The following is a 55,281-nucleotide window of genomic DNA, read 5'->3' on the forward strand; positions in this document are numbered from 1 at the left end:
TCGTGTAATTTTTCGCCTTGGTTCCATTGGTTCCACTTTCACATGTAGTCCTTCGGTAGGAGTTACAGTTTCAGAGCTAGTGCCTTCTCCTTTTTCTTCCTTTCGCTGTTGTCTACGGATCTTCTCTTCATCACAAAATCTCTTCCAGCATTTCATATGATGGTACCATTCTCAGTTAATGCTGTCAGGGTTCTTCTCCATGTATGATTTGACAGATCCGTCATCGATGTTTTCGTAAGATTTCTTAGCTATTTCAGCTTGTTGACATTTAAGTTTGGCCCATTTTGGACCTACACTCAAGAAATTTCTTAAGCCTTTGGCGTGTAACTTTGCAAAGTTGCTCCGTAACGCCATCAAAATGAATAAAACATGAGGATATTCGAGTGTTATAAATATCTTCAGCCATGATTATTTTGCATAACTCGAAGCATGTGCGTGCTTATGCGCGTGCGCAGTGCGAGTTTGGCTGACAAGCGCATGCGCATTTGCTACTAAAACAATGGCGATTTGAATATTTCGAAGCGCGAATATAGCAAACTTTGGAGGGATTGTTTTCCCAATTGTGCACCTGTTTCGCTTGGGGAGCGACGGATTCTGATAAAGTAAGTTTTTATCTATTGATTCATGTGAAAATTATGTAGTTTCACGAGGGGTGCAACGGAATCCGTTTTCTAAGCATCTTTTGGATGCTCATCCTACGGCCTATTTAGGTGTTTCATGATCAGTTGCGCAAAAGAGAAATTAAAGCCGGGGAAAATTGATCCCTTAATTAAACAGTGCAAACAAAATTTTACTCACTTTCAACTATAGTGACATACTCCTATACTTACTCTTTTAACTTTTTTAACTATTTATGTATTCAATGTTATCTCATATTATTCTTTAATTATTCCATCATCGCCCCACCCCTTTTCAGAACATATTTTTTCCATTCGACCTTTTACTATACGGGGTGTAGTATTTTGATTAAAGACATTGTTGAAACGTTTAAACTCACATTGTATTAAATCAGGCATTACTCCGTTGATGCGTACAAAACAAGCACATTTCTAGAAAGCCAAGATGGAGGCAGACCCTGTGGCCTACGATAAGCTGTCCATATCACAAGTTGAAGTGGGAGAGGAATTTATTCGCCATTTGAACCTTTCCAAGGGAGACAAAGTCCTTGATATGGGCTGTGGAACAGGCAAGCTCACTAAATACATCGCTGATATCGTTGGTCCTGATAGCGAGGTGGTTGGGGTTGATCCTGATGCTGCGAGAATTAAAATCGCAGTTGAAAAATATAAAGAATGCAGTAATCTACATTTTCATGTCGGTGATAGTGTTGCTGGGTTTCCACACGATGATCAACCGTATTACGACACTCATGTTAGTACTCATGTATTTCATTGGATTCCAAATGACGGGAAAGTGATTTACATTCAAACAGCATATAAATGTTTAAAGTCTGGAGGAAAGCTTGCTATCTGTTGTTCTGAGAAGATGTTAAATGATAATGAAAATGATATCCAGGGTTACAATGCTTTAACCCCACAGGGCTATCGTGATTTGTTTCAAGCGGTTGGTTTATTCAACAATGTTGTGATGAAGCGAATTGTCACACCATTTCGTTTTGAATCATTTGAATACTTCAAGCAATGGTACAGAGTTTCTGCGCATCAGAACCCAGAAGATTTAGATTCAGCATATTTTGAGAGATTCATCACGACAGAAGACGACGGACGAATGACATGGAACATGCCAATTATAAACATCACAACCTTTAAAGATTGATTACTTTCCTCCTATAACGCTTTGTTAAATAAATATCCGGCATTATGTCTTATGACCGCTGTGAAGAACAATATATTAGTTATGGAATTTAAATTCACTTATGAGTGTGGCAAGCACTACGAAACAAATTTGTAGTGAATAAAATCATATGAAGTAAACCAAGTTTGTATTTTATATCGTCTTTATATCGTCTATATATATATATATATATATATATATATATATATATATATATATATATATATATATATATATATATATAATTATATAGGCTTCAACAAGCAACTTAATGGTGGAATGCAACACTGTTTCATCAACCGAGAGCAATAAATGGCATATAAACTTATACTAATCGAATTTCGCGAGAAAAAAATGTGAAACAAGAAACCCTTAAATAATAAACGGTAACTCGAACAGCACATTACCTAAAACACAATGTTTCTGATGTTTCTAATTATTTCAAAATCATTCTCGAGAGCTTAATATATATTTTATACGCTTGACCTTTGAATAAATTGTCTGTCGCAAGTTTGACAGCTGTATCAATATTGCATATTATTACGGAAATCAGTAGAGTGTCTTTTCCGGAAGTCGAAAAGATACTCAGAAGCCAGTAGAAACCTTTATGATTTATGACGTCACAGTAAAGGAATGCAGCGTGGAAAGTTTGTTTACTCATGTATAAATATTTTTAAATATACAATACAATTTGCATCCAAATGGCGCGCCAGGAGAAGCACAAGGTGTTGAATAAAGGGAGATCTTTTGTTTGTGGGATGGCAATAGGTGAGGAAATGCGATGTGCCATAGTTGATTATATTCTAAATCTCGGAGGGGACATGGCAACTGGGTTTTTTCCTAGTAGTTTATTGAGGTGGTGAATCGTTTTCAAATATGGCCTGAAACGGCAAGAAAGGTGTGGAAATTAGTTTGCTCTGAAGACCTGCTAAACCAGGTCCGCATACAACAGGAAATCCTACTCATATACATCCCTAAGATGTCGAGCTTGTGGAATTTCTAAAGAAAGAACGGCCAAGCATTAGCTACTCGACATTGAAGGAGAGATTAGAAGTCTTCGGCAATATCGAAGGATGAACTTCTGTTAGTGCAATTGGAAGAACTGTTCGCATTCGTATTTCGGACGGACCGTGGTCTTGGAAGAAACTTACGAAACAGCTTATGGACCAATTTACAAATGACAATACAGCCTATGCACAACAGTTCTTGGAATTCCTTCATGGTTTGGATCCTGCTAAAGTTAAATTTTTTGGCGATGCAGGCATAAATGTAGCTACAGGACATAGGTCTTACGGACATTCGCTGAAAGGAACCAATGCTGTTGAGATATTAAATGGACAATCGAAAGGCGCCAACTATACTCTCAATGTTTTATGTGGATTAGAAGGCGTATTGTACGCGAATACTGTTTTTGGAGGAGCTGATACTTATGACTTTTTAAATTTTTGGAGTGAGGCAGTTGAGTATACAACTCCCAGTGGACTGCCAGTACTCGATAACGGAGATGTCATTGTTTATGATAATGCTGCTATTCATCGCTTTCAAGGTGGAAAAGCAAGTGCTAGCTGGCTAAACGATATCGGTATAGCTGTCATTTACACGCCAATTCGTTCACCTGAATTTAATGCAGTAGAATGAGTTTTTAATAAGATAAAGACAATGTTGAAACGCGATGAATATTCAAAACGTCTTCATGTTAATGTTCCATAGTAGTAGTAGTATTCCTACATAGTTTCTTGAAGAACTCCATCATACACAATAACACAAACAAAACCTTTTTTACAAAAAATTTTATTTCAAACACACCACATGGTTGGCGATTGTCCAAAAAATTCCCAACTACCCCATCTGGTTATTTTTATTTCTATTTCTACGCCCCTTAATTCGCAATTAACTATTCAACAAACTACTTATTATGTTCCCCTTTTGCTCACATATACATAACGTCCTAATTTTTTTCTCTAGTTTGTTTAATTCAGACAATTCTTACAAATTAACTTATAACTATATAAGAACTACAATATGGTTCCAATTACCTATGTCAAAATACAAAATAAAGGGTATATATGAATAATTACATGTAAACATTGGTTCTTCAAATACTGATCACATCATTAAAAATTTGACCGAAAATGTTCATTGTGAATTTAATTCAATTGTTTTAGTATTTTCTACAGCTTTTTGATGCAATGTCAAACCTAACAAATTAAGTCGGATAAAAGTCAAAATATTTGGAAATAAAGTCATACTACCATTTGCAGGATAGAGTTAACCGTGAAAACTTGTTTGTTTATATGCGGTTTTAAACAGGTATATTTGCCGTTACAGCTAGTAACCAGACAAACGTAAAAATGGAAGCAGAGAACCTATCAATTTTAGAACTGCAAACATATGCATTTTTGAAACGTGAACAGACGTGGCTTACAAATTGTGGTATGTTGAAATCATATATATTTTTGTTCAAATGCAACCGATCAGTTAACAAATACAGCACAATGAAAACATGCACTTGAATGCATGGGAATGCATTAGCTATATATTTGACAAAACATGCATTAAATAGTCTTCATGATTAACAACGAAGAAAACTATAACTATACATATAAAACTCAAAAAAGTTTCCATAAATAAGATTTGACCATTTAAAACCTACTTATAGTGGATAATCACCCCGTTTGTTAAAATTATATAATAAAAAAACGCTGTGTGTGTGAATTGCATTTTTGAGTTTGACTTTGACCTTTCGTTTTTTAGTTTCATCGGAATCGGATTGTTCGGGACTGCTAAAAATAATTTCAAGTAGCATCTGTCCTGTCTTCTTGTCATCATCGTTATCAGAAATTTCGTTTGTTTCGATTGGCATGGCTGGTGTTACGGGGGGTGCAGATTGCGTCTCTGCTTCATGCTCGATACTCATCTGTTATTTAAAGTGAAGGCTCTCTCTTAATTCCGTTAGTAATTGTTCGTTTTCTTCAGATTTGTTTGCTGGAGAAAAAGATTTGGACGAAGTGGAACTACAACTTTTTCACATCGACTTTCCCCCACACAAAACGACTCTGTCGAAGACCCTGTATGGCCATGTTATGCCCTTTATTTTCCACAATTCTTTGACCTGACCATGATGTTTAGACTCCGGAATTTTGCGAATGCGTATACCTTCAAGAACCTCTTGTAAATCTATATCATCATCTGGAACTTTTCCTTTGAAATGCTGGTCTAATAAATTAAGATCCATGTTGATAACTCTTCAGTTTTCCCTGCCATTCGATAAGCATTTTGCTTAGTTACTTGCGACAAGCCGCTTTCGCATTTTTGCGTTGAACGAATTAAGTGTCTTTGTCTGCGACTCTTTTTTACACTTCAGTTGCAATTCGAGTTTATTTAGTTTCTTTTTCTCTGTATTCAATTTTCGTTGAAAGGGCGTAAGTTCATCTTTTTTATCTTTTTGTGTTTTTCAAGTTCGCCACATGTAAAAACGGATTCAAATTGGTTTGGCTTGTAAGGGCAACTCACGCGATTATGTTTCTCTCTTCTATGGCATGACCCACATGACGAAGATATTTTCGCGACGACTGGAATCGCTTATTTAAATCGATTGACTCTATCTTCAGCTTCGTGTACCTTAGCAGCTTGTTTTGATACTTGTGCTTCAGCATTCGCGAGATACCTTTCAAGTGGTGAATGATTGTTAGGCATTTTTTGTGAATTTTTTGTTGTTGATGATGGCATTCGAGGTTCAAAATTCATTTATTTTCTCGCAGGACGAGAAGAGGATGAACTTGATGTTGAACTTGAAACGTATGCAGTACTTATCGTAAGAGAGGGAATCGAATAGGCTGAGTAATCGCATTATATTTGAGGATATTGTTTAATTTGTGTAAAATCAACTATTGCTATCATAACGGGATAATATAGGAGGACGAAGTGGTGTGTTTTGAAATATGACCCTCGCTAGCTCTGCATGTGATTTACCTTTTAGCTAATTTACTTATTTCATGTCACCGTGCAAACGTACAAGAATATTATTGCACCTTGTTGAAGCCTATATAATTATAACAAGTTGCTTGAAACTCGATAACAACTATGTTTGTGTAGTCAAGAAAACCATGTAGTCGTTTTACAATCCTTTTATTGGTTTTATCTTTCTAGTCTTGCGCTGTATATAAACTCTGTGACCATAACCACAGTTAATAGAAATGGGCCATAACTAAATGGCGTATAAACGTAGTACACGAATTTCGTGAGAAAAATATATGAAACAGGAAATCTTAAATAACAAGGCGTTAACTCCGGCGTGCAGGCGGTGCCGCGCACGTGCCAGTCTTCAGTATAAAGCTTCTGAACATAAATAATACAGTTCATACCTATTAGATGCCTTGCAACATTCAGAAGCACGTCGTACTTTAAAAAGTATAGAAGTTTAATTGTTAAAAAATGTAAATATTACACATGATACGTTTGTCGTGCATTTTGGAATTCGCGCTTATATTAAATTTTCAATCCTGAGGGGCGGATCTAGTGGTTGTCAGATTAGTCACGCGACTAAGTCAAAAAATACACGAGTCCAGGTCGAAATATTTAAACTTCAGTCAGCAAAAATAGTCATTCGATAAATTAATAGTCCAGTTAAAAATTATTAAGCTTCATGCAGTTGCTGGTCACTGACTTTTGAGCCCTCGGCAAATGAGTCATAATAGTGGATGCCCGACTTCTGGTTCTAGGCATTTGATTGGCTTTGAATGAGTTTGACTCATCTTTGCGGGGGTCTGACTCATCTGCGCAATTTAAGCGCTTCCGATTGGCTGGTGGAGGGCTAATATTGGTTCTTCATTGCCTTGCCTTATCTTTGCGGGGGTCTGACTCATTCGCCAAATTTAAGCTTTCCGATTGGCCATCCGTTTCGCCAGAATTCTCCTAGTATATTGTCTAAAAGATTGGTCGCAGGCGGCAGTCTTTATAGTAGGCAGGTTACTAACCCGACCAATCTGCCTACGAAACATGGCTGCTTATAGAAAGTGCGTCATAACATTTTAATGCACATGTAAACATTGATTCATTTTTAGTAACACGTGCGTTCATTGATATTTTAAATGCATTTTTAAAACTTTTCAATAAGATTTAGAGATCATTAAGCTGTACACAAACATTACCCTTTAAAATATTACTGTGCTTTATCCCCCTGTTCAATATGTCTGCGATAGCATCGTATAACTATTACGATTTTTATAATTTTTGCAACAATTTGTAATCTTTTTATCGATGAATAAATTCTCTTCGCCCCCGTTCTCTTGAATTTGTGCGAGCTTTAAAACGCGCGTGGCTAAATTGCGAATAAAGTATTTCATACACCTATCTGATAACCAATTGTAAAAAGATTTAACTCAGTCTTACTCGATCGTTTTTTTACTGAAAACCAAAAGGCAACTTTGCTTGCTTATTTCAACAATGTATGGTTGGCGTAGGAAGGAATTTCTTTGGCCAAATTTCTGCCGCTTCTGCCGAGACTGGTTTAAGTGAAAAGCAAGTAAAGGTCAGTCAAAATTGTGATCGCCTAAAAAAGACATTAGAAACACATGAAAATATAGATTTAATAAATTGGAATGATAGCTGTATATTTAAAATAAATTTATATAACTATATATGCATTACCTACTCCAACAAGATCACAACTATACATGTAAGTAGTCAGGGTCTGCTTGGGAGAACTCAAAAGGTTCCAGCACATGTTCCTACAAAATAAACAATTGCACTATGATTAGTATGATAAGTACACAATACTGTAAAAAAATGTATAATTGAAATACACAATCTACACATTATTCAAAACATATGTGATAATTCAATATGCCTGCAGCGATAAAACACGGCTAGTTTAGAGGGGTGGGTTCAAGTCAATCTAATTGCAATTATTAATTTTATAAAAAATATACCTTTGGTGGAAAAATGCAAGTGATTTGGGGACATTTTTAAAATTCTTCGTAATTGAACTTTTCAGGAAATTGTGTTTAGCCTCGAATCTCATGTTCCAGATATTTCTGGGTGGCCCAAACTTACAGCGCAAACAGATTGTTAATTATAATTATCAATCATTTAATAGGACGATGTTCTCTACACTCAACAATAATTTGGAAGTAATATTTTACTTACATCAATAGTATTTTTAACTAACAATCTCATCAGGTATATGTATAAGATAATGCATTTTTAGAATTATGGATGCTTTAAATCCATATATTTGAAAATTTTGTGATGATCACTAATCATAACTTTCAATATAGGCAGCATCTTTTGTGATTGCTGCCTGAAGACGTAGAGTATAAAACATTATACTGATAAAACTTAATAACTATTAAGATATCGAGTGATAATCAAATATTAACAAACCTAAATAAATACACTATTTTTGAAAGTACAAAATGAGTTCGTAATATTTAGAAATTTAAACTACTATTATATCTATTAATTGCATATACAAGTGGATCGTTTTACCAAACGGTGTAATCGCTAACACTATGTTGCAAGAACCTGGTGTTCTACCTGTTTTACGACAAGTTGCTTTTCATAATAACGAGCCATTATGTATATAATTATGGTGACCCAGGATATCCTTTGTGTGTTCACCTTCAAAAAGATTTGCCAACAGTTGTGTTTGTTGTTGGTGTTGTTGCATGGTAGCCAGCATCTGTTGTTGCAGCATGGCGAACTGTTGTTGTTGCTGCTGTTGTTGTTGTTGTTGCTGTTGTTGCATCAATTTCTGAAGCTGGGAATTGTTGCTTTCTTGTAGCATCCTCATCTGTTCTGCAAACATCGTTCTCTTACCTTTTTGATATTCCCTCTTCTTTCTTTTTTCTTTCAAATCCTTTTCTCTCAGACTCTTTTCCATTGCAGCCTTTTCCTTTAACCACCCAAATATAGCGTGCTCTGATTTTCTTCTCTTTTTTCTGGGTTTTCATTCTCCTTTTCATTCCTGTTTCTAGCTCCCCAATAAGTTCCATTCTCTGCCGGATCTTTATAGCGCGCGCGCGCGCCTTCTCCCTTTCAACAGCAACTCTTCTTGACTCATTTTCTTCTTCAATTCTCCTTTCGGTATCTTCACCAATATCAATCAACTCTTTTAGCAATCCCCCAGCTTCTGTTAAATCTTCGCCTGTCTGAAGGTTCATGGTTTGATTTTTTTCCAAGATGCAGTAATAACTACTCAAATGAAGCAAAAGTAATTTGAGATGAGTTTAAGCAGCACTTCAATAATGAACGTGCTGCGTCATGGCAATGGGTGCAATGTGGTTAGGCCTGAGAGTCTGAAACCCTAGCAGAGTAGCAGGTTTCTGATGTGTACGGTATAAACAAGTTTGTGGCATTTATTTTATTCAAATGCAGCATAAAACAACTGATACAACTCAACATGATAATTATATTTATACTTGCACAACAATCTGAAATTATTTAACATGATATATTATTAACTTCTTATTAACCGAACACGAGGTCTTTATCGAGAAATATCGGACCGAGGTTTTTGTACAGACCGAGCTCGAAAAGCGAGGTTTGTGCAAAAAGATCGAGGTCCGATATTTCTCGGTTGAGAAGGCTGAGGAAGGCTGAGCAAGCGAGGTTAATAAAAAGTTTATTATATGGCATAAGTCATGTATTTTCACTTAAAACAAACAAGAAATGCATGAATTCGTATTAGTAGCCTGGTATGCATTTGATAAAAACAAAAACTCGAAAAGCGAGGTTTGTGCAAAAAGATCGAGGTCCGATATTTCTCGGTTGAGAAGGCTGAGGAAGGCTGAGCAAGCGAGGTTAATAAAAAGTTTATTATATGGCAAAAGTCATGTATTTTCACTTAAAACAAACAAGAAATGCATGAATTCGTATTAGTAGCCTGGTATGCATTTGATAAAAACAAAAACAAAATATTGAATTATTTAGCATACCTAAACTGTCTGGAGACGTCTTATTAATTTCAAAATCATTTAAATTTTCTCTTGAGCATTTACTTGTGTCTTTTTCATTCCAAATTTCTCTGTTTTTCATCTCGTAATGGATCCTAACGCCGGTCCATTACGGGGAAGTAATGCTGTAATGGACCGTTTAAAATTCTTCTCAGCCAATCACTGAGCTTCATTTCATCGGAAATGTATAATTCCTTAATTTAATAGTACAAAATACATAATATAATTTATAACAAAATTTCTCAAGCATGAGAAACGTATTGCCCATTTAATCCAGGCGATTAAATTCAGTTCGTTATGCCTACTTAATTCGCTCTATACTAAGAGACTATTAAGCACTCTTTTGACTTTTCGAACAACATGATTATTATATATATATATATATATATATATATATATATATATATATATATATATATATATATATATATATATATATATATATATATATATATATTTGTACGTTTTTGCTCTCAATTGAGCCATGTGTTCACTTGTGGATATTTATGTAAAAAATCACAGTCGTTCCCAACTTGGCCTTGTAGCTCAGACGGTAGAGCATCGTTCTAGAAATGCGAAGGTCGCGGGTTCGATTCCCACCGCGGTCAAGTAGAATTTTCTGCTTGCCCGGTTGGTCATACTTGTGCAGAAGAACAAATACACCTTATATATATATTTATATATATATATATATATAATTATATATATATATATATATATATATATATATTATTATTACTTGTATGGAGTGGACAAATAAAACTATTACAAACTCCCAACTTATGTTAAGTCATCCTGCCAATATGTCATGGAGAGGCAAATACCCTTCAAAGTCACAAATATATATCAATTATTTACTATTATAGTTTCATTTACTTATCATTTATAATCATAAATGTACATATGACTGCAGTATAATTATTGTATTAAATAAATCTTTACTCGAGTCAATGACAAAGCCTTATATCACTTATATTATCAATAGAGCAACTGACTGATAATTTCTATACACCAGCTTTTCTACCTAAGATCCTTGAATATCATTTGGCTAATTTATAATATAATATACCGGTACCTCAATTTTATCTCCAATCTGCACAGTATACTGCTCAGTTATTTGATTTTGACAATCTTATACCAAATAGTGCATATATATAAGACCTAAGGCAAGCCGGGGCATGTATTGATAAGTGCCTAAAAATAATTGCACTGAAATATGGTCCTGACTTGTCACATCAATGTTTAATTCTACAGAAAAAAAAGAATGAGTAACATTAATCAGTGCCAAGAAATCGTATGTTATTTGCAGTTAATAATTATCAACATGCACTGTGTAGATTCCCAGTGAAAGATTATGAATTGGCCCAAAATTGGGAAGACGTTATCGGACGGGAAAACTGGAAAGTAAAATCACATAGTTATGTGTATAGCAACCATTTCCAGCCAAGTGATTATTGTTATCAAATCCCGGCTAATGTTATTAGGATGCGTTTAAAGAAGAATTCTGTGCCATCAGTTATTGAGCGCAGTCACAATGAGGTAACAATCCAAAGTGGAAGTGCCCTGAAGAATTAAGTTTTTCTCCAACTAAGTTGAAGGCAGTTGCCTTGGAATTCCACAACTATGCTCAACCATACACTGACGAGTCACTTATAGCTGCTCCTGAAGATTCAATGGTTGAAGACGAAATCGTTACAAATTCCAATGAAGCTACAGATAACAACTACAGCGAGCACATTGCTCCAAATGGGGATTACATGCAGTTTCAGATGAAGATAATCTATAATGCACAGGCTGGTTTACATCATGCTTTAGTATTCGCAATAATTCATATTTTTCAGGTAAAGGGTCTGCAGCACAAGTTCGTACTCTTAAAAAGCTGAAAGTGAAGGTCAAGGTCTTGCAACAGAAGATAAGAAGAAGAAATACAAAGATTCGTAGCATCAGCCACTTGATCAACACCTTACAGAAAAAATGTTTATTGCAAAGCAGGAGGCTGATATATTACATGCCAATTTTGATAGCATGCAGCTAGCCCTGTTTAAGAATGTGCTAAAAAATTCGAAGAGAAGATCAAAAGGAAGAAGATACTCAGATGAAGTCAAACGCCTGTATTCTAAAAGCTGACTCACACTCAAACTCATTGAGTGGGAGATCCTAATCTTCTCATAACGTTTCCATGGCGGTATTTCAAGCCGAAAAGGGGCTAAATTTTCAGTGATTCACCTTATATCTTTCCATCTATTGAAAGAAAACTTTCTCATTGACCAGCATTAACAAAATTTATATGCCACACTCGATGAGTGTGAGTGTGAGTGAGCTTTTTGAATACAGGCGAAAGAATTTGCTGTCACCCTTCAGCATTACTCAACCAAGGCATACAACTATGTAAGATCCATCCTTCCACTGCCTCATCCTTCCCTCATCCAGAAATGGTCACGTTCAATCAACTGTGAGCCAGGATTTTTCACTGAAGCGTTTGAAACACTAAAGAATGAGTGCAAAGGCAATAATGAGAAGAGGGATTGTTGCCTGGTGATCAATGCAATGGCGATACGTAAACAAGCATTATGGAATGAAGCCAAGAAGAAATTTAGTGGCTTTGTAGATTATGGAAATGGCATTCAAATGGAGCCAAGTGAGACACTGGCTTCAGAGGCACTCACATTTGCACTAGTTGGATTAAGAAGTCACTGGAAAATGCCTATTGGATATTTTCTAATTGACAAGACAACGGCATCTGTCCAAGCATCTCTTGTGAAAACATCTCTAACAATGGCCCATCAGAATGGCTTGAAAGTCTGGTGTCTCACTTGTGATGGTACAACAACAAATCTAGCAATGTTTGAGCTACTTGGTTGCAGTTTTGGCACCACATATGAATCAATAATTACACAGTGTTTCCCCATCCATCAACTGGTAATGATGTCTTTGCAATCCTGGATGCTTGCCACATGATCAAGCTTGCTCGAGCATTTCTCGGTACCATTCGTGGTGAATTCGGAGAGAAAATGGAGTGGAAATACCTTTGCGCATTGCATCAACTTCAGCAACCGGAGGGAATAAAGATGTCAAATAAACTGACAACGAACACATTGAATTCCAAAAAAACAAGATGAATGTAAGTTTGGCAGCACAAACCCTAAGCTCATCAGTTGCAGATGCCATTGATTTCTTAAACAACATCCTCAAGCAATTCCAGTTCCAAGGAAGTAAAGGGACAGTGAAGTTTATAAGGATTTTATACAGGCTTTTTGATATGCTTAACTCCAGAAATCCTCGTGGAAAAAAGTTTAAGCAACCGTTGAAGAAGGAAGGTATTCCTCACTGGGAAGATGGTCTGAATACATCAGCAAGATATTTGTTGAAGCTAAAGTCAAGGTTGAGGTTAACTGTAAAATATCATGAACACATTCAAATTTTTAATTTTTTTTTCATGCCATTATTTACTTCGTTATTTATCATATTTTAAATTTCTGAATGATCTAGCCCAGTATTTTACTTGCTTTTGCCATAATATTCGTTTTTTGAAGGCATTTAATTTGCATAATTATGTTTTTTTTGATGGTATTGATTTTGCATTTTTTGTCCCAAACCCCTCCGAAATAACAAAGGATCGTCCCCCCCATATTTGTTTCTCGTCCCAAGTACCTTAAAACAAAGCTAGGCGCATGCATGTTGTTTTTGTCGCGATTGCTATTGTGAGTCACAGAAGCGTATTGAATTTGAAAAAAGAATCTCTTTCAATCAAGTGTTTTCCCGGGTGGTTTTGAGTTATTTTTTGTATTAGAAATGGAGAAGAAGGATGGAAGAAAGTTTAGAACAACTAAGAGAAGGAAAAGACGTGGCTTTTTCGGTAAAAGGCCACAAGATTTGCCGAGAAAGATGGCTGATACTTCGGGCAATGGCGCTTCGTCTAGCGGTGGTTTTGCTGCCGTTACGGATAATCTTGTCGCTAGCTCTGGAAAAGAATGTGAGAGTATTTCGGCCAAGAAACTACTGAACACTTCTTTCACAAAATTGGAAAGCGAAAAAGGTATCTTGACCCGCCGAAAAGCGAAAGAAGTCGGGATGTCGAAGTGTGATGTTGAAATGGCTACCGGATTTAAGTTGCAGGATGCATCGCTCTTGAGTGAGTGCATATCGTCAGCCGCTGTATGTAGTTCCTGCCGTCAAGCGAAGTCAAAGCTTCAGCTGTTTCAAAAAAATCGAGAAAGAGAAGGATTAGGGGAGTCTTTGTTCCTAAAATGCTCCATCTGCAAGGTGGAAACTCCATTGGCAACGAGCAAGCGTTTAGGTGGGAAAGGTGGTGGGTCCCAAGAAGTAAATCGCAGATCGGTGCTAGCGGCTCACCACATTGGTCATGCGGGACTTGCACAGTTTTGTGGTGGAATGAATTTGCCCCCTCCAGTTACTAAAAAAGCATACAATGAACACTTGATTCAAATTGAACAGACTGCTGGAAGCCATGCTGAACAAGTGATGCAAGATGCGGCACAAAGGTTGCGAGAAAAGATTTTGTTCGAACAACCAGACAATATCGAGAATGGTGATGGTGAGACAGACATTGCCCATGTTGCTGTAACTGTCGATGGTACTTGGCAAAAAAGAGGACATTCTTCTAAAATTGGTGTATTTTTTGTCATCTCAGTGGACACTGGGGAAATACTAGATTATGAAGTGAAGTCTCTTTTCTATCATGAGTGCAAGGCACATAGCGCAGAGGATAAGGAAAGTGAGAAATATAAACAGTGGAAAGAGGGACATAAACAAAAGTGTCAAATCAACCATCAGGGCTCTTCAGAAGAAACGGAGGCTGTTGCAGCTGTGGAGATCTTCGGCAGAAGCGTTGAAACAAGGCGACTAAGGTATACAACCTTTGTCGGTGATGGCGACAGCAGCAGCTTCGGGCGGGTAAAGGAAGCGTTGGCGACGAATTATGAAGTAAGGAAGGAGGAGTGTGTGGGACATGTGCAGAAGAGACTAGGAACAGCATTGAGGAAGTACAAGAATGATCACAAAGGAAAGAAATTAACAGATGGCAAGAGTGTTGGAGGAAAGGGACGGCTAACGGACAAGACAATTGACAAGATGCAAAATTATTACGGGAAAGCTATTAGGGAGAACAAAGGTAATTTACAAGGAATGAAGAGGAGCATAAAGGCGATTCAACACCATATCATTAGGGATGACTCCAAACCCCTACAAGAGCAACATCATTACTGTCCAAGATCTGGTGATACATGGTGTAAATACTGGAAAGACATAAATGAGGGAACATCTACGTATAGTGAGGATAATCGGCTACCTCCAGTTTTTATGGAAGAGTTGGAGCCCACCTTTACAAGATTATCCAACCATGATCTCTTGCTTAGATGTTTGAAGGGCATGACTCAAAATCAAAATGAATCTGCCAATGGAATGCTATGGTCAAAATGTCCAAAAACCAAGTTTTGTGGAGCACGGCGAGTTCGTATTGCTGCTTGTGAAACAGTGGCAGTTTTCAACACTGGTGCTGCTAGCAAGGCAATGTTTATGGTTTTATGTGGAGTTACTCCTGGAGAGAATTCAATGAGAGCTCTTAGACTTCAGGACAGAGTTCGACTTCAAACAGCTGCCAAGAAGGTCACCGAGAAATACAAGAACCAGAGAAGGAAACTTCGTGCTATGCGGAAATCTAAGGGTGATAAGGAGTCATACCAACCAGGAGGCTTCAGTTTGAGCTCCCAGCCTGACCTTCAAGAGAAGAAAAAGAAAAAGAATCCTTGACAGTGCTCTTCACTTTGACACTGTCTAGCATGGAAATTGCTGTGCCAACAACAGATGTCGCTAGTAAGAAAAAGCGGACTTGAATCACTTGATGCTACTGACTGTTGTTGGTATGTACATATATATATATATATAATATCTAAACAAATATAGTATATAATGTTATATAGTACAGATTTATTTCTCTGAACACTTTGGAACCCAAATAAATATAATTAGTGCAATTCTGTGCTTTTCCTAAGCTGTAAATTAGTTTAAAATTGCTTGTTCATCTTTAACGTACGTTTTCTCAAAACGACAACATTGTATAGTACGAAACTCATGGAAGCTCTAACTAAAAGAGGTTTTGATGGATTACCTCAAATCAGTGGCGAAAATTTACAGATCGTGTGAAAAAAGGAAGTGGAAAGGCACCGATTGACAAACGAGAGTGATTAATCATCATTAACCCTATATTTTCTGATACCATGGAAGCTATGGATGTTGCTTCATGTAGTTTGTGGTGATGTACTTGTATCTCGCGAATCAGAGAGTTCATTGTCAGATACAGACAAGGAAAGTGATACAGTTGATAGACCAAATACACCTTTAAGTAACACCAGCAGCCTTAGCCTTGGAATGACTGATAATGGTAGTGATGATTGTTATGTTTGTCCATTTGTACGTGTAACATTTATTATAATATAACATACCAACATGAGTACAGCACTTTTATATAGCTAAATCTATGCATAAATTAACATATTAAACAATAATACAACATCCCTCTTCTTAAATGAATAAAAGTATACTATACTAAACTATAAACGTATAAGTTTTTTTTCTATTGTTCTAAAGTAATTTAATTGATTTAAAGTTTAATTAATTGTCAATTAACTATTATCCAATGTTCATAACCAATAGTCCTTAAACCTATTTGTTCATAACTCATAGTCCTTAAACCTATTCGGTTTCCTAATTATTCTTCCACTTCTAGTCTTTAGTGGAGATGGACTAAGTTGTTTATCAAGTGTTACCGGTAATTGTTCCTCTGGTGTTTCTTCTAGAGATACTGCATTATCACCATCACTTGCTGGTTCTGTACCAACTGCATCCTTTTCATTGCTTTGACTAGTGTGATCATTGCTTTGACTAGTGTCATCACAATCTTCGATTCCAAATGACTGCGAGTTTCCTTCTTTCGTCTTGAGAATGTGTCTCCTATTTCTCCTATAAGTGCTTCCATCTGGACTTTGCACGATGTATGACCTTGGTGTATGTGCTTTACTAATTACCACAGCTGGATTCCATACTTTTCCTTGTCTCATGCGCACTTGCTCGCCTTGTGATATTGTAGGAAGTTCTTTAGAGCCTTGGTCGTGATACAGTTTCTGAAGGGTTTTCTTAGTTATCAAATTCGAACTCGCTAGATCTTCTTCAATGACCTTGGGTTGTAGCAAAGACTTCGTTGTGGGGACGACAGATCTTAATCTTCTGCTCATCAGTAATTGCGCTGGTGAACCAATCTGATCAATGGGTGTATTTCGATATTCTAAAATACTAACGTAAGGATCTTTTCCATCTCTGTTTGCTTTGTTTAATAAGTTTTTGACAGTCTGCACCGATCTTTCAGCCAGACCATTAGCTTGTGGATGGTATGGACTGGTTGTCGTATGTTGAAAATTCCACTCTTTCGAAAACTTTCCAAATTCTTGTGATATGTACTGCGGACCATTATCACTCTTTACTTCTCTTGGAATCCCGTGTCTAGCGAATATAGATTTCATGTAAGTAACTATTGTGCTGCTCTTAATATCTGGTAACTTCGCAATCTCAAAATAACGTGAGAAGTAGTCCACGACTAATAGATAGTTAGAATTGTTCCAGTAAAACAAATCAGTGGCGACAGTATCCCATGGAATCGTGAGAGTTGGTGGAACAATCATGGGCTCTTTCTGGTTTGATGGTCGATATTCGAGACAGGTCGAACATTTCAAAACCATTTCTTCTATCTGCGAATTCATCCCTGGCCAATACAGAACATCCCGTGCCCGCTTCTTGCATTTTTCGGTGCCCATGTTTCCAGCATGAATCTTTTCCAACATTTCTGGTCGGAGGGAATTTGGGATGATGATCTTTTCATTCTTCAAAAGAATCCCATCAATCTCTGAGATCTCCTCTATAAAATGCCAATACTCCCTAATTTTGACTGGTGTTTCTCGTTTCGAATCTGGCCATCCGTTCAAAACAGTCTTCTTCAACTGCTGTAACGATTCATCTTCTTCTGTGGCAATCCTGAGTCTCGCCATCATGTCATCTGTTGCCGGAAGATTTGACATCACCTTGTGAACATAGCACGATATTTCTTTCTCTAACTCTGAATCTGTAGTGGGAAGTGGTGCCCGTGATAGAGTGTCCGCTACCACCAGATCCTTGCCCGGTCTATGCTGGTAGGTGAAGTTATGTTTCTGTAATCTTAACAACATCCTTTGCAATCTCAGAGGCGCATCATGTAAGGATTTCTTTAAAATGATCTCAAGTGGTTTATGGTCATTTTCAACAAGAACTTTCACGCCATAGGTGTACGCATTGAATCTTTCAAAAGCAAATAGAACAGAGAAAAGTTCCTGGATCAGAACTGCACCAAGTCCATTCCGCGAGGCATCACAACGCACTATAACCGGTTTAGTTGGATCAAAAAACTTGAGAACTGGTTTCCGAGTAAGAATTTCTTTAATCTCATCAAAAGCTTTCGTCTGCTCGTGGGACCAACAGAACTCGATATCTTTCTTTAGCAGTTCTCTGATTGGAGCTGTGATCGTTGCGAGGTTAGGTACAAATTTTGCTAAATAATTAACAGTTCCAAGTAATCTTTCAATCTCCTTCTTCGACGAAGGTGTCGGCATCTCTTGAATAGCTTTAATCTTCGATTCGTCAGGTTTCACTCCGTCTTTCGTGAAGATGTGACCACAATACGATACTTCGTTCATCTTGAACTTGCACTTGTGTACATTTAAAGTAAGATTTATTTCTTCACAACGTTGTAGGGAGCTTCTAATCGTGCGTCATGCTCCTGTTCATCCGATCCCCAAATGAGTATATCATCAATATCAGTGGCTACGCCTTCGAAATCATCAAAATGTTGCAAAATTCTCTTCTGGAAAACCTCTTGTGCGGATTTAATGCCAAAAGGCATTCTCATGAAGCAATATCTGCCAAACGGTGTACTGAACGTCGTTAGGAGTTGGCTTGGCTCATCCAATGGTATCTGCCAATACCCATGTCTTGCATCTAATTTGGAGAACACTTTTGCACCAGATACCCGAGACGCTATTTCTTCTACCGTTGGTAATTGGAAATGTTCCCGTCTGATCGATTCATTTAGATGCTTCGGGTCCAGGCATATTCGTAATCTCCCCGTTCCTGGTTTCTCCACTATTGCTATTGAATTGACCCAGTCAGTCGGTCTGTCCACTTTACGAATAACTCCTTGCTTCTCCATTTCTTCTAACTCAAGCTTCAAACGACCTTTTATTGCTACAGGAACTTTTCTCGCTGGATTTACTACAGATGACACCTCCAGATCCAATTCAATGTGATATGGCTCCCTCAGGCACCCCAAGCCTTTGAATACCTCTGAATATTTCTCCTCAAAATCTCCCTCTTTATTAGTACCCATCACTACCTTGATTATGTCGAGTTCTTGTGACGCTTGAAAACCATGTATAGGATACTGATCTGTTTCGCTCACGAAAAAGTTCAGCTGTTTGTTCATACATTTCAACATGCATTTGCCAACAACATTAAGTTTATCACCAGTGTAACTTGTCTTTCTTGCTCGGATGGTCTTGCCCGCATTTGCCACATTTTATTACTTCACCCGAGCCGCCCGATGGTATTTTCTGTTTTTCTCGCTTAAACTTCGCTGGTCTACCTTCATTATTCACTTTTCTTGATCAGAACTATTCTTTACTGAATTTACTTTAAAACTATCGTTTTTCGTCAGGTCTTTAAGTTGTTTACGCGATTCTTCGTCTGCTTTGCATATGCTAATGGCTTTGTCTAGAGTTAAGTCGTCTTCTCGAAGCAATCGAGCTTGAAGTCTGTCCGATTTCATGCCACAAATGATTCTATCCCGAATTAACTCTTCTTGTAGTTCTCCAAAACGACAGTTCTTCGCCAAAAGCCGTAGTTCAGTAACATATTGGTCAACTGATTCGGTTTCACTTTGCACGCGTTTATTAAACTTGTATCGCTGCATTGTCGTATTCTGCTTTGGTATGCAATAATCTTCAAACTTTTGTATTAACGGTTTTATCTTGTCGACTTCGCTCGTCTCAAAATCAAATGTGTTGTGGATATCTCTCCCATCTTGACCAATAATATATAGGAAAGCACTGCATTTCTCTTTCTCAGAGGCTTCTTTCATGCAGACATCCATGTATAAATTGACTGTTTGTATCCATCTTTTCCACCGCTCAGACAAATCACCATCGCTCGAAACGAATTGCAACTCAGGAGGTTGTCTTAATTTATCCATTTTTCGAAATAAACTTCTCCAAACTCTACGATTTCTATTCAAGTTGAAGATCCCACACCTGACACCATGTTATGTTTGTCCATTTGTACGTGTAACATTTATTATAATATAACATACTAACATGAGTACAGCACTTTTATATAGCTAAATCTATGCATAAATTAACATATTAAACAATAATACAACAATGATGATGTCCTAGAAGCCAGCACAAACAGTAGTTCGATTAGTACCACCAAAAGAAAACATAAAGCTAAACTTGAAACCAAACCTTTTTCTGAAATGAGGGTTAAAAACCAGGCACAAGCAATTCAAAATAGCTAAATACTTGTCTAGGACACGCGCATTAATTAGAACTATTTCTTTTTCATAATAGACCCATTGCGAAACTTAGTAACCGCACCTTCGCGCAACATGAAAACGAGGCTTGTTGTGTAAAACACAATAAATCTATTGTTCGCTTTGTCTCAAAGGATCGCAACGTTTCGCTGAGTTTTTAGCAGTTTTCTTTGTATCTAAGTTATTATAGCAGGTTAGTTTTGTTTTTAATTTATACGTTTTTGTGTGGGATCGGCAATTGTTTTGGAGAATATCCACGCAAAGTCAGGTAAGTTAATATTTTTTTAACAAAATTAATTTTTACGCATCTTTTTCACCAGCGTATGCACAATACATAACTAATTTGAATTTTTAATGCAATAATGAACTAATTTCCGCTGTAAACATTTACGTTTTTTGATACATAAAGTCAAAGGTCATGGTCAAACATTGCCATCATAATGGTGATTGTCAATATCTTTTAAAATGGCATCACATTTACACTTTAGTCGACGGAAATGACAATTTTCTTTAACTGAAAGAACACAGCAATGAATGGAACTTTTAGTTTATACTTATAAGATGAAATGTCTTGTTGATTTTGTGTTTTTCTTGACTTGCAGCCGCCTAGTCGTATTCACACTAGAAAACCCGGTGTGTTCTTAGAACACACTATTTTGTCCCGCTCATCGACATGCTACAAGTGTGTTGCGTGTTGCCACGATTAGAGTGTTGTAAATTCGGTGTGTTTTTGAAACACGCTTAGACGTGCTGTCAAAGCACACAAACAACACAATTTTGCTGTGTTGTTACCATAAGCGTGTTATAAGCTCGTGTGTTGTAAGAGCACGGACACGTGTGTTTTAATAACACACTGCGTGCTTCGAGAACACGCTTCGTTGAAAACACGCCATTTGACGTGTAGATATACGGGACAAACCATAACATGCAAAAAGCGTGTTTTGAGAACACAAAAGGTGTGTTTGCGCATCACATAATGAACTTTTGCTTCGCCAGGAATTTTAAGCTTCTCTTTTGGTATCAGCTCGTTCTTCAACTTTGCATGCAGAATTTTAACACGTAGCCACATTTATTAGCTCAATACTATCAAATAAAAAATATCTCAAATTCATCAACTTTTTAAATTAAATAAATAAATAGAACTATTGACAGTTAAAAATAGATAGATAAATAAATACTATATATTAACAAAACATCCAAACACTAAAAAACAGGGCCAAAATCTTTTCAAAAACACATGCTGTAAGTGTTATATTTCCAACCCAGCAGCCTTCAGGCGACCATAAAAAATTTCCAGTTTGTTGGAACGGGAGATGGATCGGCGTTTGGCTTGACTGGCATTACGGTAGTGTTGTATACTATTGAGGCCATGCTCCATTAGAACGCAGTCTTCCAAGAGATAGGCAAAATTTACGGTATCCTTGCCATATTCGATATTAAAAACGTAGTGTGCCGAAATCCACAGCTTTAAAAGAACGATGACATTAGGATACTCCAACTCACACATTAGAACTTTATCCACAAACAAAAAGCCTTGATTAATTTCTTCGCCATCTTCTGAAATTGTAACCATTAATGTGGGCGTCGCTGCGGTTGGTTGAAATTGTTTTGCTCCAGGCTAAATTGAAAAAAAAATGATAATTTTCTCCTAATTAAAAAGGCAGCTAAATGGTAAATAAATTATCTATTGCACACGTAACAAAACAAGAAAACTTTGATTTAGGAAAAATCATTGCACTAACCATGTTTATCCGAAAGACGCTTTCGTTTTTTTTTGCGTTGATTGCCTGTTCTACGAAAATTACCAATTTCAGATCGCTTTCTTCTTTTGACCCCATTATCTTTCTAATGCTATAGCAGAAATAGTTTTATGTTAAATCCATTGTGGTTATACTCGATCCACTCTGAGGAAAAGTGGCATTAATAATCATGTAGCCACCTATTTAAACCACGGATTTCCTCTTCACTTCAAAGATTTTACAATTAATCTACACTATGGTACAGAGCAATGACATCCTCGAGGCTGATTGACGGCCATTCTCTAACTAGCTGTAAGATTTTCCTTAACTGCAAATATCATCTTTCAGAAAAGCAGCACACATGCAGGTAAAGTACCTTTCAAATAACGACGACATTCGTTCATCAATTTCTTCCTCAGTCGTGCCTATCAAAAGGCACGCTTGGTAAATTATCTACAAAAAATATATAATGATTTTCTTGTACGTTTGCATGGCGACTTTAATAATTTAATGAACTGATAGGAAAACCACCTAATTATTAAATACTGCAAAGTTTTCGGTCCGTTAACTGCAATAATTGCACTGATGAAGGTCGGGGTTAACGGACCGAACAACCTGACCGAAGGTCCGGGTTAACAACCTTTAAATCAATTAATAGCTTTAGTGGTAAGTAGGTTTTTATCTTAAGTTTATAACAACTTTTGGAAGGAAACACACTTTAGAAAAACCATCTTGAATACTGACCCATTTGGCATATTGCAATACAGGATATTTTTCTATCACGTCTTTCAAACTTCTGACTTCTGAGTTGATCCATTCACTATAATTACTCTTCAGCCCCAGCAGCAATTTCTTGATGTGGTCCTGGTAAAAAATAATATATTATGCATTTGTCATACTCTAGGTACTTTATACTCTTAATACCTAGGCTGCACCTCCTGACCGGATAAAAACGTATATTTCCTAATAACTAAGCAATCTATTTAAAATGCTGCACGTCAAATATATAGATATACAATGTGTAACTGCACCTGTGATGGTTTTGATTTGTTTGCTGCTCTATGAAGCTCTTCCAGCATTTTTGTAACCAGCGCATTTTCTGCAGACGACATGGGTGGACCCTGTTCCGTAATCAGTGCCTCACCAGTTTTTTTTAAAACACTGGTGCTTGTACTGGTTCTTTTATGATTACGAACGCTTTGGGCCAAATCATGCTTCAGTTTTATCTGCAATAGAGTATACACAGTATGTAAATGCAAATATATGTAGCATATTATGTAAATACACAGGGTGTTCATGCACAATTAGAAAGTGAAATTGGGGGAAATGCAATTTAAATAACATCAATAACATGTAGTTTGACTGTTTACAGAATTTTGACAACCGGTCGAGCTAGATCGAATATTGTACAAATAAATTTTACGGTTAAACAATTATTTTTCTTGAAGATATATATATATAAAAAGAAATAGAAGATATATGAATTTTATAGTTGAGGACTTTCACTTAATTACATAATTGAAAGGTGAATTCTATGATTTAAAAAAGCATGAGAACCAGCATATTTAGTCATAACTCCAATGAAAGTACATGTGTGCATGCATCCATTTCTCATAAGTTAATTATGCAGTAAAAGATCATTATAAAGACAAAACTTACGTAAGTGCATGTAGCTCCAGGCAAAATAATAGCATCTTGCAGGTCAGGGAATCTTTTTAAGAGATGTTGGCAAATCTCATCATAATGTTTTACCAAATCATATTTTAAGCTTAGGAAAAATCTTGCAGTCTCACGAATCAATTGAGCTCTTACTAAAAGGATGTTGTTATTACGTTCTGCATCACATATTCGTGGGGAAAATGGTGGATATGGTAGGGGGCATGGTAACTTTGCAGCAGTATCAGATGCTTTCTTTCCATCATATGAGCTTTCTACAATATTTTGCACATCTTTAGCATTAACAGCATGCTGACTGGTTGTAGATTCATTCTGCCCACTTACATTTTTCTAGTGAATTAAGCATACCAAAATGTATGTAGGTTAATAACAGCATTAATTAATAACAGTCATTCAGATGAAATGCCTTAAAATACATTTCATTTGTGTTCCTCATTTGCATCACTTACTGGTAACTCTGGTTGAATTACACTAGCATTTTTGATGAGTTTCAATGCGTTGAGACGTCTACCAAGTGGCCTATATATAAGTAGAAATTTCATATATATATATAACATGTTGTTCAAGTCATGATTGAGGAGCTAAGCCAAGCCATTGCTATTAGTTAGTTGGGCAAAAATACAATAGAAATGTGACGGATAAGGAACCATTTTTTGCATAAATCTGGACAATAACATAGATAATGAGTTGTATCGTACTTCCATCTAGTCTCCAAACCATGTTTATTCTAATAACTGTGGCGAGACCAAGCGCTACTCATGCAAAGGAAAATGGAAAGAAAACAGAAGGAAGCCGGTGGGCCATCCTTAATCAATGATGGAATAGTTAGAGTTGAACCAGTAAGGCACAAATGCTGACAAAACTGCTACACTCTACCCAACAAAAGTGAAAACTTTTTTGAAATGTAAAAAGAGGTCATACAAAATATTAGAACATTTTCAATTTGTGTTATGTCCCACCGGTTCAACTCTATTCCACCATTGATTAAGGGTGGTCCACTGGTTTTCCTTCTACTTTCTTTCCATTTTCAGGAGTTCTTTGCAGGAGTAGCCCTTGGTCTCGCAGATTTTCATAATTAATTGAATACAAACCTGACTCACAAGACACAAAATGTTTCCAACTTTTTGTTCAACACATTTAACTAACATCATTTCTATTTTTAAGTTTTTGTATTCATCTTTCTGATTTGCCCTCCTCATGTTTAACACAGTCCAAGACTATTACAACATTGGCAATAAATGCATTCATCTGAATTAAGGACAGATGAAACATTCACTGGTAAAAAACATACTGTACTCTGTGGTACATTCTGCATAAGAATAGGCGAAAATCTCATAATAATTCTTGTGCGTAACGTTAAGAAAATCCCAGAAACTTTCATTCATTGTTATCTTTACAATGTACAACTGGACTACCTTATTCCCAATTTTTCAAGCATCTCTTCAGTAATAAATGGCAATGTTTCATTGTCTATTTCCTCAACTAAAATAAAAGAGATATTTCTTTAATTAAAAATACCTAAATTGTTAAGGGAAGTTTAGTAAAAGATTACTCATAGATAGTGATCCCAACTTTTCAGACTTTTGCTGATGATATTTTGCTGGCAATAGCTAGGTGTTACTAAATATTATGTAGCTTTAAGCTTTACCACAGTGAATCTTATTTATTTAGTGGCAAAGCTAGTCCAATATTTGGTCATGGAAATGCTAATATTTTAGGGCTTGCATACTGCGAAACTATAAATTTCTAAAGAAGACTTTACAGCCATCGCTACTGTATTAATGTAATTCTAAGAGAAATAAACTGTTCTTGAAACCACTACAACACGAACTTCATTAATTGCTGAAACCACTGAGTATTTTCATAAAATACACAACAATAGTAACTCTGAATAAAGTAGCTTACTTTATTCGGAGTTACTATTGTGGTGTATTTTATGAACTTCATAAGTTAAAAAAACTACATTGTACTTGGTCGTGTTGGTTATACTTATTTCTCATCTTTTCATTAGAATTAAAACTATAAAAGTGTTAAAAACTACAACGAAAGTATGTCTATAACCAAAACAACTTTCATAGCTAGAAAAGGAAACACAACGATTGAAGGAATGGACTGAAACCGAAGGCCAGACTCAGGGGAAAATTACTTTTTCCAATGGAATTTATGGCCAACGTCCGAAAGACATACATAAAATATCCTGTATATGGTTTTATATAGTATAAAAATACAAATAACACCTACCAATTAGAGCATCTGCAACTTCACCCATGTTTTCACTTTCCAGCAGCCTTAAAACCTCATCAAATTTCGACATTTTATTTATTTTTGAACGCAAATCAACTTTTCTTTATACAACTTTGCCGAATAAGAGAATGTTTTGGCGGGAACCGAGCGGAGCAGCTAGTTAGGAAGAGGCCTGGTGGGTAGGTGCATCCACTTAAACCGCAGCATTTCCAATAAAATCGCAGAAAAATCATATTCTTTTTGGAACAAAGTTTCCACAACACAAATACATGATCTTCGAGGCTAAATTAGAATTTAGAAAGCCCAAGCAGTGGCACTAGCGTGGGAATCAAACACATGCACGTCAGATGAAAATAACAACATGGTTTTTATTTGTAATATATGCCGGTATGAGACAAATATAGGCAATGATTACAAAAAGCACATGTTCAAGTTTCATCATCACGATGCCAATTTTAAAGCAGTTTGTGGGTTTTGTAACCGATCATATTCCAAGATGGATTCATTTCGGAAACATATCAGACGAAAGCACGCTAATGAAGCTAACGAAATCAACGATTTTATGCAAGTGAACGAGCAAGTACCAGACACTCCCGTAGGTCTTGTTGATAAAAATTATAAACAATGTCATTCAGCAAAATATTTATTGTCATTAAAAGCCAGTAAAGTTAGTGAAAGGGTTGTCAACGATATAATGGAAACTACCCAGTGTTTTGTGTCGGATATATTGACTGATGTGAAAAAAGCTGTGGACGGAAAACTGAAGGATGAAGGTGTCAACATGGAGATAGACTATGAGGGAATTTTTGATCAAGGAAACTTATTCGCTGATTTATCAACTACAGTCCAAAGGAAAAATTACTACAAGGAACACTTTGGTTTAGTGGTAGGCTGTCATATGTTCTTTTGGAGTTTCAGTTTGTGTGCTTATAACTTAATAACTGTAGTGTATTAAAGAAGATGCCCGGGTGGACATGACATGAATTGATTTTTATTCAATTTAACTCGGAGAAATTTGATGATCAATCAATAAATATATAATACACACATACACATTGAATAAAAGAGTTTCTTTTCAGGAGCCTGTAGCCACAAAATTGGGATCTGTGTGGAAATGGCAAAAGGTGACAACAAAGAAGAAAGGAGGAAAAATGAAAAAGGGAAAAGTTTTGAAGTGGGTGGAAAAGGACATCCACTTCTATTATGTTCCTATCCTCAAAACCTTGGAGGTAATTTATGCATTATAGTACCAGTTATTTGCAAAGCATTATTAGTACAGCTATAAATATTGTCAAATGGAAGAATACACCTGGCTGGTATTGTAGCAAAAAATAATAAAAGAATTTGATCATTGTGTAAGAACTATGATTTCTGAGTATGAGCAAGACCTGCTCTACAAGCCCAGGTAACAAGGGACCTTTAGATTATTCAGTAGCTCTAAGCCCTGCAGCTTTATTTACAATTCATTCAAGAGATTTTCTCTGTAGAGTTTACTGAAGAATCCAGATGTTCTTAGAGAAGTAGAAAATGGTCATTATAGAAATGATGGAATTCTTGGTGATGTGTGTGATGGACGACTTGTTAAGAGGCATCCAATTTTCTCAAGCACAAAGAATGGCATTCAAATTATTGCTTATTATGATGAGATTGAAGTGGTAAATCCTCTTGGATCTAAGACATCAAAGCACAAGCTTGGTAAGTTTATGTACTATACACTATACACTATACACTAGTTACTGTTTTTTTAACTTGTATATATACAGTATGTACATTTTTTATGCCACAGTAACTTAGTCTAACCTTAGATAATTTAATATGCAGGTTGCTTTTACTGGATACTTGGTAATATTAGTCCTCAATATCGTTCTACAATGAGAGCAATACAGCTATTTGCAATTGCCAAGTACAAATATATCAAAGAATTTGGTATTGACAACATACTGAGGCCATTTGTTGATGATGTTAATAAACTAGCCAGTGTAAGTATAATTTTAGATGATTGCAGCACAGTATGGGTAGGAAACAAGTGATGTTGTATGTAACAAGTACATACAACATCAAGTATAGCATACATATTCTGATATTTTCTGAAAACAGGTATCTTAATTAGCTTTACCAGGCATTTTCAAAAGACTCTTGTTGCATTAATGTGCTTTCAAAACACCCTGATGTTAAAATGTAGATATGTTTTTCTCATTTAGGCATGACAAGAAAATTTTGCCAGCATATTGAATATATTTTTTTTGTTTGCTATTCCTGCTAGAGTGCAATTAATTAAAAAATTATTGCACATCTCTTAATCAATAGTATACAATTAATTCTTTTTACAATTTCAGGATGGTGGTGTGGTTTTGCAAACATTTGCAGGTTTGCAAAAATTTAGAGGGACACTTGTACTGTTTCTGGCTGACACACCTGCTGCCAACTCTGTTAGTGGATTTAAAGAAGGTGTGGGAGCAGCATTTAGAATTTGCAGAACTTGTTATTGTTTCAAGTCCACAGAAGAAAATGAAATCCCTTGCAAGGTACACCATGTAATTTATGAGGCTCACATAAATTGCTCACTTGTTGATAGTTGAATGTACTCTAACTAGTTGCTATTTATAACAGTTCTTTGACATGTGTATTTTTAGCTTACTCACTCAAGTTGCCAGTGCAGAGAACTTCATGACCATTTGCAACATATTGAAGATATAAATGATGATGCCCTTACAAATGATGATCGCATGTACTGGTCAAAATTCTGGGGCATAAACCGATTAAGTATTCTCAACGAAATACGATATTTTGATATTTGTAAGTGTTTACCTCACGATATAATGCATATCTTACTGGAGGGTGTAGTTCCACTGGAGATCAAATTGCTATTGCGGCATGCAATTGATGACTTGGGTTTATTTACAATTAACTGGCTAAATAACACAATTGCTGAAATGATCCTTCATGGCACAGAGTCAAAAGATAGACCATCGCCTATTGATCGAAACATGCTAAACTCTGGTGGCCACAAGTTAAACCAATCAGGTAAGCTAGAAAACATCTGATAGAGTTTTAGATTGTGCTGCATGTACAAAGTGGACATCTCCACAATAGTTTAACATGTGGGCATTTCAATCCATTTTTGCCCATAAAAATATATTGCTATGCTATATGACCTGTATGTAAGTAGTGCATATTTTCATGATGATTATGCATCTACTGTACAGTACATATACAAAAGTGCAATGTACCAACATCTGCCAGTTAATACAAGTTTACATCAAATAAAATTGTTGATTTTTAATCCATTTCAGCAGCACAAATTATCACATTATGCAACCTGCTACCTTTTGTTATCGGAACACTTATGCCAGATGATGATGAACATTGGTACTGTATGAGACTCATGTTCTTGATCACAAACCTCAGGTATTAAAATATAATAGCATTTTTTCCATTTTTCTATAGTTTGTGTTACAGGAATGGATATAGGGTTGTAAAAAGTCATATCATGAGATTTTCTACAGCAACGTATGTTTTGCTAGTGTTTGGCTATCACTGCATTTCTATTGATATGGTTATTTCAACTTACACGGTTTTTTTTCTAAATGTCTTTTAGTCTAGCATTTGAAGTGACAGATGGCGATGCTGTAATTTTGGCAACTCTGATACAGGAGCATCATACATTATACCTTAAACTTTATGGTGATGCGGCTACCACTCCTAAGTGGCACTACATGGTCCACCTTCCAGATCAAATGATACAGTAATTACCTATTTTCTTGATCAAGCGTAACATATTAGCAAACTGTGATATCACATTAAAAATTACTTGCCCACAACCACAAATAATTAAAACTCATTTGCTAATAGATTTGGTCCTCTTAGAATGCACTGGTGTATGCGTTTTGAAGGAAAGCATCACTTTTTTAAGCAAGCGATCATCAACAAGAGTTATAAGAATGTGGCCCTTACCCTGGCATATCATCATCAATACAGCGCCTGTTATCAACTACTCTTGAATCCTGGGCAACAGGTCTCTAGTTTTCTGTCGCATGCCGAAACACCTCTAATGAATGGTACGGCTAGATTTAATTCTATCAGCGTAAGCAAGTACGCAAGAGAAAGTAAAAAAAGTAAAATAAATTAGAGGAAAGAAGTACATTGCCAACTAAAGCGTTTATTCTTTTGTGATCTGGTAGATAGCAGCAAATAATTAATTGCAACTAACTTATGAGTATGAGCATGTTCTGAACTGGGCGTTTTTCCAGATCAATCGCCAGACAACATTGACGCACCTCCCAACGTTAAAGAGAAACTGAATCAACTAACAGACTCAGGAAATTTTCCAATCTCCCAGTGAGTATAAAATCGTATACAAACTGAATTAGCTCTTTAAAGGCTGCTCACACTTGCAATTTTTGCTGCTATTTTATGTGCGATTCTCTTCTCTTGATAGATGTAACGAGTGAATTAGTTACGAATGTTCAAATAAGAACTCTTGTACATCAGAACATTCTTAACTTAGTACTCGTACATATCTGTCAAAAAAAGAAAATCGCACAAAATCGCACTAACAATCGCAAGTGTAAACGGGCCTTAACAAATATAGATATCTGTTCAGTTGTAGATACATGGCATGACGTCATGGTTTGGGGTCAATTTTTTTATCTGAACACAAATTACGTCATACCGTGTACATATCATTTTATATAATAAAATCGAAAAAATTCCTAAATTAAAGAGGCAAAGAGTTTGTTTTTGTTTTCCCATAGGCAGCCCAATAGCGATGGTTTTATTTGAAATAAAAGTGCACTAAAATATTGAAAATTAGAACAAAGCTTTCCGTATTTTGATGCAATTGAAACATGTATAATTTGTTCATGCTAACTAAAATCCTGACATCCTGTGTATTACGCAACGGGCGACTCGCGTGCCTGACAGTGTTCAGGCAATGTAGGCATTATATAGTATATATATATCCTAAGGTAGGCAACTTCAATCCCAATATCGACATGGACACATGCAAACAATCAGAAAATACTTCAATTTATCCCTAAAACTAAGCTAAAATAACAGCAGAAATGAAATCTACGATAATTTTACTATATACTGACTATATTTTAATATTGAAAACAAATTATGGAAGCGAGAAAAATGCGAAAAGCTTTTAATATTTTACTCATTTTTTGAATGGGACGATGCTGGACCCGCGCTGTGACTTTTGAGAACGTTGAAAATGACGAATACGTAATCTGATTGGCTCTTTGAAAACCGTCAAATTTGCATACCGGGGGGGATAGCACTCGGAGTCGGCAAGAAAATGCAAGCGCGGGAAAAAATCTAATTTTTATGCCAGTCTGAAATTACGGCCCTTTAAAAATGTTTTTTATTAAATTATAAGGTAATTTTGAAGGATATTGTCTGGAGGTGTATTTAATATGTGATTATTTACGCAGCGTTTGTAAAAAAGCGTAAAAAATGTAGCTCGGTTATAAGAAATATCTCGGACGTACGTATACAGTAAGTATATTTAGTTTATAAAAACCTTATAATTTGCGTCGTGTTGCCTATGGTCTTGCTTTCAAAACAAAATTATATACCTTTAAATATCTCGCGATGAACAGGCAACAATTTAAACTACAAAGCTACAATTATGGGGAAGGAAGAAGACCAACGACAAAGTATACTGTCTCAACTCTGATTTTATATTTGGTAAGTAATTTTATGTAATGTTTATACAAACATATTTGCAGTTAGATATTTAAGAAATACAATCCATAATTGTTTGGTTAAAAAGTACTTTCCTATCAGGGCTAACGTATATAAAGAACATAATAAAATTATAGCATAATTGTCTAATAAACACAATTTGGGTTGAATTACTCAGATACTGTCCCTTATATGGCTTAAAATACTTTCTCACCAGGAATTATACGCATATAAAAAAAGCATGTCTTCCTTTTTAACGATTACCACACTCATGGGAAAGGGAAAGCTTAAAATCTATACTTTTACCAATAACATAACGGCAGTAAATCTATGCTATTGCTATACACAGTAGAATCATGATTGTATATAGGTGTATTAAACTTGAACTGTATTAAAAAAACTCACCAATAGACATATTACGACTTCTTTAAACGCCAGTCAAACCAAACTCTTTTTAGTCTTTTCTTTACCAGCATACATCATGTTTATAAGAGTCCATGCGTATAATGTTGATTTCACGACCATACATTTAATATTATGCAGGAATAGTTGACGTGCGGCTTTTCACAAAGGGACCGAAAACAAAAATCTTTGCTAAAGTACTCGTCCAGAAAAACGCCATTGAGTTGATCCATCAATTTTCTACCAATAGAATATTGCTAAAGGTTTCAGATGACACACAAGTAGGCAATTTCGTCAAGCAGGCAATCCATGAATCTGCAATAAATAAGGAAATCGAAAAAAGAACGGCTGAAAAACCACATGATCAATCGTCGATAAAAACATGAATAAAAAGATCGTAATGCCGAAGAAAACTAAATTTTTTTGTTCATTCATACCTTGCCAGCATTCCTGTAGTTTTTTTTTCATAATTTGAGCCCAGATCACTACGAAAATGCATGAAAATGCACGATTTTTCGCTCGTCGAACACTTGCTGTTTGCCAAAAACGTGTCTGTAATTTTGATGGCGAAAACCGGTCTGACCGGTTATATTCAAGTCAAATGACGTAACAAGTGCTGGGGGAGGGTCACGTGCCAGAATGTTATAGTATACAGTTAATACAGCTAGAATGTTATAATATATATAATACACAAACGCGACCTTGTTGGAAGGTTATCGAAATAATTGAAATACTTATAACTGTTTATTAAGTTTGCATGCATCCAATTTAACAAAATACACACATTATACTGATTATAGGAATAAACTGGTGTCACGCATGAAAAATCAAAATATATAGTTCACACCCCTCACTTAGTTCATCTTAGTTGTTGTAGTTTATATGAAATGATTAATAAATGCAATAGGATCTGAATCCACCTTTGCGAACTACAGGCCGGTAGATAAACATCTTCCTTATTACAGAGATTACATCAATCCATGAATCAAACGGTTGATTATCATCCATCAAGTTGACACAAAGAGCAACAAGACGTCGCAGACCTCGCAGAACTTGGCCATAATGTTTGCATATTTGGAAGGGCTGGCGTGGGAAAGACTACAGTTGTCGAAAAAATAACGAAAAGATTAACTGCAAATGGAATTAAAGTTCAAGTTCTATCATCAAGTGGGATATCGTGCATGGCTTATAACTGTGGGGCTAAAACTGTCCACGCCCACTATGGCTTGCAAACTGCGGAGCTGCCAGATAGTCTCTTGATTGAACGTTCCCTTCGACGGCAGAATATACTCGAAAACATAGAAAATTACTAACGCAGTAATTTGGGACGAGATTTCAATGTCCAGTGAACGTATTTTCAGTTTAGTCAATCTTCTTCAACACACTGTCTTAAAAAATAACCATCCTTTTGGAGGTGTTCAAATCATTTTAGTTGGTGATTTCTGGCAGTTGAAGCCGATTTCCAGGTCCATTCGATTTAGGAAAAGTGATATATTTTCGGAGCTGTTTGAAAAGGCATTCAAACATCGATTTAAACTGACAACGATTTGGCGTCAAGGGGGTGAAGAGTTAAAGTTGAAAGCCGCATTAGATCAAATACGTATGGGACAATGCGATGATGCGACAGAGGAATATCTCCAAGGTTATCGGAAGAACCTATCTCGCATTGCGACTCAGACGAGCCTCCTGTTCATATCTTTTCAAGAGATTGCCTGTCAGCGTTCATAATTTAGATGTTCTATCAAAACTACCAGGAGACCTAATGATGTTTGAGAGCAGCGACACGGGTAGTGCGCAATGTCTGGAAACCACAGTTCGCAAGATTTGTCAGTTTAAAGAAAGGGTGCAATGTAATGCTGACCTATAACCTAAACGCACAACTTAAAACGGCTCTCGAGGAAAGTTTGTTGGAGCAGAAAATGATTGCCTGGTCGTAAATTCCCGCGAATTGGAAATGTCGCCATTTCTAAACGAACATGGTACATGTACAACAGATATGGGACATAAAAGCCAGCAGAACCCAATTTCCCATTGCATTGAGTTACGCAATTACCGTTCATAAGGCGCAAGGTATGACGCTGCCAAGTGTTGTGATTCATTGTTCCCAAGAGTTTGTTCCAGGTCAGACATATGTCGCACTGTCACGCGCTACAAAAGAGTCATCCCTTCAAGTTATTGGATTTCATCGTCGGTTCTTATTGCCATCACCTAGCGAGTTAAACTGTCTTGATACCAAGACTCCCGAGCTCCGCACTTTGATCACACATGCTGCAAGAATGTTGTTCTCGATGACAGTTTCTTTCAGACGAAAAACGACGACGAAATTCTGTATGGCTGCCAAGGTGATACGCTTAGTGATGCAGTGGACGAGGACTTCGTAGCCTGCGCAAGAAAGGCTTTTTGAGGCAAATGAAGGGAGCTCTGTAGATCTGGAAGATGTCCTATTATGTATGGTGAATTCTAGCGACGAATTGTCCCGACCTCCCACAACGTTCAAGATAGAATCGTTTCTGAAGGACATCGTAAATGATTCATCTCACGATTCCTTCAGTCAATCCTTCGATCGGCAGATCGTACGCTCTTGCTCATATAGACCTATTTCGCCTACTAAGTGGAATATTTTGGTGTCGGATATATGCGTTGTTTGAGGATCACTTGTCCGAAAATTGTGACGATTTGCACGTTACAAACAAAGAATTCACTTGGGCTACAGGGAAAGTTCACCAATTGTTCCTCACTCAAGAATTTAGAAGTGATGTTGTCAGTGCTTTTTGTCTCAGAAAGTGGATTGAAATCGATGATGGACAAAGAAGTTTGGCTGCATCCCTCCTTCTACATATTTACCAGCTATTTGTGGGAAAACTGGTCAAGCTAACTCGTGAACGAGAAGCAGAAGAATCAGCGGAGTTCGACGTGCACGCAATGGGCGCAGAAGGTCGAGGGAAAGTCAGGTATATTGGTGGCTGGACAATAAAGAAATGCCTCGATAAGTACCGATCCTATGTCGTAGGAAATATGTTTTCAACATCACCAGCCGTTCGCACGAATATAAATGTTGAAATGAAGAAAATCACCTTATTGGAAAACCATGTTACTGTCCAACATGAATTCCTTGAAACCACCTCAAGCAACACAGAAACGCTCAGTGCAATCGAAGTACGACAATATAGGGAGCGAGGACTGTTGCACATAAGTGATAAAACATACGAATTCTTCTTGGCACTTGAACAGAAGCGAGTAGATCGAATTAACACGAACATGCTTGCTGCTCTTCAGAATGATTTGATCGATGATGCATTAGCAGAGATACTAAATGATGCCCACTTGCGAAGAATGTTTCAAAATATATTTGCCATTGAAGACGATAACAAGGTGAGAATGATAAAAATGAAATTTACACAAGTCAAAGTTCTCTGGTGTCTTAGTAGTGAAAATGTCAGAATAGTATAAAACGTAACATATTAAAGCATATAATTTATATTTTTTACAAATATTCTGATTCGTAGGACCTAGTATATCTAATATACAAAGATGTGTCAGAAAGGTATATCAAGATGGGTGCGGGTCAGTTCTTGCGCGACCTTCGAAGAGATTTCCAAATAAAGAAAACAATGGCGCATCGCAAAGCTGTCCTGGAAAGAAGAGAAAAAGCTCGGCAAAAGCGAATGAAAGTCAACGTTCCCGAGATCGAGCAAGACCGAAGTCCTGGCAAGGAAGTCTCTCATACGCGTCTGGTAGCCCTGGTAAAACAAGTCAAATGTAACGGCATGGTACAATTGTACAAGAAGAAGGAACTCCAAAAACTTTGTAGTTCATATGATTGTCGCTTTCTTGCAAAATGGAACAAGACTAAACTAGCAAACGAACTGTGTCGAGCTATTCAGAGCCATAGTATTATGCCTTGCCCCCAAATAACGTCAATGTTTGTCGTTGATCATAATCAAAATTCAGTCATAGACGATACGATGCGTGTTCCGCCGTTAAGGTTACGTCGTTTATAGATGAAAGTGAACGGTATTTAGCTATAACATTTTTAAAAGCACTTAATAATTATTATAAATATAACTATACGATTGCAATGTTAACAGTTCCATAGAGTCAATGGTTAACTAGTATTTTTGACTAGTTGGTTCATGAATAACGTCATGTGAGGTTGCTGCATTAAAATAAACAGCTTATATCAATAAACTGAATGTCTTTTGCATCGGTGATTTATTATTATTCCCAAGGGCGAAAGGGCGATGGTTGGGCAAATTCGAGAACGAGTTGTTTTGCGTACAGCCAGTGTTGCTCTTCTTGCTGATTGATGTTTGGCCGAATATGATGGAATTTTGTGTACCTTGTACAGCTGCGTAAGTCGGGTTGTCGTTTTGCCCATTAGCGCTTCTCAATTGCGAAAAATGATTTTCCACAATATATTGATTCATTATGGCAGGCTTGATTGTGGACCCAGGAAAACGTGACAGTTTTGTTTGAACAATGGATATGAAACCATGTACCATTGACTGGAGATCGAACCATAACTTTTCTGATAGGAAATGAGCCCCTTTGGTCATCTGATCTTTCCAATCGGAGAAAAACTGAAGTGATCCTTCTAATTCCTTCAGTCTCGGATCGTTTACGTGGTATATCTGGTGCTTATCCGAAAAGAGTTGGACCATTGCACTGGTGTGTTTCAGGAATTTTATTGTCTCATCAAGTTTGCTCGGGTCCTTTCCAGTGCTTGCTAAGTGATTTCTATAAGCCTAAGGAGTAAGGTAAAAGACATTTCCTGAATTAGCGCTGTGATACGTAGATATAAGAAATTAATTCCATATGTACAATGATGTAATAAAATGCTACCTCCATCAGATAAAGCATTTTCTTATTTAGCACATCTTCAGCCAAGCTGTTGCGCATCCTTGAACTGGGATTGAGATTGAAGTGCTCCTCTGTTAAGTTTTCATGGATGTGACAAGAGTTGTTTGCTTGGTCCCATTCATAAGCCTCCCTCCAATGCACCCAAAAGATATTTTTCCCATCTTTAGTCAAGCATCTGGATGTTCCATGAGTACTGCTTTTCTCTATGTTATTTCGTAGCTTTTTGAAATTATGCTAAAAGGTAAGATGATTTTGAAATATGTTTTTGAGTGAAAACAAATTGACACACGCTGCATCATCATAGAAACAAAGAGCATACCTTGCAATCCATCATGAAAGCCATCGGCACTTCAGATAACATATTGTAGCCGATGAAATGCAGGTCAGCGGGATGACAGGTGTTAAAATGGATTTTAATAAACTGTCTGTTCGAATCTCCACCATCACAGATAGAGTAGTAAATGCTGAAATCAATAAACCATATATATTATAGCTACATGTTCATATAAATCTATAGTGAATTTTTAATTACTGTTTAACTAATAAATGGAACTTACTTAAACCCAAACTTTTCAACCGCATAACACCTTCCCAAAATTGCAGGTACAGCACTGAAGAGGGACATTGTGCTGTCGGAAAAATGTGCCAAGGGAAATCGAAAGCCCCCGTCACTCAAAAATATAAACTGCATGAGATGGGTAGCGATTTCAACAGACGAATTTCCTAAACAGTGCACACAAAGTAAAACGACTGAGGGAACGTGTATGCGTCCCGAGCTGCATGCACACATATATTTCTCCTTTTGTTTTCCATTTAAATGTACAAAATTTTACCCGACTCAATCCTCTTCATAGCGTTGTAAAACTGCCCCAGTGCAACCATACCAGTCAATTGATGACGTCCTCCTTTTACCGTCATTTGTAAATCTTCCTATAATATTGATTGGGAAAAGTGACACGGTAATTTCATCTGTGTGCTCGACAACCTTAAGGGGAACAACCTTACCACAAGTGCTCAATGTGATGGACTGTGGAGATAACGTAATTGCTATTCCGAGTCAAACGCTGACCCTCAACGCTAATGTCGTTGTTCTTCAAACACCTTCTCAAAAGTAAAACATCTTCTTCCAAACACTTTCTGTCAACCACCCAATCTTCATTCCTCGTTGATACTAGTGCTTCGATTCGTTGTATAATATCTTGGTCAAATTTGGTGATCACAACGGTGTCAGAATTTATTATTTCACGCTTTCGTAAGTGCATGTATCGCGAAGGACCCGAACTGTTTGAGGTGATTCTTTTAACCTTCTCTTTCCAAATATCTTTAATAACTACTCCCACCGTCTTTGGATTGACATTAAAATTAGCGTTGGATATGTCAGAATGAATCATTTCTAACGGATATTGAGAACCTTCGCAGTACTCATAATTGCCAAGCATCCTAAAAAGAGCTCTACTTAGAAACTTTCATCATTTCATATAAACTACAACAACTAAGATGAACTAAGTGAGGGGTGTGAACTATATATTTTGATTTTTCATGCGTGACACCAGTTTATTCCTATAATCAGTATAATGTGTGTATTTTGTTAAAATTGGATGCATGCAAACTTAATAAACAGTTATAAGTATTTCAATTATTTCGATAACCTTCCAACAAGGTCGCGTTTGTGTATTATATATATTATAACATTCTAGCTGTATTAACTGTATACTATAACATTCTGGCACGTGACCCTCCCCCAGCACTTGTTACGTCATTTGACTTGAATATAACCGGTCAGACCGGTTTTCGCCATCAAAATTACAGACACGTTTTTGGCAAACAGCAAAGTGTTCGACGAGCGAAAAATCGTGCATTTTCATGCATTTTTCGTAGTGATCTGGGCTCAAATTATGAAAAAAAAACTACAGGAATGCTGGCAAGGTATGAATGAACAAAAAAATTTAGTTTTCTTCGGCATTACGATCTTGTTTATTCATGTTTTTATCGACGATTGATCATGTGGTTTTTCAGCCGTTCTTTTTTCGATTTCCTTATTTATTGCAGATTCATGGATTGCCTGCTTGACGAAATTGCCTACTTGTGTGTCATCTGAAACCTTTAGCAATATTCTATTGGTAGAAAATTGATGGATCAACTCAAATGGCGTTTTTCTGGACGAGTACTTTAGCAAAGATTTTTGTTTTCGGTCCCTTTGTGAAAAGCCGCACGTCAACTATTCCTGCATAATATTAAATGTATGGTCGTGAAATCAACATTAATACGCATGGACTCTTATAAACATGATGTATGCTGGTAAAGAAAAGACTAAAAAGAGTTTGGTTGACTGGCGTTTAAAGAAGTCGTAATATGTCTATTGGTGAGTTTTTTTAATACAGTTCAAGTTTAATACACCTATACAATCATGATTCTACTGTGTATAGCAATAGCATAGATTTACTGCCGTTATGTTATTGGTAAAAGTATAGATTTTTAAGCTTTCCCTTTCCCATGAGTGTGGTAATCGTAAAAAGGAAGACATGCTTTTTTTATATGCGTATAATTCCTGGTGAGAAAGTATTTTAAGCCATATAAGGGACAGTATCTGAGTAATTCAACCCAAATTGTGTTTATTAGACAATTATGCTATAATTTTATTATGTTCTTTATATACGTTAGCCCTGATAGGAAAGTACTTTTTAACCAAACAATTATGGATTGTATTTCTTAAATATCTAACTGCAAATATGTTTGTATAAACATTACATAAAAATTACTTACCAAATATAAAAATCAGAGTTGAGACAGTATACTTTGTCGTTGGTCTTCTCCTTCCCCATAATTGTAGCTTTGTAGTTTAAATTGTTGCCTGTTCATCGCGAGATATTTAAAGGTATATAATTTTGTTTTGAAAGCAAGACCATAGGCAACACGACGCAAATTATAAGGTTTTTATAAACTAAATATACTTACTGTATACGTACGTCCGAGATATTTCTTATAACCGAGCTACATTTTTTACGCTTTTTTACAAACGCTGCGTAAATAATCACATATTAAATACACCTCCAGACAATATCCTTCAAAATTACCTTTATAATTTAATAAAAACATTTTTAAAGGGCCGTAATTTCAGACTGGCATAAAAATTAGATTTTTCCCGCGCTTGCATTTTCTTGCCGACTCCGAGTGCTATCCCCCCCGGTATGCAAATTTGACGGTTTTCAAAGAGCCAATCAGATTACGTATTCGTCATTTTCAAACGTTCTCAAAAGTCAACAGCGCGGGTCCAGCATCGTCCCATTCAAAAAATGAGTAAAATATTAAAAGCTTTTCGCATTTTTCTCGCTTCCATAATTTGTTTTCAATATTAAAATATAGTCAGTATATAGTAAAATTATCGTAGATTTCATTTCTGCTGTTATTTTAGCTTAGTTTTAGGGATAAATTGAAGTATTTTCTGATTGTTTGCATGTGTCCATGTCGATATTGGGATTGAAGTTGCCTACCTTAGGATATATATATACTATATAATGCCTACATTGCCTGAACACTGTCAGGCACGCGAGTCGCCCGTTGCGTAATACACAGGATGTCAGGATTTTAGTTAGCATGAACAAATGATACATGTTTCAATTGCATCAAAATACGGAAAGCTTTGTTCTAATTTTCAATATTTTAGTGCACTTTTATTTCAAATAAAACCATCGCTATTGGGCTGCCTATGGTTTTCCCCAACATTTGGAATATTGAAAAAGTCAAAATTTTGGAAATATCACGCGCAACATGATACATAGAATAGAAAAATTTCTGTCACATGCTAAAATGTAAAATTTCATTTCATGCGTCTGTTCTCTTATTGATCATGGCACTCGACCAATTGACCATTAGTAGACAATTCTTTATTTCGAGTAATTAGCTAATGATGTATTTTAATTATTCTACTGCTCTTGGCGAAATAACGCTCAGAGCTTATAAATGCTGTATTATATTATGTTACTATATTATTCCAGAGCAATTTATACAGAAAAGAATGGGGTTCGCTTTGCTGTTGATGATGTGGTCTGTATGGAAACCAACGGCATTGATAGTTTACCTACTTTTGGAAGTATTAAACACATCCTGCTAATTAGAAACGAGACGTTTCTAATTGTTCAAAGAATGGCAACAAGAAGCTTCGACGGGCGATTCTTATCTTATCATGTAGATTTTACCCCAGAAAAATTTGTGGTTCGTATAGAAGAATTGGGGCATTGTTTACCGTTATTTCCCAAAACTATCTTGGGAAAAATTTATGTAAAACTTACAAACAGCTCATTTATAGAGTTTGTAGCTTAATAACGTTAATTTGTATTGTTGATAAAGTTGTTTAACGTGAGGTGTGTTATTATACACTTATTATTTAAACGTTTATATTCCTCTAAATTAGTGCCAGGATTGCCCAAATCACTAAGCTTTTCTTTTTTATGTACAGTATTTATTCAGAACTATGGCAGTAATGTTACCATTGATCACAAATACAATCACTTATTGGTTTCTATAGTAATCTTGCGCTGATTCGACCTACTGAGTGTCCCGGCAGCTACACTACTCCCCATTATTAAAAATACTGAATGATTACCTTCGAATCACCTACAATACAGGGTGTATCAAAAAAAAGGTAATCCAACTTTGGTGCGCTATTGTACGTGAACTACTCATTTTATTAACGAATTTTTTTCACATTCCGAAAGGTTATGCTTTTAACTATCGAATGACATGTTTTTGATACCAAATGGTGAAAAAATGAGCAAATAGGAGGCTGATAAAAATTGTTAGTCGAAATCGCATATTTTCACCTCTGAGAGTTGGGACTAAAACCATTGAAAATTAACTCTCTTTGGGACTTTTGCTTTTGAATAAACTACCCGCATATGCATATTAAGTAGGAATAAGGAGAACATTCCAAGCAATGCGGCATAAAACCAGTGCATGCTGTGACATGTTCATGATTAATTGTTTTTTTCTTTTGTTATGCACTGCTTTAATTAGGCTCAAAGGTGAAAATATGCGATTGCGACTAACATTTTTTATCAGCCTCGTATGTGCTCATTTTTCACCATTTGGGTATTAAAAACATGTCATCCGATAGTTAAAAGCCTGATCTTTCCGAATGTGAAAACAATTCGCTCATAGACTGAGTAGTTCACGTACAATAGCTTGTTGAAGTTGGATTACCTTTTTTTTGATACACCCTGTATATAGCTCGCAGCAATAATGTCCCTTGAAAATCCATACAAGCTGGGTATGACTTGTAATTTAAAGCTTAGCGTGCTGAGCTTAGTTTAAATGTTTTGCAACACACGACACGCAATCAGACGTGTTTGTTAAACACGCAAACGTGTTCTTAACTTATTTACGACACACTCCGTGACAAGAAGCGTGTCGTTGGTATCTTCCTGGTGTGTTGTTGTTGTTTGGTAATATCAACGTGTTATTTGCGCACGTTAGCCGTGTTGCAGTGGTAATTCTGGCGTGTTTTAATAACACGATTGATATTGTAACATTCTGGCGTGTTTCCCGAGCACAGAAAGAGTGCTTTCACAACACATTTTCGTGTTGAATAAACACGCCGGATTTTCTAGTGCATAAATTATATTACTTGTTCAACTTTTATCTTGTACTTTTTCACAGTGCATTTTGATGGGTTTTTATATAAAGGTGGACACGACGAGAGCATTCCACCAGAAGATGACGGGAACAAAGAAAACGTTGAGCCCAAGGTAAAACGACAACATTCTGAAGGAACTCAATGCTGCTATTACAATTGCACAAACCGTGTTTGTATGAATAACGGTCGCGGTCGACGGTCGCCTTTCCACTTTTTTACAGTGCCTTTGGAGAACCCCTTAAAGAACAATTGGTGCAATCGTATGGGGAAAGTAGATGAAAAAGATGGTTTTATCTTGACCAAACATACGAAGGTGTGCAATGAACATTTTTCATCAGACGATGCTCAAAATACCTGGTGGAAAGCGTAAACACCGTAAAACGAGGACTGAAACAAGTACAAGAAAGAAATTTAAACCTTATTCTGCGACTGTTAATTCCAGTACTACAGCTAAAACTCATGATGTTAGGTATCAACCCAAGTCTTTAGCGAGTTCAAAGTTGGCTATTGTAAATTTGCAATGGCTTAAAGAATCCAAGAGACTACACGCCACTTGAAAGACACGCAACAAGAACTGTCCAATACAAAGGTGAAATTACAAGAGAAGACATTTTGGATGGCTGGAAAAGTATCGACTCTTTGATAGGAACCGATTAACATGAATTCGGTTTTAGGTTGATTCAAAGTAAGTCTGTTCGCTGAGAGCCATTCACTGACAATAGCAAGATCTTCGTTGAAACAATGATTAATGTCATCAATATTATTACTTAATCAGCAAACATCCGAGCCCGAGAATGTGAAAGCCAATTTGGTAGATCATTGATGTAAATTAGAAAAAAATTGGCCCTAATATAGTGCCCTGCAGAAGTCCGCAACGAAGCAAACACTAGTCGAAAGATGACCATTAAAGAAACACTTTTGCTCCCGCCCTTTAAAGTAAGATCTAAACCAATTACCAGCAATTCCACTAATGCCGTATGCATTAAGTATACCTAGCAGAATTTCATGATCTACGGTATCAAAAGCTTTCGAGATCAAGCTAGGAACATAATAGCCGTAACATTTCCATGGTCAATGTTGTAGGCTCATTCATTAGTGGCCTCAAGAAGAGCAGTTACAGTTGAATGTAGACAACGAAAACCTGACTGGCAATTAGTTAACAATTGCTTCCTACGCCCCTGCTCAGAACAGCTTTCTTAGTAATTTAGGAAGGATACAGTTTAATTTTATCCAAAAGTAAATAATTTTTTTTTGTGTTAGTTGAAAATGTATATTTATTCCCCTGTTTGGCAGGAAATATGTACATCAACATGGACGATGAAAATTCCAAGAAAGAAAAAGAGATTTGAATGCGTTGTTAGAGAATTTTTTGGCAATAAATTCTACATCATCCATTCACGCGGAGAAGCATTTCAAGAATAAAAATCATAGTAGATATTTAAAAAACGGTTAGAATAAATGAATAAACCCGAACTGACATTCTTCTTTGTTTTCCTGGAAGCAGATAAGTACTTATTACCGAAGGTATACTTTTGTTAGGGGAGGGGGGTAGGAATTTATTACGGAGGAAATCAATCCAAGAAAGTGACATAAAAAACTTTTAAAATGCTTTTCGTAATCCGTAAAAAGTAATCCATTCTTAAAACTTTTGAATGATTTTTTTAAGATTTACTGAATACTTATCACTGACAATTTACTGACCATTTTCCAAAAAGCAACTAAAAAACAACATACTTTCCATTAAACTAACAATACTACTTAAGACTTTCACCTTGTAAGGTAGTTTTTGCTAAACCAGCTTTTGAAGATAAAGAGAGAATGTACCAATCTCTTTTTTTGGACACCCTTTTGTATTAGAGTCCATTGAAACAAGACACTGTCTTCATGGGTCGTTAAAGGTAATTTTGAAAAATAAATTTTTAAGGAAAATTGAAACTCCTGAAAAAACAATAATTTCCAAAATTAAAAGCATTGAAAGTACGTAACAGAAAAAATATTAACAACAAGGGAGGAATAATATTTCATCATCAAGATGCAAAAGTAACAATAAGACAAAATTTGGCGGTGTTTAAAAAAGAAATTTTACTCATTCCTCACTCAATAAAATTAATTCCATGCAGGACTCTCGAGGTGGTCGAGCTAACGATGTATCTCAAAACCATAACCATGATAACTACACGGTATCATACCAAAAGTTCCAAGGAAGTCGAAAAATGGGAAAGTCGTAAATTACAAGTAAGAAGTATCAAAGTGTTTCATAAGTATAAAGTGGAATGCTCATCCTGTCCCACAAGCAACGGCCTTAAAATGGCCAAGAAAAGAGTTCTCGATCAATTGAATGAAGACATGTGGAACCCGACGAAAACCTTATCATCAACATTTCAACACTATTTCAGGATTCTTTGTGTGACACACATAAATACCATCGTGCATGTAGAAGCTTCTGCTACAATAAATCATTGCGTAGACAAAAGAATCATTGAAAATATCGACCAAGTCGTCCGCAACGTTATCACACGGCCTGATGAAGTAAGACGGTTTGTCGAAGAATTTGTCAAAAGAGAACTTTTTGTAGAGACTCTTCATGAAGAACGGCCAATAGTTACAAATCGCAAGTACTATCCTACGTGACAAGACATAAGAAACCACATTGCTAGGGCGATCGCGACGACCAAGTCCACTAAGGATGACCAAGAGGCCTTGCGTCAGAAGATACAAGAGTGGCAGGAAACGAGTTCGGGAAATTTCTTTACCGACCAAAGAGAAAAAACTACGACACTGTTGATGCGACCGACAGCGACAGGTTTTTTTCGTACACTAAGAAATTTGGCAGCAAAGACTGCTTGCAAGATACGGATCAGACCCGGTTCTACTTGACGCGACTTAATAAACTGCGAAATACGTCCTACCATTATTCTTTATGTGGGATATAAAGCGGTTGCTGAATTTCTTGCGAAAACGAGGATACAGAGTCCGTAGCAGAGGCACTTGCGATCATTAAAGGCTGGAATATCGGTTGGGATCCCGCTTATTTCATGACCGACTACTCCCAAGCGGAAATTAACGCAATTGAGAGGGGATTTCCTGATGCCTTGGTTTACATATGTGATTTACACTGAAAACAGGCTTGGAATCGATGGGTACGTTCATCCAAGAATGGTCTAAATGCAAAAGAACAAGAAGTTCTGACTACTCAATTGGAGCGTGTAGCTTATGTAGCTTATCACTATTCAACACGGCTCTAGATACACTACGGAAGTCAAAGGTTTATATGACAAAGCCAAATGTTAAATAGTATGTAGAAAAACATCGGTGTCATGTGCTGAATTTGGGCACAAGCTTTCCGCACCAAGATTTCAAGTACGATTACCTATCTAGATCGGTCAACAAGTTGGTGTTTGGTATTGCCTTAAACTTGGTTGAATCCTTCCTTACTGATTCATATCAGCAATGCAAAGATGCAAACTTCAAGTTCAGTAGTTCCTATAGAAGTTATAACGACGAGATTCCCCGGAGTCTCCAAAACCGTCCAACTCATTTCTTGAAGCACTGTATGAAGAGTAGCTTAGCGACTAGCGACTTTCGCGAATGTGATGTTAAATGTATCGACCTAAACAAAGGTGTTTTCAAAGTTACAAGCTCGTGGCAAAGCACAGAGATGTATTCTGTCGACCTTCAAACTCCAAGATGCACGTCCGAAGCATGGCGTAAGTCCAACCTTGGTAAGTAAAGAAAACACACTGAAAGTGGACCGGCGCCAAAGGTATCACACAAGATTTCAACAGCTTGCAGATGCCAGTTGTCACCCCGGTCTCACAAACACCAGAAAAACCTGAAAGTACCAATAAAAACAAGAAGAAAGTAAAATTCAATGTCTAAGTTAAATAATTTCACACATTCACTTTTAGTAAGTAAATTATTTGGCTGCATGTAAGTGTCTGCGTGTAAGAATACTACAGAATATTTGGGTACACTTTTAGGGGCATAGCATGCAGTGTGGTTCCAAGAATTAAGTTAGCCAGAAAAAGAATGGTCTTGTCTGCAGCGATTTGATGCTTGAAGTGCAACATATTAAAGTAACAGTGGCACACTTGTGGACAGTATTAAAAACCTGACATGATAACACCTGATGAATATGAACAGATCAAGAAGGAAATACCAGCATTTATCCCCGGATGGTTAACTGATTCTGTAAGTAGTGTATCATTGTAATATTTAGAAATTGGAGAGTTACTCATTGCAGCATTGGTTTTGATATGAAGCATGATTCCGTTTAAATTAATATGCTACTTTGCTGAGGATTTAATGACTTTAATGAGAGTTCGTAAAATACCATTTGCAGACCAATTTCTAGTTACAAGGCAGCTACCTTAATTGTGTTTTGTAATTATGATATAGTTTTATATATTTTTCTAAGGTGATAGATGCCTATCTACAATATTTTGAAAGCAAGTACAAGACAGCCTTGGTAGCTCCTCTTGCATTTCACTAGTGGTTATGCGCAATGGTAGCACTCGACGCACTTGGTCCGGGGTTAACTTTGATCATGTAAAAGTTATAGCTACTTTTCCCACTTAATTTTTCTGGAAATCACTGGACTCTTTTTGCGAGTATTTAGTACTTGGTTGGTTAAAAAACTTTATGCGCTGTAATCATCTCTCTCTGCGCCGTGAAACGTCCGTAGCTCAAAAAGATCCTGATCGTTTGTTTGCCAAAATTGTTTCCTACGTATTACATGTTAGACGACTGCAGTCAAAAAAACAATTACACCCGTGCGATATAATTGCGATGGATGAAACGGCAGTTTCAAAACAACTGGTCATGAAAAAGTCGAGTTTCAGTTTGTCTGGCTGCCAAGGCACAAAACTGAAACTGATGAAAGTTTTTAAAGGGGCCAAACGTGAAGTTGCAGTTCTTCGCCAGGAATTTAAATCCAAAGCATATATTGCCAGCTCGTCAAATGCATGGATGACGAAAGAACTGACAAACGAATGGGTAACTAACGGTCTCGGTCATCAACAACATGGCGGACAACACTGCTAGTTTAGCAGCTGGAGGATGTCTTAACATATCTTTCGAAGATCGCTTAAATAATATAACCTTACAACAACTTAAAGAAGCGGGCATTACTGTCGATAAGGGAAAGCTTAAATGGAGCGATGATTTTGAATCTCTCAAGTGGTACATCGAAACAACTTTCAAACTTAAAGGAACATGGTCGGCGCCTACCGGACATTTGAAGCAATTTACTGAGGTCTCAGAATGTATTAACATCAGGTATTGTACAAACACAACTTCGCTTCTGATTAATGGAGACGAAGGTAAGAAACTCACGAACATATTAGTAAAAGAAAATAACTGGTAACGAGTCGACATTCAAGTCCAATCTGTATCGACTGATGATTCAAGCCAAACAAGCAATCACATAACAATAGAACATGAGGGATTTAAATACGGCACAAAAGCATTCATGTATATGTGATCAAGTTACCAACGATATTGAGAGTCTAAAGCGAATATTTCTACCTTGCAGTCGTCTATATTTTCCTTTGAAAATATACTAAAAGACCATGATGTGATACTGTCTCTCTATAACAAATCTTCAGACTTGAACCAGAAATACTTACAGGAGTTAAATGAGAAAAATCAAAATACAACCTCTCTTGAGCAAAAGCTTGCCCAAGTCGAGAATGAGAGAGACTCCTTACAGCTCGCGACTAGACTCATTGCACAAGACAAACTTTGCCAATATAATTTGTATAAGGGTTCAAGTAAATCTAATTCAGTGAGCAATACTGCAGATTCAAACTCTATTTGTTCCCAATACTGCGAACATACATGCAAAAATAAATGTAATTCTACACTATGGCAAAATGCTCCAAAGGGCAATACAAATGCCCATAAAGCGAACAGTGGACCGCAAATGACAACACCAGGCACGCATAATAGATTTGAATGCCTAACTGATGAAGGTGAAATCATTGAACCTGATCAACCAGAACAAACAACTCAATATTTACCCGGCCTAATCCAGTCAGACAATGCAACTGATCAACAGTCAATTATCGCAGCACACAGCTGTGGAAAACATGATTAACAAGACGCCTGTTCTGGCGTTAACTCCGGCGCACGTGCCAGTCTTTAATATAGAGCTTCTGAACATAAACAATACAGTTCATATTCGCATTTAGATACCTTGCGAACCTATAATTATAAATGTTCGATCGCGAAATTCAGAAGCACATCGTAGTTTAAAAAGTATAGAAGTTCAATTGTTCAAAAATGTAAATAAACCGCATGATACATTCGCTTTGTCTTACACTTTGCCTTTGGAATTCGCGCTTATATAGTTATATTAAATTTTCAATCCTGTGCAAACTACGACGTGTCAACGCGCCCATACACGACCACATCATCTTGTTAAACGGCGAAATAGCAGTGATATTATTAAAATAGGACCAGAATCAACATGTATTAATATATTCTTACCCTAACTCAATCTAAACTTAATCGAACAGCATGAAAACAACGGTTTATTCGTTCCTCTTGCAAGAATTGCCGTATCATGCGAGCGAAATCGAATCGCGCATTGGAAAATTAGCCAAAGCTGTACACCACAACTCTTGGGAGATAAGACTGGGACATAGATAAATCCAATCACATACACATTTCAAATACTAGAATGTTTCGCGCCATTTCAGACTTGCGACGACGAAAAATAAAAATAAAAACAAAAAAAAAACAACAAAACAAAACCGAGGCGAATTTTCAACTCCGTCGCTGACGCCGGAGTAATAATAATAGAGGTATCTCACAAACTGAACATAATGCTGCACAATGTCCTTCCTCTGACCATGGAAATTCAAATTCTAATCGATCTGGTATGGAAGCCGAGGAGGGTCACCCCTCGAAAGAAAAACAGCCTTTGGCGAAAATAAAACAACGTTTGGCGAAAGTAAAGCAGCGCTTGGCGAAAATAGAATAGCGTTTGGCGAAAGTAAAATAGCGTTTGGCGAAAATAAAATAACGTTTGGCGAAAGTATAGACTAAAGTAGCGTTTAGCGAAAGTAAAACAGCGTTTGGCGAAAGCATATCGAAAAAGCACGTTGGCGAAAGCTAAAATAAAATGGAGTTTGGCGAAATAAAAAGTAAAATGTGATTTGGCGAAAGTAAAAGTGAAATGGAGTTTCACGAAAATAAAAATCATTTTTTCGCCGAACGCACTTAGCAGAGAAGGCTCAAATCCGCCCCAGGCTTCCCGCGTATTTATCAAACATGGCGGACGCAATGGAACCAGATCAACCAAACAACGAAGATGTTAATAATCATGTTATACTCCCTCGTGATGTCACAAGAGGTAAAATTGCGTGTTATTTTTATATTGATTAATATACATTTATTAAACACTACATAGATGAGCGTTATTGTTATATTAACAGAGATGTACTTACGTATTTTGGACATGGTTAAAAAGATTAAAACAAACGAGACAATTTTACTATATCTGCGCGAGGAATTTGGCTGCGAATGGAGGTTAGTTGGAATGTTTTATAATAGCAGCATGTATTGGAATAAGTTAACGTTCTAACGGATCCTAAGGCTCACATCAGTACGATAGCACACCAGCTCTTACACTATATTTTTGCCCGCTGCCGATCGGTAGGGATGGAGACGGTATCCGAGCGAAACGGTCGGGCTAGGGGTGAAACGGTGTTTCTTTTGAGTTTGCTGTTTTCGGCGCAGATAATAACTCAACGAACCATGCTATATTTAACGGTACCTCCTCCATCCCGTGATCAACTGTCACACGTGAGTCACTGAAGTGAAACCGTGGAATAAACGATACGAACATCAAAGTACACACACACACAAAACAACAAAAAAAAAAATACCTGTAAATGTGGCGATCATTAATGAATTTACCTTTACCCCAAACACCCATTCCACGACCAAAACGGGTGTGAAAAGAACAGTGCTTAATCCTGCAAAACAAACTAACAAAAAAAAAACAAACCCCAGCGAGATTAATAAGACGCTTCTCCCGTAGAGTTCACAACATCGCGTGAAGTCGTTAGGGAATGGGTCACGCAAGCAACTAACAACTCGATCAGGCAAACTGGGCTCATATTTGTACTCACCGGAGGGGGCAAGTAGCCGATCGGACAAGCGTCCTAGGACCCGCGACACTACGATACGAAGACCCGTATAACATTAACTTCCTTTATTATTTAATAATAAATACATTTAAATTATTCATGAGAATAATTAATGAACCAAAGAGCAATATGCAAAATGCAGTGTGATACTGTATGAGTGTATGTGAGAATGGACTATTTCAGGATTTCTTTAGGGTAGGCATGTTCATATTAAAATTGAAGACGGTTTTCATAAAAACAGGGGGGCATGTAAATGAAATTGAATAGCCAATTGTTTAGTTATATTTCAAATTGTGTAGTTTATCGACACTGAAGAGACGTTTGAAAGCAATGAATATCAAGAGACATGATCAAACCATATCCCCACAACAAGTGATTAATGCTATTCAGGTGCACTCACTATAATATTACCAGCCAATTTAGTAAACTAAACCAGGAATGAAATGCCACTTCTACATTTTGTTGGTATAGATTGAAAATCAGGGAGTTGGAACAGTGATTGGGTACAGGCATATGCAGCAACGTCTTCGACTTCGACATGATCTATTAGTTAAAAGGTTTGTAACAATTATAATTTTCATGGTCTGTGTAGTTCATTATACTATTTGTGTGTATGCATATACATCATACTGTATATGTGCATATTAAACTTACTCTACTTTTAATAGGGATGATGTTTATCAAGGCATGTTGTATGTCGATCCCGAAGGTGTCAGAAGAAGAAAGGCTAATGTGTTAAAGCGACGGGATTATGTTTCAGTGGTAAGTCAACAACAATATATGTAGGCATTAATTATAACCTTATTTATTTTTAATAAATCCCAATTAATAATTATTTATTTAATTGTGTTTAAAATGACAAAACTATCAAACATGTGCAGGGAAGTAACTGGATATGGCATATAGATGGCCATGATAAAATGAAACCTTATGGCTTCACAATCCATGGTTGTGTTGATGGCTTTTCACGCAAAATCATTTGGTGCAATGTTGATGTTACCAATAACGATCCTGCATATGTTGCTCAATACTACCATGATTATGCAAAGTCTTCCAAAGGTATTTGCTTGCATGTTATAGAGTGTATACTGTTAATTATCTATATTACTATATATATATATATTATATATATATATATATATATATACTATATATATCTATATTAATTACCCAACTCCTTTGCTTCCTCCATGAACTTGGTAGTGCGCTTGATAAAGGTTTGCAAACTGATGTTGTATATCTTGACTTCAGTAAAGCTTTCGATAGCGTCAACCACATACTACTGGTCCATAAACTTAAATCTTATGGCATTGGTGGAAGCCTCCTTGGTTGGTTCTCTGACTATCTGTCCAGCCGTACCCAGAGAACTATAGTGGACGGCCACATTTCTGATTCCTGTGCCGTTTTATCTGGTGTACCGCAGGGTTCGATCCTTGGTCCACTTCTCTTTGTAATTTATGTTAATGATCTTCCATCAGTACCAATCAATAATTCCTCGCTATTTCTATATGCTGATGACACAAAGTGCTCCCATACCATACGTGATTGTAGTGATGCTATCTCTCTTCAAACTAACCTGGATCATCTCTACAACTGGACTCAGACATGGAAACTAAGGTTCAACGAGTTGAAGTGTGAAACGCTGACTATCTCCAGGAAGAGAACTCCAGTGTGCCTTGGTTATAAAGTAGGTAGCAATGCAATAAAATCCACCACCAGCCAGAAGGATCTTGGCGTCCTGGTGACGTCTGACCTCAAGTGGAATCTGCATACATCGGCAGCGGTTGGAAAGGCTTACAGGATGCTCGGATTGTTGAAAAGAAATACACGGTCCTTTAGTGAAGAATCCAAAAGATTGCTTTACTTGACTTTTGTGCGTCCTCACATCGACTACGCTAGTGAAGTATGGTCTGGACAGGGTATACACCAGATGAGGAACATTGAAGGAGTTCAACGACGGGCTACCTCTTACATCCTCGGCACACCAAGGTTCTCTGTCCCATACAATGAACGTTTGATTCGAACAAATTTACTTCCAATATCCTACTGGCATGAAATCAAGGATCTACTGTTTCTTCACGCATGTACCTATGGAAAATACAACATTGATCTCGACCGCTATCTTCCTTCTCTTCCAGTAAACAACCTCAGAAATTCCTGTCGGCTTAATCTCCAAGTTCCCCGATCTAGAACCAAATGTTTCCAAAATAGTTACTTCATTCGCTCTGCAAGACTCTGGAATAGCTTGCCAAATCACCTGAAGCAAGTTCCTGTATATAACGCCTTCAAAAGAATGCTTAAGTCTACCTACAATACCGCTCTCCAAGACATCTACAACATTGAAGTTATTTCAACCTGGCGCTCTATATGTCTACGTTGCAACTCATTAAGATCTTTCTTTCAACCCTGGAACCAATCACATTGTTGCTAAAGCTGAACTCTGTGTCGCTTGTTTGTCTGTTCGTTTATCTGTTCGTCCGTCCGTTTTATGTCTGTGACGTCAGTGTGTTATAAGGGTTAGTGACCTTAGTTAGGGTATTATAACCCTGTTGTCACTAGCCTGTGTATATCTGCTAACATGTATACGCAAAATTTACTAAAAAAAATAAATAAATATATATTCTTATATATTAATGTTATAATGATAATGATAATGATAATGTATTCCAGTAATCCCTGCAATCACCCGTACTGATGGTGGAACTGAAAATGTATTGTTGGCTGCATGTCAGATGTATTTAAGACGAAATGGTGTGGACAGCTTAGCAGCACAAAAAAGTCACATGTATGGCACCTCAATGGCTAATCAGGTATTCCAATTTGCTGATGCAATGTGGCATCTTTGGCTTCACTTTTTGCACCCAAAGTTCTTACTCCAGATATATGTGGAGCTCACTGATGTGAGCCTTCTCGGCTAAGTGCGTTCGGCGAAAAAATTATTTTTATTTTCGTGAAACTCCATTTCACTTTTACTTTCGCCAAATCACATTTTACTTTTTATTTCGCCAAACTCCATTTTATTTTAGCTTTCGCCAACGTGCTTTTTCGATATGCTTTCGCCAAACGCTGTTTTACTTTCGCTAAACGCTACTTTAGTCTATACTTTCGCCAAACGCTATTTTATTTTCGCCAAACGCTATTTTACTTTCGCCAAACGTTATTTTATTTTCGCAAAACGCTATTTTACTTTCGCCAAACGCTATTATACTTTCGTCAAACGCTATTCTATTTTCGCCAAGCGCTGCTTTACTTTCGCCAAACGTTGTTTTATTTTCGCCAAAGGCTGTTTTTCTTTCGAGGGGTGACCCTCCTCGGCTTCCATAATCTGGTGATCAAAGACCGAGTGTGGTATTAATTGGCGACTCTATTAGAAAAAAATGTCATTCCACAGAAACTGTCTCGGAAAAAAGTCCATAAGTTTACATACCCTGGTAAATCAGCTGAGGAAATTGAGACGGAAATCCACAATCTAGACCAAAATTTAGCCCCTTCTCACGTAATATTACACTGTGGAACTAATAATCTTCCAACAGATGATCCAAATACATGTGTTAAAAGAATAGAAAATCTTTGCGAGAAAGTACAAAGCAAATTTCCCAATGCACAAATCGGAATATCATCTACTACATATAGGAAAGATATTCAAATAGCTGATAAAATTAAAGCTGTTAATAACAAGCTTAAGGATATGTGTTCTCCACATAGCTATAACATTATACTCCATATAACATAGACGAGACATGCTTGAACAATAGTAAGTTACACTTAAATGCAAAGGGAACAGCTTTACTAGCAGTTGGATTTATTAAGTTTCTACGTGGAGGGCAATTTCATGCTTCAGCAACTCAACAGCACAACTACCCAAGAAATTTTCGAATAGAAGAGACATAACACAAAATAGAGACTCTTCTGAGAGCAGCAACGAAACGGCCTTGATGAATACATTCACCAACTATAGTCCAGAGTCTCCTAATCTAGCTAATAATCAAATCAATTCTGATAACTTACCGAATATTGAAACCAAGTCAGTTTCAACAATGTCAAATTCATCCTTGCCTGATTTTAATTTATCTAACCTAAAGGGCTTAAAAATTGCAAATTTGAACGTTAACAGTCTCACAAAACATATTGATGAGATTCGTATCTTTTTGACTGAAAATACTTTCGATATTTTAGCCATAAATGAGTCCAAAATTCATTCCTCAATCCGAGATTCTGAAATTCACATCAATAATTATTCTATCATTCGCCATGATCGTAATAGACATGGGGTGGTGTGGTCCTCTACATAAAAAACAATATACCTCATTTTGAAAGAAAAGACCTAGTCCCCGCAAACTTAGATATGATATCGAAAGAAATTACGAGGCAACATAGTAGGCCCATTCTAATAACCACATGGTATCGACCACCCAATTCTGGGCTCGATATATTTGATAATTTTCAACTGTTTCTTTTTAAATGCGATATGGAAAATAAGGAATTAATCTTAGTTGGTGACTTA

The 55,281-nt window shown here is 36.7% G+C and overlaps 6 protein-coding genes across 6 annotated transcripts; 4 read left to right on the forward strand and 2 right to left on the reverse strand.

Moving 5' to 3' along the window:
* The first annotated feature begins 1,062 nt into the window (after positions 1-1,062).
* LOC114535236 (demethylmenaquinone methyltransferase-like) lies at positions 1,063-1,776 on the forward strand. Its single transcript, XM_028556614.1, has one exon. The coding sequence runs from the start codon at positions 1,063-1,065 to the stop codon at positions 1,774-1,776; it is 714 nt and encodes a 237-aa protein (XP_028412415.1).
* A 16,746-nt stretch (positions 1,777-18,522) lies between these two features.
* LOC114535238 (uncharacterized protein K02A2.6-like) lies at positions 18,523-19,272 on the reverse strand. Its single transcript, XM_028556618.1, has one exon. It carries the CDS (start codon positions 19,270-19,272, stop codon positions 18,523-18,525), a length of 750 nt encoding a protein of 249 aa, XP_028412419.1.
* A 2,353-nt stretch (positions 19,273-21,625) lies between these two features.
* Positions 21,626-26,106, reverse strand: LOC114535239. The gene is made up of 9 exons (XM_028556619.1): positions 26,034-26,106; positions 25,208-25,274; positions 24,242-24,311; positions 23,775-24,122; positions 23,147-23,341; positions 22,833-22,979; positions 22,492-22,568; positions 22,119-22,227; positions 21,626-21,994 (listed from the first exon to the last, which is right to left on the reverse strand). Exons 1-9 carry the CDS (start codon positions 26,104-26,106, stop codon positions 21,626-21,628), a joined length of 1,455 nt encoding a protein of 484 aa, XP_028412420.1.
* Positions 26,058-41,309, forward strand: LOC114535241. The gene is made up of 11 exons (XM_028556620.1): positions 26,058-26,922; positions 27,116-27,265; positions 27,524-27,731; positions 27,858-28,015; positions 28,373-28,561; positions 28,670-29,060; positions 29,330-29,444; positions 29,635-29,781; positions 29,889-30,094; positions 30,287-30,374; positions 40,985-41,309. The coding sequence occupies exons 1-11, from the start codon at positions 26,398-26,400 to the stop codon at positions 41,307-41,309; spliced, it is 2,502 nt and encodes an 833-aa protein (XP_028412421.1). The 5' UTR covers positions 26,058-26,397.
* On the forward strand, positions 35,316-36,177 carry LOC114535256. Its single transcript, XM_028556632.1, has 2 exons — positions 35,316-35,501; positions 35,636-36,177. The coding sequence occupies exons 1-2, from the start codon at positions 35,388-35,390 to the stop codon at positions 36,128-36,130; spliced, it is 609 nt and encodes a 202-aa protein (XP_028412433.1). The 5' UTR covers positions 35,316-35,387; the 3' UTR covers positions 36,131-36,177.
* An 8,587-nt stretch (positions 41,310-49,896) lies between the features above and the next one.
* Positions 49,897-53,587, forward strand: LOC114535242 (the record flags this gene model as incomplete). The annotated part of the gene is made up of 7 exons (XM_028556621.1): positions 49,897-49,978; positions 50,061-50,154; positions 51,077-51,167; positions 51,249-51,334; positions 51,446-51,539; positions 51,659-51,836; positions 53,448-53,587. Coding segments are annotated over exons 1-7 (765 nt in total), but the record flags the coding sequence as incomplete, so codon positions are not given.
* Between the last annotated feature and the right edge of the window lie 1,694 nt (positions 53,588-55,281).

Source organism: Dendronephthya gigantea, unplaced genomic scaffold (genome assembly GCF_004324835.1).
Source record: "Dendronephthya gigantea isolate DGI-Jeju-01 unplaced genomic scaffold, DenGig_1.0 000113F, whole genome shotgun sequence".
Lineage (NCBI taxonomy): Eukaryota > Metazoa > Cnidaria > Anthozoa > Malacalcyonacea > Nephtheidae > Dendronephthya > Dendronephthya gigantea.

What these genes read in the sequence shown, in the direction of transcription:
- LOC114535256 (XM_028556632.1), top strand. Translation starts at nt 35,388, where the DNA reads ATGCTTGCTGCTCTTCAGAATGATTTGATCGATGATGCATTAGCAGAG. An exon ending in CCATTGAAGACGATAACAAG is followed by an intron (nt 35,502 to 35,635) that starts GTGAGAATGATA and finishes TCTGATTCGTAG; the next exon opens with GACCTAGTATATCTAATATA.
- LOC114535241 (XM_028556620.1), top strand. Translation starts at nt 26,398, where the DNA reads ATGGTTTTTATTTGTAATATATGCCGGTATGAGACAAATATAGGCAAT. An exon ending in CCACAAGTTAAACCAATCAG is followed by an intron (nt 29,061 to 29,329) that starts GTAAGCTAGAAA and finishes AATCCATTTCAG; the next exon opens with CAGCACAAATTATCACATTA. An exon ending in TTCTTGATCACAAACCTCAG is followed by an intron (nt 29,445 to 29,634) that starts GTATTAAAATAT and finishes AATGTCTTTTAG; the next exon opens with TCTAGCATTTGAAGTGACAG.
- LOC114535239 (XM_028556619.1), bottom strand. Translation starts at nt 26,106, where the DNA reads ATGTCGAAATTTGATGAGGTTTTAAGGCTGCTGGAAAGTGAAAACATG. An exon ending in CTGGAGCTACATGCACTTAC is followed by an intron (nt 23,342 to 23,774) that starts GTAAGTTTTGTC and finishes ACTCTATTGCAG; the next exon opens with ATAAAACTGAAGCATGATTT. An exon ending in ACAAATCAAAACCATCACAG is followed by an intron (nt 22,980 to 23,146) that starts GTGCAGTTACAC and finishes ATTTTTTACCAG; the next exon opens with GACCACATCAAGAAATTGCT.
- LOC114535236 (XM_028556614.1), top strand. Translation starts at nt 1,063, where the DNA reads ATGGAGGCAGACCCTGTGGCCTACGATAAGCTGTCCATATCACAAGTT.
- LOC114535238 (XM_028556618.1), bottom strand. Translation starts at nt 19,272, where the DNA reads ATGAACAAACAGCTGAACTTTTTCGTGAGCGAAACAGATCAGTATCCT.